Below are 66,370 nucleotides of genomic sequence, written 5' to 3' on the forward strand. Positions count from 1 at the left end.
AGCTACAGTCGATGCTGCGCTGCTCAGCGTATTGGGAAACGTCTTATTCGTGACCAGCTGTGAATAATGTGTGTAACATGTCGATAGAATTGACCCGGAGGTAATATAGCCTCGTTTGATGACGTCATCGAAGCATGCCCGCAACACAGGGCTAAAAATAGATAAGCCACAGGTGCATCAACAGGTCTTTTGTCTTCAGATCATTCTGTGCATGTGTGCGTCAGGAAGATTCTTTCATCAGCTACACATCTTCGTAGGATGAGCCAACGAAACAGTAAGTGTTGTGTTCCTTCATGCTCTCGTCCAATGCATGAGCTGGATACACATGATTACTGTTTTGTTTGTTTGGGGGAAGAGCACGCAGTTCTGGCTTTAGACACAGGCAAGTGCGAGCATTGTGAACTGCTATCAATGAAACTGCTTCATGCTCATCTGAACTATTTCCAGACTGCATCCACCTTTTCATTGAGGGGCTCTCTTGGGGATCTGCATGACCAGCGAGCCACGGGCCCGTCCCTTTCGCTTGCGGTGTCACCCGATCCACGCATCCTCTCTTGTGATCTCGAAGAGCACTCCGGTGCTTCTTCGGTTTACGAGGAGGATGATATATATCTTGGGCCTTCGTGCCATGAGCTGTAGAATTCATGGAGCAAAGCGTATACTTCTTGCATCTTTGTGCCCTCGACGTTGCCTTTTTTAACTATCGTGGATGCAAAGTCGAGAGGGTATGCCTCGGGTTGAAGAGACGCTCACAATCTATCTTTCGCCTGAATCTGCATCCTCGATTAAGAAACCTACTCTCCCCACTAGACCTTGTAGAATAACATCATCGCTAGTGGGTAAAGCTTACCAAGCTGCAGGTCAGGCTGGTGCTGCACTGCACACTATGCTAGTGTTACAGGTATACCAGGCTGACCTGTTGAAGGACTTGAGTGTGGGAAGTACAATCGACAAGGAAGCATTCGCTGAGCTTCGTCGAGCCACAGATTTGTCTCTCCGGTCAACCAAGCAGACGGCTCGTGCTTTAGTCAGCACGGAGAGGCATCTGTGGCTTAATTTGATGGGCATACAAGAGAAAGAACATTTGTTTCTTTTAGACTCTTCTATCTGTCCATCTGGCCTGTTTGGCGAATCAGTTAATACAGTTGTCAACAGGTTTAAGGAAGTAAAGAAACATGAAGAAGCATTCGTTCAGTTCATTCCTAGCCGCCACCCAACCTCGCCCCGGTCCTTCAAAAACCAGGGAGGTTAAAAAGCAGAACGTGGTGGACCGTGCTTCCCCTCATAGGGGGACAAGTTATCTGTGCTGGTTGGGGTAGTCCCTCATGGGGTGGGGCATGCTCGGGAGCTTTTCTTGTTCTTTCCTGCCGTCATTCAGGACACGGAACATCTTACATCCCCTCAAAAGGAAGTGTTAAAATTGGTACCACTCTCAGAGAGTCTGGCAGCATGGAAACTTCTGCTGGGCATTTCTGCGTGGGTACTGAGCACAGTACGGATAGGATACAGGATCCAATTTATTCATCATCCTCCACGTTTTAACGGCATGGTCTCCACTTCCGTGAAATTGGAGCTGATGCAGGCATTGTCACAAGAGCTACAAACTCTTCTGGGCAAAGAGGCCATAGAACATGTTCCTCTTCCAAGGAAAAAGTCGGGCTAAGTCTTCGAGGTTTAAACCGTACAGTCAAAGCACTCAAGTTCAAGATGTTAACCGTGAAGACGGTCGTGTTGCAAATCCGGCATCATGATTGGTTCTTCAGGATCAGCATCCACAGTGATTCCTTTGGGGCTGTTGCACATGATACTGTTTCAGTTGTAGCTAAAAGCCAGAGGGTTTCATCCAAGAGCCAATCCTCGAACGCAAATAAAAGTGACGTGCTACAGGCTTCGTACACTATCTCTGTGGCTCAGACCCCGGTTCATTTCCTTGGGTCCAACTCTATGGGCACCGTGTATTCACAGACTGCTAACAACGGATGCCTCCCTGATGGGCTGGGGAGCGGTCTTGTATGGCCATCCAGCTCAAAGGGAATGGGAGGGTCATCAGCTCGATTGGCACATCAATTGCCTCGAGCTGATGGCAGTATTTCTGGCTCTGAAATATTTCCTCAATCATTTGAGGGGCTGTCATGTCCTAGCACGGGTGGACAACACAGCAACAGTCTGTTATATAAATCACAAGGGACGGCTGTGCTCATGCAATCTAAACAAAAAAGCAAGGCAGATTTTTTTTTGGGCCCAGGACAAGTTCCTTTCACTCAGGGCAGTTTACATTCCTGGGCGTTTGAATGTGAGAGCAGATTTACTGTCCAGATAGACACTACCGTCAGTGGAATGGAAACTCCACCCAGAGGTAGTAAACAGATTTGGAGAAAATTGTATGAGGTGGACCTCTTTGCCTACGCGCAATGTCCCCTCTACTTCTCTCTGAGTCATCCAACCCCCCTAAGTCTGGATGCGATGGCGCACACATGGCCCAAAATGCGCCTGTATGCATTTCCTCCAGTTTCTCGGCTCCCGGGAGTCCTAGCCAGAGTTTGCCAACAAAGGTCTTGCCTCTTGCTGATAAGCGACACGTTGGCCAAACAGAGTGTGGTTCTCGTAGATAATATCTCTCCTTGACAGCTAGCCATGGGCGATTCCGGAGAGGAGGGACCTTCTGTCTCAGGCAGGGGGCATGATATTCCATCCCAGGCCTGACCTGTGGAATATTAATGTTTTTCCCCAGATGGTTACCAACTAAGGAACACAGGGCCTTCGCTGGATGTTATTGATACCATTCTTAGTGCTAGGGCTTCCTCCACCAGAGAGAGTCATGCCAGTAAATGGGGTGTCTTTGAGAGGTGGTTTGTGGTACACAGTGTAGATCCAGTCAACTGCCATATTGCTTCAGTTCTGGACTTCATGCAAGAGAAATTATCAACAGGCACATGACCTTCTACTCTTAAGGTTTATGTGGCCGCTCTTTCGGCTTGCCATGCCTTGTTTGATGGGATGCCACTCGGCAGACACCCTCTGCTCTCTCGCTTCCTTCGTGGGGCCAGACAACTGAGGCCTACAGTGAAAACCAAGATGCCTTCTTGGGACTTAACTATAGTTCTCAAGGGTCTGGTTGAAACCCCCTTTGAACATTTGGAATCAGCGTCTGATAAACTTCTGACTCCAAATTTTTTATTTTTTTTTTCTCATGGAAATAACTTATTTGAAGAGAATTGGGGATATGCAGGCTCTGTCTATCTCACCATCATGCTTAGACTTTGCCCCATGGATGGTGAAAGTGATTTTGCATCCTCATCCTGATTACCTGCTCAAGGTCCCGTTTTCGGCTGTACATCCACATCCGGTCATTCTACAGGCCTTCTGCCCTCCGCCGTTCACAATGCCGGAGCAGGAGATATCATATAGACTGTGTCCAGTTCCTGCTCTCCAGACTTATGTCCACCGCACTAGCCATTGGTGTAAGTCGGAGCAACTGTTCGTCTGTTATGGTGGTGGTAACAGAGGAGCAGCTGCCACCAGGCAGACCATTTCTCATTGGGTCAGGGATGCTATTGCTTTGGCTTATGAGGCACATGATCAAGCTTCGCCTAAAGGTCTTAGAGCTCACTCCACAAGGGAGGTCACCACCTCTAATGCTTTAGCAAGGGGTGCCCCCTTACAACAGGTTTGTGATGCAGCAGGTTGGTCCTCTCCACACACATTCATAAGATTTTATAGTTTGGATGTTCATGTTACTCCAGGCTCTCATGTCCTTGAGTCAACATCACAAGCTAATGTCTGAGGCCTTCTTGTGGTCTGGTAGCACACCTGCACAACCTTAGGGGTTCAGACATTTTCAAGCACGGCGGCATGGGTATTCTTGTTCCCAATGCGCTGAGCAGTGCAGCATCGACTGTAGCTTTCGAAAGGGAACATTCCTGGTTACTAACCTGTAACCTTGTTCCCTGAGAAAGCGGAATGAGATGCTGCGCTGCATTGCAGTGCTGAAGATGGCTTATCTATTTATAGCCCCGTGTTGCGGGCGCGCTCCGTTGATGTCATCAACAAAGGCTATATTACCTCCGGGTCAATTCTATTGACGTGTTACACACATTATTCACAGCTGGTCACGAATAAGCTTTTCCCAAAGCATTGAGCAGCACATCTCGTTCCACTTTCTCAGGGAACAAGGTTACAGCTAAGTAACCGGGAACGTTACTTAGGCATATGCCCAGTCTGTTCTGTTCTCGTGTTAGGCGCGTTTCATTCTGATTGGATTGGATAGCATACTGTGGGAGGTCAGGGCCAGAAAATCGTGCTATAAAGCGATTTGGAAATCGTGCACGCTCAAATTGTGATTTTATGATGATTTCAATTAATCACACAGCCATAGAATGGACTGGAAATGAACAGAAAATAACTCTGGGCTGGCACCACTCAGCAAAACGGGAAAACCAGATTCAGGCATATTTTTTGGTATTTAATTATATATATATATATGAAATTATGTTATTATGTTATGACTTAGACATTTTTGCATACATTAACAATATTATTATTTATTTTGATAATAATTGGCGGCCCACCTGCAATACCACTTAAAAACCACTGGCCTAGGCAATACTTGCATGCCTAGAGTAAATATAGTCATACGCAGTCATATAGAAAAACGCAAATATAATGATTAATTGAGCTGTGCACGGCTGGACAGTCATGAGTCAGCAGAGTGAACAGCAATGGACTAAACATGCAAGCCTGGCGGGCCCCAGTGCTCAGTGTGATTGTACTGGAGAGGCTGTTCGTAATCCAGACTGTCTGAGGTCTCTCAAACAGGAAGTCCAGGATTCAGTTACAAAGGGAGGGGTTTGTAACTGTTGCATCTAATAAGTGGTCTGTATGTTGGGATCAGCATAACAGAGATGTGATCCGAGTAGCTGAGATGGAGTCGGGGCTCCACCGGGTACGCACTGGGAATGTTTGTGTAAAAAAATGTTTTAGCAGAACTCTCTTGAGATTCACATGATTGAAATCTCATGTTACGATAAACAGTCCATCAGGGATTGTTGTGCATTCTGCAGTTCGCTAATAGCCCCATATAACTCCCTCTGTGCCTCATTAGCTTTAACGTTAGCGTTCGGGCTAGGGGGAATGTATACACTGACTATTGACACTGTTGTGAATTATCATGGTAAATAAAAAGGTCTACATCTAATGGTCACAAACTCCACCAGTGATGAGCAGTGACTAAAGACTAGCACTGATTTAATGTTAATGTAGACACACTAGCCACCTCCACTCAGGGTTATGTCTCTGTCGGCACAAAACACGATGAACGCATCTAGCTAAATGGCAGCGTCTGGAACTCATCGCTGTGCCCTGTCTCCATGAAAACAAATATGCATCAGTCCCTAAACTCACTGAGTGGTTTGTTGAAGTCGAATGTAGTCCATCTTATTGTCCAAAGAGCAAACATTTGAGAGCAGGAGAGATGGGAGAGCCAGTCGGCTAGGGTTTGTTTTTAGCCTAGCATGGACCCCCGCTCTCTTAACTTGCTTATGCTTATTCTTGCTCCGCTTTCAGCATACCCTCCCCCAGCCACTGGCATCAAACAATAGTGGAGACTGGGGGCTAGCTGCCTACAGCAAGCCAAGATCATGTAGTTTCTCCATTGGTTCACTTGAAAGTGCATTTTTGAGTGGTTTCTGTACTTCAGTATTGTCTGACAGTATTAGACATGGACAGTGTATGGTGTGCTGTCCATTGAACTGTCTAAAAACACAGAAGTAGCACCTTTTGGGAGATGCTTTTACACACCATCTTACTGGAAGGAGCTGTTAGGAGCTCCTTGTTGCCACGTTATGCTAGTGATGGATGCGTAGTGGTAATAGTGGTCCTGATCTCAGTGGCACATCAATTGGCATGTTTCTAGCTTTGAAACATTTTGTCCCAGACCTAAAAGATCACCATGTGTTGGTGCACACCGACAACACAGAGGTGGTATCTTGTATCAAACACCAAAGAGGTTGGCGTTTGCACCCACAGGACAGGCCAGTGCACCAGATCTTTGTGTGGTCCCATTGAAACTCCTCTCATTCAGAGCAGCTCACATTCCTGGGCATCTCAATATGGGAGCAGACATCCTGTCGAGGCAAGAGCCAAGGCCTGGGGAATGGAGAATTCACCCCGATGTGGTGAAGCAGATATGGAGAGCTTTTTGGTCAGGCTAAGGTGGACCTGTTTGTGACTCAAGAAACATTCCAGTGTCCCCTCTCTTACGCCATGGATCTGTATGCCTTTCCCCTGATCGCTCTTCTTGAGTTGAGTGTGCACCAGTACAGTTCTTGGACCTGATTCCCCTTCTCTACTGCACTCCATGGGAGATTCCCACCAGGAGGGACAGGCGGGGGGGCACAATATTCCATCTCCGCAAGGGATGTGGAAGTTATGGGTGTGGCCCCTGAGGGGGAACATCTCATAGCTTCTGGTCTCTCAGATGAGGTTGTTGAGAACTTCTTCCAATCCACAGCTCCATCCACAAGGAAACTGAACATGATGAAGCGGAAACTTTTCAATACTTGGTGCGTAGTCTGCCAGCTTGACCTTGTTGACTGCCAAGTTGGTACAGTGCTGGAGTTCCTGCAGGCCCATCTCTCTGTTGATTCACTCAACCCTTAAGTTCTATGTGGCGGCAATTGTAGCCTACTGCACTCCCATTGGAGGCCAGTTAGTGGGCAGACACCCCCTGGTTTTATGTTTCCTCTGCAGTGTGCTGAGGCTGAGGCATCCTGCCAGAGAAGCTTATGCCAGGCAATGGACCAGGATGTTATTCCATAGCCTTGAGTCCTCTAACCTCCTCTCTCCATTGGGGGTCAATACTCACTCCTTCTGAAGTTGGCCTATGGGCGGGATGTCCCTGCCTACTTTGTCAGGAGCATACCTGCTTTCCGTTCCCGTAGAGTTTAGATGGAGCTTGGGTTCCTGCAGGGGAACATCTCCAGGTTAAGCATTTAAACATGGTTCCCCGAAGGGAACGAGACCCTTCGTCTCAGGGCCATACTTCCGGCATCCCTTTCAGTGCTTGCTTCAATCGTAGAAGTTGAAACTGGTTCCACCGCACGTATACCATTCCAACCCTCTGTAGTAATCTAATATCAACAGATCTCAGGAAAAAAAGAAAAAAAATATTGTGAAGAATTCTGGGTAAACACCAAAAGATCTTTACATCTTTTTCAGAATGATTTTTAGAATGTGATAGACCACAAACATGAGAATAAAAAATCATAGATTAAACCGTTTTGCTCCTATAGTGTGTGGTGTTCCATAATGTGACAAAGACAAGGACAGCACACCACAAACGAATAGATAATCAACCGGAGTCATGACTGTGAACACAGGAAATCTCACAAAATCTCGCGAGAATAAGCATGGCGAACGATACGCAGAAAGAAATTGCAATGATAGTGTGCATGTTGTATAAACATTTGTGCTGTTGCCACAAATCAACAAGCTGATCCTCCATCTCTGCTGTCCTCGTCAATTTCACTGCTTCCGTCTTCCATCATCTCGCTTTCTGAATGGATATTTTTTCGTTTCACTTGATAATCTCCAGAGCATGCGCGCATTTGTTTTCGGGGTTCCCACCACACATCAGGATTTCTGATCATAGATAGTAAACATGTTGAATATTTACAATTCACGATCGGGGTGGCTCCAACGTTCTTCTGATCAGGTTCAAATACTGTTAACACACCTCACACCAAGGGAAATCTGATAAGATAATATTTAGAACCATCAAGATAATCGGAACATAGCTAGGATAATCGGAGGGGGGGAAATTGGCCCAAAATCAGCCCGATTATCTTCTGGTGTATAGCAAGCACAAGTGGGTAAACAACAAATTCAGAAAGTGGAGCAGAAGATTGAATTAATAATAGTCAAAATGGAATGAAAGTTATGTTTCATTCTTTTTGAATGCTGAATACATACTACTGCCACCTGCTGGTATGGAAAGTTATTTCCACTCACTCAGGCGCAGAATGTGCTAGTTTGGCCACTGACTGTATTCGTTGTGTGTTCAAGCGTAACTTTTTGGCCCAGACACATGCACCGCTGTTGGTTCTTTGATGTTGGCTTTGTGTGTCACAGCCTTAAGACCATCAGTGAACAGACTGCAGGTGGGCCACAGATGTGCCATCTCAGGATTCATCTATGTGTTAATGAGAAGCTTTTAGACAGTGATCCTAGAGCCTTTTTAAGACTGACAGCTCACTCTGTCCCTTTCAGTCATTCATCTGAATCAATGTATGAATGCTCTCCAGCATGATGTACTGTATTAAGGAGACTGAGCTCAACATGCTTTAAATATATATGCTAAGTGAAAGAAATGCCAGATCCCCTTATTCACGCACCAAAGCTGACTCTGAAGATCTGCACTGAATGACAGGTTTGCTATTTTAATGTACAATGAGAAGCTTTTTCATGACCCCTCAGGAATACTGGCCTATTCTCTCTGTACTAATAAAACTGTGCTCACTGAGCCATGACCAAACCTTATCTGAGTCACATCAAAACATTGTGAAGCACAGTGGATGACTGTGTTAAACTGACCCTTCTCTCAACCCATACTCCATTTCAAGCAAATAACTGTGTGTGTGTGTGTCATCATTTATTTATTATCTTGCTGAACACCCTATAAGCTATGAGTGTTTGTTTTAGACTGTAATAAGTGGATTAATTATGCCAACATGCAGCTGAGCCAATATATGCCCACAAACAGGTGGCATATAAATAAAACTGCAGAATCCCAGTCCAAGGTTAAGTCAAATACAAACCTTATTTTGAGATTTCTGTAAAGGTGGTCATCTGTAATTTAAATTTGTAAATAAATGTAATTGTTAGTTTTGTTACATATTAATGCTATCATAATAAGCTTTGGTTACACTTTATTTAAAGGTGTCCTTGTTACAGTGTAACTATACATTTAAGTACTGAGTAATACTAATTAAGTACTATTCATGGGGTAGGGTTAGGATAAGGGTTTGGTTTAGGGTTATTTGAATGTAAATAATTACAAACACTAATAAAGTGTTACCACAGATTTTGCTCTGGGTAAATTGAATTATTTATAAGAAGAAAAAAAAAAAGTTTGGCAATAGGCAGATTCAAAATCAGGCCAATCGCATTAAAGATAATGCACCTTACCATCTAAGCCACTGAAAGCAATGTTCAATGGACATTTTCTTGTAATGTTGACAAACCCAATCACACTTTGGCGGGTCGAGTTAGTGTAAAGAGGCTATGTCAACAAGCCACGCTATTTGCACCTACTGTAAATAGACATTTCAGATTAAAAATCAGACTTGTGAAATCTTTACAGAGTAGTCAGAGTAGTCTGTTCAAGCTTGTGATTAGTCAAGTAATCATGACTGATTAGGTCCTGGTCTTTCACAATCTTAAAGTCATTCATTCTGATTTCAAATTTAACAGATTAAATCTGTTTGGTTAATAATTCAGTGACTCACTCATAATACTCAAAAGACTCTCAGTGCTTGCCATGGTTACCAGTCACTGAATGAATCAGAAAACAAACATTTTGTTGAATGGAATCAAAAGAACCAATACACCAGTTTCTAGCTGCTGAAGCTCTTCCGATATGTGTAGAAATTTGATATTTAAGGTAGTAAATATAATTTATAATAAATGTGTGCTGACACTCAATCCCTAATGCCCCAGAATTATTGTCTCACATCCACTTCATATAGGATTCATAGCCCTAAACATAGCATAATCGTGTCTCTCTGTAAAACTGCACCATCACTATAATGTTAGATGCACTAATGCAAAATTGCAGGTATTGTTCTTACTAAACTTATAGTATTTTGATTTAAACCAGCCATTATGTACCTCAGCAGCAGATCATTGAATGCTTTCCAAATGCACTGAAGGACGCAAACTCTAAATTTGTTATGGCACATTGGACCAACTCAGCGCCTTCCTCCTTCCTCCCCCTAACTTGTACTTTTAATAAACATTCCTCACAGTAACATTCACCTTCAAAATGTTGTTTGCGCTTCATCCTTCACCACACTTCTACAAAGACTTATTCCCTCACAACCTGTGCAGGCAGCATGAGCCAGTGTATGCTGATGGGGAAACTTTAACTGCTGACTGAGAGTTCATAAGCATTAATGCAGGACGTTACCACTGTGATCAATTGCTGTGGACTGACACATTAATATGCTTGAGAGCTCGCAGGCTTTTCAACTGAACTACTAAAATGACTATGAGTGTATTTTGATGTGCAGAATCAGATATGCAATGTTTGATTTTAAATCCCTTCATCATTTACTCACCTTCTGTTTTCCAAATCTGACTAAATTTAGTTACTTTAACTTCTGTGGAACATTAAGGTGTTTTTCAGAATCTTTGGTTGCTGTTTACATAAGTGTCTTGGTAAGATAATAAGTTGATAAGTTTTCTAATTAAATCAAGTGACAGTGACAGGAACAGAAAAATTTTATGTAACTAGGAAAAGAAGATGCAGGTGCCTGTAAAGAAATTATTATTATTATTATTGTGCAAAATTATACTACATTGCTACTTGTACATTTCACAGTGCTTTCAAACACAAATGTTTGGTGAGTTCAGTTTTATTTGAAGCAGAAGAATCTGAATCTGACAACAATTATCTGTTATGTATTATGGAAGTGTAGTAATTAAATGTCTGCTGAGTTACCTTCACCTACACCAGTGATCCTCAAATCTGGCTCGCGAGATCCAGTTTCCTGCAGAGTTTGGCTCCGACTCTAATTAAACACACCTGCCTGTGATTTTCTAATGATCCTGAAGACACTGATTAGCAAACTCATGCGTGTTTGATTAGGGTTAGAGCTAAACTTCGCAGGAAAGTGGATCTCGCGAGCCAGATTTGAGGATCACTGACTTACACTAAACCCTATCTTAAACCTGACTGATAGCATTAACAAAAGCAAATTTGAGATTATTAGATTATTAGATTCATCATATAACTAGTCTAATGTCAAACAGCAGCGGCCAGTAAGTTAAGCTTTACATAGAAAATGCAGTTGGTGTTACACTTAATATTAAGTGGACAGTTCCTGATGAGTTACCATGTACGTACACTGGTATTACAGTTAGAAACCAACCTCAATTCAAAATACAACTCAAAATACAACTCCTCCTACATATCCCTAAACCTTCCAATCTCCACCCCCTAGATCCCATTTCCATCCCAGAACCTACCCATCTCCACCCCCAGATTGTACTTCACCCCTAAACCTACCCATCTCCACCCCCTGGATCCTACTTCACCCCTAAACCAACTCATCGCCAACCCCTGGATCCTGCTTCAACCATAAACCTACCCATCTACAAACCCTGGATACTACTTCACCCCTAAACCTACCCATCTCCACCCCCTGGATCCAACTTCAACCCTAAATCTATCCATCTCCACCCCATGGATCCTACTTCAACCCTAAACCTACCCATCTCCACCCCCTGGATCCTACTTCACCCCTAAATCTACCCATCTGCACCCCCTAGGTCCTATTTCACCCCTAAACCTACCCATCTCCACCCCCTGGATACTATTTCACCCCTCAACCTAACCATATCCACCCCCTGGATCCTACTTCAACCCTAAACCTACCCATCTCCACCCCTGGATCAAATGGTTCCAATTAGGCTTATACATATTGTTGTTAAAAAATTATTGTTATTTTTGTTAATTATTGTAAATATGTCCTGTTACACATTTGTACTTACCAAACCATCCTAAAAGTTTTTACATGTGTGTAGTTAAAGAAGTATTAGAGCTGAAGATACTATGTGCCAGTGTGTACTTACACTGTGGTTACATATACATATGCATTTAGTTACTATGTAAGTACACAGGTATTTGGGGCACTTAATATAAAGTGGGACCAATAAGTATGTATTAATCAATAATCTGACCTTGTAATTATGAGTATAAAGAAAAATAATTAAACTTGGTGTTACTGTTTCTAGTGCTAATTTCAGCTCGAAATTGCATGCCTGTAGAGTACACGTACAGGTAATTATTTTCATCAAGTGTGTATTGGAATTGTCAGTGTCTCCTTTACTTCCTCAACAATAAAACACATCCAGTGCTGACCTCTAAAGACACCAAGGCTGTGTCTCCCGCCCTTGTTAGCAGTTAGCATGATGAAAACTACCACTCCACATTAGCCTCTCCCCCATGAGCTCTACCGGTAGATTCATTAACACATTAACACAGAGTCTGATTAAAATGGATCTGCTCTCATGGGCTAGCATCTATTAGAGCAGACAACCTCTGTCACATCTCTTCAGGATCTCATCTGGCTCTCATGACTCCTGACAGCTCTGGGAATAAGAAAAGTGGCCTCCAGTAATGAAGAAACACTTTAACTCAGCAAGTCTGTGCAGTAGACATACATTTATGCAAAGGAGCTGCGCTGACAGGACTTTTTTTAGTTTTCAGAAAGCAGGGACTACAAGTCTAAACCCCAGTCGCAGCTTCGCTTCATTACACTCTGGCAAAACAAATTCTTGTTTGGAACAGTCGGCCACTGTTTGAGTTGTTTGACTTGATGTCAGTTGTAGATTTATTGAGTGTTCAAGTTATACTAAAAGTTCAGGATGCCACTGGGGGGTGTAAAGTACATTTTTTGACAAGATAGGGCTTTAAAAACAAATAAAAATAAATCAATGATGGCCACATTGTGGTGACACATGAAAATTAAGATGTTTATCTACAATGTTCTAGTCATAAAAGCATATTGCACAAAACAAACTACTTCTTTCCTGATGAGAACTTGAACAAAATTAGAGTACTGGTCACATAATCTGGTTGAAAATGCTGTGAAAATGTAGATATCCCCACAATAACAGACCTGCGTGCAAATAATGAATCATTCATTTATGAAGGTCATGCAAGTTTACACCAACAATGGAGCACGATGAGTACCATGAACCTAACAGATACACTGTAAAACCGAACAGTGAAATTAATCAAATGAAATTAGTTAATTGCACTCAAATATTAATGAAAGTTAATTGGACTTAATTTAAATAAGTTCTGTAAACTCAAAATTGTTGTAGTAAGGTGAACTTAAAATTATTGCGTTTTCAAGTTCCCAGCATGCTTTGCATCAGAAAACAACGAAAATAAATGTAGAAATTAAGTGTTATTTTGTGTGTTTTTACACAAGATTAACATAGAGGGACTTAAGTTGGTACTTAAACGTTGTGTTATGTCAGAACTCACAAAGGTTTCTATTATGTTGTTTTTGTAGTGTTACCGTTGTGGTCAAGAGTAGAGCCTGTGGTTAGGTTTAGGATGGACAACAATAGACTATATTTGAGGGTATTTCCCACATTATATGAGTTGAAAAATACAGAAAATTTTGAGTGAAGTACTCTCTAATTATAAGTTGAGAAATATCAATATTTATAAGATAACTGAGATAATTTAAGGCAACTGGAAATGTAATGTAATTTTTAAACTTAAGAGTTCTGTGAACTTATTAGGGTTTACAGTGTATGGTAACAGACACTTAAAAATATATATTTTATTGAACTAAAAAATATTAAGTTAATTTGACTTAAAATGTTCAATGTAATCTGTTTCAACAATTTTTTTGAGTTAAGTGTACTTGTCAGGTTTTACAGTGTATATATATTTTCAGATTTCAGTGTTAAGTTGATAAGCGATAAGCGATTATTGTTACAACTGTAAACACAACAGAGTCTGGCATAACAACAGCTTTATTTCCAGATTAATGATATGTGTGTCCCCTGGAAAATCTTCTAGAGTTCAACCAATCAGATGATTACTTCAAAACTCCCAAAGTATTATCCACTTTCTTTGCCTTTTGCACATTCAGATATTTAGGCATTGGTCCATGGGCATGACGTCTGCATTCTTGCAATCTTAGAGTATTGAAAATAAAGTATTGGAAATATGTGACATTATACAGTATGATTTAAAACAACAACAACAAAAAAATTATGTTATAGTTTTTAATATTGTTATAGCTGACACATTACATTTTCCCTACACTCTAAGATTTAGGTCAAAATGTTCAGTGTAGCGGGAATGCAAAATTACAATTTGGATATTTTTTATAGTTTAAAGATATATTTATATTTATAGTTTTTTTTTTTTTTTTTTATAGTTGTAACAGGTCACCAAAAGTTAAAACAAGAACAATGCAGTTTACTCAAGCCCAGATTCGTTGGCTGGCCTTTTATCATGGCCTAAGTTTCCTGAATAGTTTTAAAAGGGCTTTGGACTAGAACATTTAAGACCAGAAAACCACCATTGTCTAGTTTAAGCTATTTGTTTCATCAGAGTAGACTCCCTTGTGATAGCATCCACACAAATAAGCAAAGCTTACTTTATGATGTTAATCTCTTTCTATTATAGAGGAGTCATACTGTGGCAACGAGTTAATGAACACCAATGTAGTTCCACATGAACATTAAAAACTTAATTAATAGTAGGAGGTAAAACTCTCCCACAAACTCACATGCTAGACAATCTTATTTACTTCCCGGTGAGGTCCTGATTAACAGCATTTTAAAGAAAGAGATTTCCAAATTAGATTTCCTGAGTAACTCCAGAAGACTAAACACATTTTAAGTTTGTGGCCAGTCATTTTGAATATAGACATTATGTTGCTCATTTTGATTATTTTTCTTGTTTTTCTGTCAGACTTTTTTCATTGTTGAAGATGTGTGAATGCTGTAAGTATGTTTCTAGTTTGGGGATATATAGTTAATTTCTGATGTATGTGTCAGCTTCGGAAATCTATAGAGAACTGTGAAAAGTAGGATAAGGCTTTGCCACCTTTGTATAGGGACCTATGAAATGAGGTTAAGAAGCATCTTATTCAAATCTATTTATTTATTCATCCATTTCAAGGTATTACGTGGTTTTACATTTAGATGCATTCATGCATTAGAAAGAACCCAGAACATGGAAAGGTGACTTGGTGAAAAGAGAAGAGTGGAAAACTTCACTGAGACCAAACAGGGAAAGAAAAGAACTGAACAAATCTTTGAGCAGAAATCTTTATAATTTGAGGCCATCAGTATGCAGGTTGAGAGACGGCGGATGACTCCATCACACACTCCACTGCCCCTTACAGCTCCACAATCAGCACTGTCATGCGGGTTAGTGTTTGTGAGGGCCTGTCAACCTGCCTCGATACACATCACTGTCTTTCATCTGCATATAAAGGACAAGGGCAGCACTTCCTGATAATGGGAATAGCATACATTTGACTTCTGCCACCCACTGCAGCAGTACGGTATAGAAATGTTAATGGCTTCAACTCTTGGAAAGATCCTGGGGTCTAGGTCTACGTACTGCACAATATTTTTATTTAAAGATCACCCCTAGATTGTTCATGTCATATAAAGTATCAAGGTTTGCAAGCCAGCTTGTTGAAAGATGCTATACCCTCTGGCTCTAAAACGTTTTATTCTCCATTGATGAAAATCTACAAGTATCTATTTTTAAAGGCAAATATTACATCATAGATCTTTTGGAAGTGGCCGATTGGTTTATGTTGTATAATGAAACTATACAGTGACGCATGATGTTTGTCAGTGCTGATTCAGGTGTATCATACTAATTAATGCTCTACATCATTTGCTTAAAATGCACAGGAGGAGAAATTTTCCATTACAGCGTCAGCAGATCCCCAGCCCACTGCTTTCCAGTTAGTTCAATCAAATTATTTTTGCAGATGCTCCAAGAGTTCAAACACGCTGTCACTGACCAGTGTTCCATAACCAGAGCCAAATGTCAGCACTCCTCACCAAACAATGGCTCTGTAATTAATCACATGTCAAAGGCGAGTCATTTATCAGTAGCAGCACATCACAACAATGCAAATGTTTCGCCAAATCCTTGGAAAGTTCAGTGGATGTCTAATTTCTTTTCATTCCCATGGTTGCTTTGACCTTCTGATACATGGTGTTCATTATAGTGGAGGGACATTTATTCTGTAAGTCATTTGAACTATTCCTGGTGGGATATCACTTAAAAACCATGGGATTTTTATTTTTATCTCATGTTATACTGTGCTATTTGTAGGTATATTAAGGGTAACAAAACCAAAATGGTTTCAACATTTTACATGTAAATTTATCCAACTTGATATCCAAATCAGATAGACCCTAGATCATTTGAAAAATCAATTAGTAAATCAACAAATAACAGCTGAATCTGACCTTTTTTCTCATTCAGAAAACGTCCATGTCTGGTGTTCTATGGCTTACAAATTTGGTAATTTACGTCAAACCAAGTGAATGAGAATTAATATTTACTATATACTGTATTCACTATAAATTTCTACCGATATATCATCTTCCTATTTAGATATGTCATCAAGGCAAAATTAGCAATTATGCTTAGGTAACATTAGCACAGTGGCTTTCTCTAGATCTGAAAACGGCATGGGCTGAAGTTTGGTTCAGAATACATGTCCTGCACATGTAAACGAATATGTTAAATAAATTACAACGTTTTAGAATCTAAAATCAGATTGGTTTATTCAGATTGATTAAAGGGGTTCAATTATGACCTTTTTGGAAGTCTTGATTTAGTTTTTGGGGTGTATACTACAAAAGGTTTTCATGCTTTATCTATCCAAAAAAAAAACTTTTAACATATTTTACATTGTTGCAGCACCTCACTTCCTCACGTCTCAAACGTTCTGTTTAGCTAATGCTTTGATGAAACCCCTCTTTCTGAAATATGAAAACTGCTCTGAGGCTGGCATGCTAACAAGAGGACTAAAACATTAGCGTGTCTCTTGAGATCAGGAAAGTAAGTGTAGGTTTAACCACACAATTTTACTAGATGGCCTCCGTTACACTCATCCCCTAAACCTAACTCTCACACGAGTCATTGCACCAATGTAACCTCTTCACTTGCTTCAAGTGTTATTCAAACCAAATTTTCTGGCAGGTGAGGTGAGTGCACTAACAAGGCCACAAAAGACATGCCAGGCTATAGTGCACCTCTTGAGATCAGGGAAGTGAGGTCTACCCACACAGTTCTTACTCGCTGGCCATGGCACCAATGTAACTCTTCCCGTTCTACCCACCTCACTTGCTCTGAGCAGGATTCAAACCAGTGTTTCCAGCATGGGAGCCATGAGTGCCAACAAAAATGCTAAATGTACCCTCAAGCGATTTAAGTTTGAACTGGTCATGGTTCAGAACTGACCCATATGCGCAAAAGAACAATAACAATTATAGAGGCAAGGTCAGTTTATGCATTCATGAGCCGCAGAACCAAGCAAATTCATAAGCAGATGATAAGGAAGATGGGGAGAAAGAGTTAAGGTATTTAAATATGTATGAAACTTCAAGTTTTGCCTGTATAGAGCTGAGTCCTAACTCTTTCCTCTGTCTACTTTAGTAGCCATCTTCCATTTTTAACAAAAATCCAAAGAGCTACTAGTGTCAAATTTTGGTATGCACAGAATTATGGTAAGTTTGGATCTGACATAGAGGTCCCATGAATTTCGATAAAACTGTTCAACCTGAGGTTACATTGTGAAAAATTCCGTCTGTATGTGATACAGTACCACATATGGGAGTTTCGTACAGAACAGAACTCATTCTCAGAATTGTGATGACTGATACTGTTGTAATCATACCCATATTTTAGCATCTCCAGTGGCAGGTATCTGCAATTATTGACCAAAGTAATATTACAGCAACAAAACACTCGATTTTGACTAAACCAGCAATCAACAGAGTCGTGATGTTTTGTTTGGAAGGTTGTTTGGCAGAGTGTGCTCATGAAGGGTTGACATATCCGGTTATTATATGCAACACTTTTAACCTTTTTTTGGTTTGTTGTTTAAGATTAGCTCCAGATTATAGAGTTTATATAATAGGCAGGTCACAAACTTTTGATATATGGCTTATTACCAAGATAACTTGTTTGGATTCAAGTTTATTATGGGCTTGTTCTTATTATTTATTTATTTGTTTATTTGGTTGTTTGTTTCTTTATTTGTTTGAAATTTCACTGATACTCTTTAAGGAGGTGTTTTTTTTAACCTGTGTCATGTTGTTTCTGTGAAACAGAAGCTTAATGCAGCTATTTTCCTCACAGTTACAGTTCATAGACATCTGTGAATCTCCAAAAAGGATTAGTGTCATTGCTTTTTACTGGCACTTACCATAGAATGTCTAGATATTATTGTCTCTGCCATGTGTTTGAATTCAGTGTAACACAAGGGACACTGTCCTCCTGGTTCGCAATACATTTTATTCCTCTTTCAGAAAGCTAGAAAAAATGAAGAAAAAATGAATAAATAAAAACCTTGCATTTTTCCATACACATGTATTGAACATCTCAGGTGTATTCAATAAAAAACAGAATTGTTGATGTTTTCATGCCCCTAAAAACATATATATATATATATTTTCTTTTTATTTATTTTTATTCTTTTTTTTTTTTTTTTTTTTTTTTTGGTTTTGCTGTTATTTATTTTGTAGGCTACAGTGGTTGGGAAAAGAAGCAAAACATTAAGACCATTATGTACACTAGCTCCCAATATACTTTGAAATGGATAAAAAAATGGCATTTACATTAATCAGTATCAGAAGTCCACTTCTAAACAGAACATTACAAAAGTTTTTTTTATGAATAAATAAATACTATAGACATTGTTGCTCTGACCAGGCAACCTGCAGTCTTCATCCAATCTGGACTAAACTAGATTAGGGTTAATATATATATATATATATATATATATATATATATATATATATATATATATATACATATATATATATATATATATATAAAACATGCCTGGCATAATTTACCATATATATTTGATGCATAATGTGCCAACACTATCAGAAAAGTTCAATACTGAAGTTCACCATTGTGTGTGTGTATACTTTTATATATATATATATATATATATATATATATATATATATATATATATATATATATATATATATATATATATATATATATATATATATATACTGTATACACACACACACACACACACACATAATATACCCAGTACATAAGTAATAGAACACTAAACAGTCTCAAACAAGCACAAATAAAATAAAAACGATGAAAAAAATCTGAAGCCAAATCATATTTATAAATGTATGAACATTCATATGAAAGTATTAGTAAACTACTTTGAATTTCCCAGAATGGCCATAAGTAGCCATTAGAAACATGAACCCAGAAGATATGTTGTATAGAATTTGTGAAATATGTCGGAGAAGAGAGAAAGAGACTCAAAAAATCTCTTATGAATATGTTATACATTACTAATGGAAAGGGGCAGAGAGCAAGATAAGAGAAAAACAAAGAGATGTAGCTGGAAGCATTTTATCAAAATAAGCGATAAATGACCATTTAATGAGCAAGAGTGTCTCTACTTAGATCTCAAGATAACTTTCTGAGAATGGTTAATTCGCAAGCTTCTGTCACGCTCACTGATCCAGTACTAAAATGGGCTGGTGCTTTATTTCAACAACACAGTTTCCTAAAACAACTATTCATTACTGACAATCTACTGTTTCCCAGATCACAGTGCGCTACAAGAAGTCTAAATAAGTCATGTGAGTTTTAAGAAACCCCCAGTGGTTAGCTTTCATATATATATATATATATATATATATATATATATATATATATATATATATATATATATATATATATATATATATATATATATAAAGAAAACCATATTATTACTCACTCTCATTATTACCCAAATGTTCTTTCTTCTGTGAAAACACAATATGAGATATTTTGAAGAATATCTAAGCTGCTGTTTTTATGACTATTGCTTGTCAAGACACAACTGAACTATTGTCCATGTCTTCTGTATTCATATAATAGCTTTGTGTGATTGTTGTTAAGCACAAATCACGAAGGTTTATATCATTATGCCATGTGTTTTCAAGCTTCTATTAGAAGATGTGGGCCGCTATACCTTATACCCAAGGGAAATTATCTGCTTGTTTGTTAATTACTAACAGTTATTGGTATTACTATTAGACACACAACAGTTATTTAATGATTTAATGATGAATGATTTAATGATAATCCTGGCTGTTTAACAAACATGCCAGTCTCATTAAGTTTAAAATATGTGGGTGGAAACAACCGTCAAATACAGATTGATGGCATAGCCTCCTGCTAAAGGAGGTCCATTTAAAGCTGGTTTTAGGCCAAATTCAGCAAGACTTGGCCATTTTTTAAAGAAAATGTAAATAGCAAGTGATGAATCATGAAAAGCAACAATCCTGTGATGTCAGTTCACTCTATTTGATGGTCAGAATACCAAAGGGAATGGTAATGAGTGAGAAGAAATTGATATCTGTATCAGAAATCCTGCCATCATCCAGGGATTTTCCCTGCCTAGAAGGTCCCTAGAAGCACTCTGAAAGAAAGCTTAGGGGATGTTTGGATCATAAATCAGTTGTCAAACTGACAACAGTTACTGGCTATGAAGCGCTTCATTTGTAAAATCCGTCAAACAAATTTAGTCTGTTTTGAAAGATATCACTTTAATGATTAAAAATGATCTGGGAAGAAGCATACATATTAATGTGCATGTATATATGTACAACTTAATTACGTATTAATAACATAAAAATTCAAGCTCTTTTTCTTATTTTATCCTACTGTGGGTCTTTGCACTTTTTGCACTTCAGGATATAAAAAGAGCAACAGTGGCATCTACTGGTTCATGAGTGTCATTTTCAAATATGAATATGAAGTATTATGAAGTAAATCACTATAATGAGGTAATACTTTAGAATACTGTTGCGGAACTACAAAGGAATAATTGAGTAACACTTCAATACAGTATGTCAATGCTTTAATAACTAGTTAGGATTAGGGTTAGGGTTAATGAGACATAGGGTTAGGGTTAGAATTGGTTTTACCATTGCGTAACTGGTTTGGGGGAAAAATCATGCCAAATGACCTCAGTCTTTTTTTTATTTTTTATTTTTTTTTTACTTTAGAGCATATTTCAAATAATTAACAAATGTTTCTGAGTGATTAGATAATACTTAAATCATTGCTAGCGGGTTACCATCATCTTTACTTTAGAATTCAAAATGGTGCATTATTCACATTAAATTTGAATCTGTACTTAGTAGTTCTTAGTAGTCCTTTGAGAACTAGTGAAAAAACAGTAGTTATTGACTAGTTAATCTACTTGCTGATACTTATTACTTACTAATTTGCTAATCAGAGATGTTTAATAGTCTTGTTAATAAGAGATGAAATAGACCCTCACCCTAACCCTTTTTTTTTTATTATTATTATTTTTTTTTTACTTATTTCACAAGTAAGCTTTTTGTAAGTGTTTTTTTGTAAGGTTGTGATTTATTTTCCTGGATTTGGTAACACTTGAGTCATTCCTAGGGAGTCATCATGCTTTTAACTCTAGAATAGTTTTCCAAATATCTAGTAAATTTATTAAAAGGGATGTAGTAAAAACTGAGTCATCATTTTACCATTACAAATACAAATAAAACCTCAAATGCTTATAATGACTTCAGTCATTTCTTAGCAGTTATCATACTTTTCACTTTAGAATACCGATCCAAATAATTAGTAACTGCTTCTAGATGACAAGAGTCATTACTACTGGGTTACAATGATCTTCACTTTAGAATTAATTATACATTAAGCATTATTAATATTAGTTATCTGCGGTGGATAATCCACGGGTCCGAAAGAAAAAGTCCTGTCATATGTTTATTCCATCCATGAATTCTGCCAGCTGATTTCTTTCAAGTCATTCATTTCAAGCCACAAGAAAGTTTCTAGCCAAGTACAAAGTCCTCAAAGAGTTAAAGTTAATGAGATAATTAAGTGACTAATTATATGACGATTGTACATTAGAGAATTACTGAGAATTGCAGAGCATTCAGTGGTGTTTTACTGGTTAAAATGATGTCACCCTCATAGAGATCAGTGTTTGCTTTAGAGAAGCCACCTCATGGAACTCAGTTTCTATACATTCTTACTCCACACAAACCATTAACCTCACAAATCTCAGCTTAACAAATGTTCTCACAGTTCTGCTTCTGGGGGAGGATGATAAGACCTGCCAGGGGTTACACAAAATAACTTTATTTGCGTCATTTCTCCATTCTTCACCCATACTTGACTCTTTGTTCCGTTCACTTATTCATTTTCATGTTTGCATGTTTATATTTCTCAATCTTTTTGATTGTCTAGCTGTTTCCCTCTCAGTGATTTCACCTCAAGATGAATTGAAAACGCCCGCTCATGCCTGCACTAGTGAGCACATATAGTTGCAGTCCATGGGTCTGGGATATACGTACTGTATGACTTTGCCTTTTTTTTTACTAAGATTATACTGTCAAACTTAACCCACTAATGTTTTCCCATGAGTGTAGGTTTTCATGGGCAGCAAGGGATTCATTAATGCTATATGTGAATGTTAAAAAAGTGAAAGTGAAAACACTGGATTCAGACATTCAGACATTTTGGACAGAGCCAAGAGCATCAAAAAGGAGCTTCAACATAAAAACAAACCAGACAGAAAGGACACCAAGCAGACTCAACAGCACGGAGCAAAATAACCCAGGATTACGTTTAGACAGGTGTGTGAGCTCTCTTACTTCACATGTTGCATGTCATACAGAATAAAAGATAGATTAAAGACATCTTAGAGTGAAAAATGTATTTAGAAGCATTCTATGCATGGGATGAAAGTGCATTTCATCACAGATGTCTCCAAAATACCTGAATAGGTCAAAGTGTTCGAGTCCACTACTGCGAATATCTCCTCAGTATTGTCATCAGTTTTCAGTCCTGTGTTAATATTTAGTTGATGATTGCTAATATATATATGAGTAAGCCTCTGTAATATGAGCACAAGCATAATCCCCCATTTATCCTGAATCTTTCTAGGTGCTTCTCACTCTGAGAGATCAGTTACACGATTGATGATTAATGTGCTTTGCCTCTATGAAGCAAAAAAGCAAGAAAATATATCATGATATCATTCCCCGTTACGTAAACACCACTTTATACAGTCATATTGATACATGCTCCAGCTCTGTGGGAATTTCACGAAGACCTGAAATGAACCACTGAATGTCTAAATATTGTATCACGGCTCTTCAGCCACTCCTCATCATTATGTCCTACATTGCCCCAGCATGCCAATACAGCACCCCTGTCCGTCTGAAATATGTGCAGCACTTTAGGGAACACTATTCACTGTTAACTAGCTGCTTGGTAGAAGGCATTTTACTAGAATACTGGCTGTTTATTAGTAGTTATAAAGCATATATTAATGCATGACCATATTCTAGATCCCTTACCCCTATCCAGTTCCTGAACATAACAGCTAACTTACTTACTGTCATTAAACAGAAAACTTGGTTCAGTTTGTAAGGGAAAACTGTTAGTTAATAGTGAATATGTGTCCCCTAATCTAAACTGTTACCATTCCAGTGTACATGCAGACTTAAAACATCTGCTACAGTTATAGTGAAAACATGTAAACTCAAAAGCCAAGACAAATTTATGGAAGAGTTCCAAGAGTTCTTGGACCCTTTTGAGTTTCTCAACTTATTACACAAGAGGGATCCCAATACATTTCCCGGGAACTTTACTTTTGCCTTTCGCAACGTAAAAACCACATTATTATAAAGGAAGGAACATTCCAGATATAAGGAAATGAAAGAAGGTGTGTTCAATGTTCAATGTTTGAAAGAATCTCTTGATAAGGAAACCATAGGTACTTTCGAAATCTTGAAACCCCCATTAAGCCAAAGAGAGCCTGACATAATTTAGTGCTTGAGGATAGAAAAGAGGGAGGAACTAATCCTACCATAGGATTAGTTCCTGCCATTAGGGCAAGCACCTACATGCTGTCAGCATGGAGAAAATTCCCCTTTTCATAGTCAGAGACTGAGAGCACTTTCTTCTTCACTTTCACATCTCTTTCCTCTTCAAAACAGCGCACATCTAACAGCTTCCAGCTCTATGCTAAGAGTGAAGATGTTTGTCCTAATGCCATTTTTAATTCTTCTCTTGACATTGGACTATAGCAAAGGTAAGTAATGTTACTAACAGTTTTGCATTTTTACTTTGTAAAGTCTTGAATGCCTTGGATTTTCTCTACATTTAACCCTCAAAATGATGTTTTGGAGTTGAGAAAGGATTTCGATTTTGTATCCCATTGCTTGTCATTTGCACAGCAAAAAAAGAAACATCCGTTCACTGATTACATTTTTTTACAGCACATTTCTTAACATGGGTTCATAACATGCAACAATTGTTCATAGTTCATTATATGAAAATCTGAATTGAAACCTTTTCTGATCTGTAAAGCTAATTTGGATTGAATGAAATTATCTTTTTAATACAGTATGCATAGAAATGAATCAACATGTGCTAATATTGCTTTTTGGTGCATGCAGGTGAAGTAAAGATGCTTCCTTTAGTCCACCAGACATTGAATTGCAACGAGAGGACTGTCTTACAATGCAGTGTCAGCTCATCAATGCCACTGAATAATGTTAAAGTGTTCTGGAAGAAACAAGAGGAGAGAGATTTCGAATGTGATCCAGAATCCAAAAACAACCCTCCAGGATTCGAGTGCAACTACACAGAGGAAACACTGACTTTAACCATCTCAAATCTCACACCAGCAAACATGGGCACGTACTTTTGCTGTATAAGGACAGACTCCGGACATGCAAAAGAAAAAATCGACGTGTCTATAGGTCAGTACATCCACCCATTTAGCAGTCCAAAACTGTAGGCATGAAGCATGTTGCAATTAATAAATTCATTAATAAATGAATAAACTTTGTTGTATGTGTGTTGACTACTTACGTAGCATAGTTAATTGCTTTGTATTATATAAAAAATACCTCTAACTCTAGCTTGCTCTGTTCTTTTTCTATTCAATCTATTTTCTTTTTATTTATTGTATTATTTAAAAGCCCTTGCTACGTGTTTTGTTTAAGCTAGCTGAGACTTGTTTTAGCACTATCATTGCTTTTTTTGTTGTTGTTTTTGATTGCTTCCATTGTCCTCCTTTGTATAAAGGGATAAAAAGTGTCTGCTATGTGACTAAATGTAAACCTTAAATATACTGTGTTATTTAGAAGTTTCATAGTGTATGCACAACTATCAAGTTGAAACAAAATAATACATGTGATAATATGCAATCAAGTGTCCAAGAAAAACACAATATTATTTTTGTGTTGCATGACGAAAGCAATGGATTCCACTATCATCATCATCAAAATAAATGCTCACCAATCACTTATTTTACTTATTTTTTAACAATGCTAACTTTTCTTTTCTAACATTTTCAGCATTTTCTGAGATTTTTTTTCTATAATAATCTTTCAATAATTGTTTATTACAAAATTTGGTTACACCATCCTGACCCCACAAATATAGTCACATTATCGTGCAAATATCTAAAATCATGCATTCAAGTCATTGTTTGTGTGAATTGCATATTTCATATATGTATATATCTGGACACAGATCTTGAGCGTCACCTCATTCACTCTTACACCATTGTGTTTGTGACTCTATTTACGCAGGACAATGCCCTGGAGAATTCTCCAATCAGATGGCTGTACCTGGACAAGTGCAGTGTAGCTTCAATGGTGTGTACCCAAAGGCCATGATAAACTGGTATCATTATGACAAGAACCTGACTTCCAACTCTACAACCACCAGCCTGGAGAACTCTGATGGAACGTTCAACATCACAAGTGTCCTCAACACCCAGGACAAACATAAGAGATATAACTGCTCACTGTGGTCACTCAAACACGGACGATACAGTGATCAAGAGATTGAAGTGGAAGATCAAGCTAAGTCCAGTCCTGTTAGCGGGATCAGCACAGAACTTTGTTTATCATGGGCTCTTATCTTTCTCAGCCTGATGTTTTCATCGAGAGCCTGTTTGTCATTATAATCTTTAAATAACAACTAGGGCTGGGCAAGTTAATGTGTTATTATTGCTTTAAAGTGATTAATGCCGATAATAGTTATTTTATTATTATGAAAATCTGCTGCTCACTGCCACTGAATACACATAAAGACAAATCATGGGTCACAGCAACAGCCTTCACAAACAGAAAATGATGCAACGAGCTCATAATCACGACTTCATAAATAGGAAATAGGAAGTTTCCGATAACACATGAAGACAGCAGAGAAGCGCTTGCTCAGCACAGTGGAGGCTGAACTTTCTGAAAACTGTGTTACGAAAGAAATGTTTGGCGAATGACAGTAACAGACTATCTAGTGATGCAAACTACTGAACCTGTGATGAAATTCACCGTTTTGAATTGAAAATATTCGATAGGCCCTTTTCATAGCAGTACTTTTAAATGAAAAAAGTGCACAATCTACTACTTTTGAATGCATTGTTAGTTTTGTGAATAACAATGCAATCAATTGCAGACAATCATGCAATTAATCATGATTTTTTAAAATCCAAAATATCATTGCCCAGCACAAATATTAACCCCACTTTCACGAGACCTGACAACAAAACCAAATATCTGGAGTTTCATAAATAGAATTTGCCAGACAAACTGATCATCTATTCAATATAGTGGTAGACCTTTTTGCCGGACGTGTGGTAGGTCTGGATGTAATGAAAGAGTAGTGAATCCCTGAAGACATGGACACATGATATGGCAGTCAAGTGATATTTGACCCTCATCTTCAAGTCATGGCTTGATTTATTGGGTTCATATGAAAACCCAAACTATCTCAAACAGCACTTTGAAAATATATATATCCCCATTCTTTACACTAAATAATGTATGACTTCCAATGAACTGAAAGACTACACTGAATATACAGTAAAAATGGTGAAAAAGCCTGGCCATTTTAGTGTCATTTAGATACAGTTATAGTTTTTATAAAATAATTTGAATATGTTTCTATTTTTATATTTTGCATTTTCGTAAAAATTTTTGTTCAAGTCTATTTGTTTAAAGTCATTTTGTTTTTTGTCATTTTATTGTTTCTAATGTCTAGATGGTTGTATATATGGTATGGTAGCATATATATATATATATATATATATATATTAGGGGTGTAACGATACGCGTATTCGTATTGAACCGTTCGGTACGACGCTTTCGGTTCGGTACGCGGTACGCATTATGTATACCGAACGGTTCGTTGGAGTAATTAATTATATTAAAAAAAAAAAAAAAAAAAAAAGAGAAATATAATGATATGCGTTCAACAAGGTAGCCCAATAACCCAAACGACGTAACAGGCAACGCCCCTGACATTCCCGAAGAAGAAAAAAACACCAACTTATGTTTATGTTATGTTATGACTCAGTCAGGCGCTCGCTCACTCAGTACGCGCTGAAGGCTCGTTGCAAAATGGCCAATGTGTTTAACAGACTAGAAAAAAGAAGATCCTCCAGTAACCAACAGGTCTGGTGTTTGGGTGCACTTTGGATTCCCTTTAAGCTATAATGGTGATGGCAAGAGAGTGGTGGATAAAAAAACAACGGTATGTCGCATCTGCAACATGACAGGGTACACCAGCGGGAATACAAAAAAAAAAAAAAAAAAACACCAGCGGGAATACTTGAAACATGTCAACTCATTTACGCTGACATCACCTTATTGTGTCAGTATCTGGGAAAAGACGAAAAAAATGAGAAACAAGCACGCAACAAACTATCCCTGCAGCATTTAGACACCGGTATTATAGCTTACAGGGAATCCAAAGTCCACCCACACCAGACCTGTTGGTTATTTTAGGATCTTATATTTCTGGTCTGTTAAATGCATTAGACATTTTGCAACGAGCCTTCAGCGCGTGCTCAGTGAGCGAGCGCCTTAGGGGCCGTTCACATATCGCGCCTAAAAACGCGTGGAAAACGCTAAGCGCGTCTTTCTCCTCCTTTCCAAAGCGCTCGGGCAGAAGCGCTCATGAGGCGTCTGTCTTTGCTAAGCAACAATGACGTGCTCTCTCCATGAGACGCGGAAATTTCAGCGAAGGATAAATGGATTTGCAGCTCTAAAAATCGCTTGCAGTAGCTCTGCTACTAAATTTATTTCAAAATTGCAATCCATATACAACTATGATCAGCTGTTCCTTCATCTTGGCTGAGTTTTCAACGTTGTTACGGGAAAGGATGAAGCTGATTGGTTAGTTCTTGTCACATGACCCGCGGTGCGCTTGCGGCATTCTGAAAAGTTGAGATGTTTTTACATTTTGCTGTATCTAAAACGTATCGAACCGAACCGAACCGTGACATCAGTGTATCGTATCGAACCGAACCGTGAATTTTGTGAACCGTTACACCCCTAATATATATATATATATATATATATATGGTTGTATAAATTTTTTAAAGTTTCAGGTATTTTAATACATCGATAAATGAAAATGAGAAATGTTTCCCATCTTTTGTTACTTTTAAGAAAAAAATTTATATTTCAATCATCAGTTCTTAGTTATGCTGTATATGCTGCTTAGATAGATTTTTTTTTTTTTTTTTTTTTTTTTTTGACTGAGTGACTGAGTTGACTGTGTGCAGTAAAGATTTGTCCCATAAAAATTGCTGCTGCTAATACAATTATTATGTTTATCCTTTTGTTCCAATCAAAACGAATTATTATTATTATTATTATTATTATTATTATTATTATTATTATTATTATTATTATTATTTTACCTGATAGATAGACAAGTATATAAATAAAAACACTGTTTATGCATGTGCACTAGCTAAATCTGTTTATTCTAGTCTTTTTGTGATTTTCAATGGTCCATTTATACAAATATATATAAAATATTCCCTCCTCAAAACTTTCATGCCTTTCTCATTGTAGTCACTAGATGTCATACTCACACTATCACTCACTCTACTGGTTTTACTCGAGGATTCAGATTTTACATGGACAACAAAGTCATGGACCAAGACAGTACCTAACTCATTATTAATCTTCTGCATTTTGATGTCAAAAACAAAAACATGAGAAAGGTGTTCACCTCCCTAAACTGATAAAAGTATTTATTTCTGTATATTTTAATCAGTCTGAAAGGTGAAATAAAACCTAATGTGCTGGATATTGCACATGCTTGCATATAACATGATTGAACTCTTTTGCTTAGCAACAAATCTGGGCCAAATCTGGCTAATGTTTGCCACTTCTGCTTTGGTTCTGGATTTAACACTCTTGTGCTAAACACTTACCAGAGACAGAAACCAGCTTAATTCAGAATTGTCTGTTCTTGTCATTTTACACAATTTCAACAACCTTTGAAATGAATTCCCTGCTGGGAAAAAAAAAAAAATTATTAAAAGTGTTTGTAACCATAACAGAATTTGTAGTGGCTTCATTGGTTATAATGGGTATTGTACTGGTTTTTAAGGAAACTGTAATGGTCTCTGGTCTCTACTGGTAAATGTGTTACCTTATACTGGTGGCTTGTTAAAACCACTAAACTATATTAATATTAAGGAACTTACATTAAGACATTGCAAGTTGTTGCATCAATGAAAATAATTCCTCTCTGAGCAACACATTGGTATTGCTTTCATGAAATACTTTTTTTTTTTTTTTTCAGTTGAGTGAATGATTAAATGACTGTATGTCTGTAGAGAAGGCTTTTTAAAGCTGCTGCTACCACAGACATCTCTTTTCTACACAATTGAATGAGACCATATTGATCCAAAAACCCCATTATCCATTAACTGTAATGATCTTTCTATTGCTACAGTGCATGTTAATATGTAATGTAGCTCGATAAAGCAGACAGAAGCAGCACTCACAGGTTTCTATGCGATCCATCTTCACTGTAGCATTAAGGATAGATTTCATTTCATCAGAGCCGGAGCTTATGTTACGGAGAGTAGATTAATATCAAGAAGAAGATGGTCAGAGTAACTGCAAGTACACATTTTACCTTGAAATATCAGTCTCAAAATCAGTCGGATCCTACACGGACTTCTAATGAGACAAACAGCTTCCGTTTATTTCCCATGCTTCATCTTTGACAGGTTTGTGTTTAGATTTATGAAGCGGGTGAGAAATGTTACGCGTGCAACAAAAGCATGTGTATCGTTATCCACTGAAATTATGACTTTCGCTCACTTGACTGTAGGGGACACTAAACTACGCAGTTGCTTCAAACAAATACAATTAAATAAAAAGTGCCAGTGAAACAAGACAAAATGCAAGAATTGTATCTTTGACATTTTGACAGAATCGTTTGCTCTCAAGGTTATAAAGAATGAAGAACAGTTAGATATTTCGTATTAATAAAAGATACGTAAATTGTGAAAACTGGCATTTCAAATTGACTATTGTCTGTTTTGTCAGTAGGTTAGAGGTTTAGCTGCTCAGCAGTGAGTTTCATCGATTGTTCTCAAAGCCCAGTATGATACAGTCACACGCACCTGAGCTTCTGCCACCAAAACTCACTGTTGCCATGGTGAACTCAGGTTAACAATGCTTCCTGCTCGCAAGGAAACATTTCTGAATGCCTGCTACACAACGACAGCTGATTAGCTGCAGTTATTATATTCCAAATGCTGTCTAATCAGCCAAACCTGCAGTAAACTGTCTGCTGTAAAATATTACTGAAGAAGAACAACCATCACGGTCTGATGACTATTTGTGAGTATCTAACAATTGCAATTTATTTTGTACGCGTTTGAAAATGTACTGATGGACGCATGAGTCAAGTTTCATCACCATCAGATAGTTGGCATTACATAAAAATGCACATAAATGCCTTGGCAGCTAAAAGCAAAGAGAATTTGCACTTAGTCTGCTGGAGGGCTCTGTTTCAAAAAGTACAGCCCTTATTATATACTGCCTTTTTTTCTTTTTCTTTTTCTTTTCTGACCCTGGTCCACACAACAGTGTTTGATTAAATGGTCTGAGCTGCATCTATAATGTCTCAAGCAAAGCTCCGTGCAAGCAGATCTGACTCATCTCGGTGTTACTATAGAAAATGTTGCCATTACATTTTCAGTTCTCATGCCCTAAATCTAAAAACTATGAACAAAACCCTGTAAAGTAGAAAAAAAGAAGAAGAAGAAGAAGAAGAAGAGGAATGACATCCCCCACACAATACTTATTTCAGCTTCACTTGCAGTGAAATATTGGCTGCCGAGAGCAGGGAGATCATCAAAATTCAAGATTCAAAACCTCTAATGATTAATGTTGCACTGTTTAGTATCTTTATATTGTTAAACGTTATGAGTTCCTGTTAATTGTAATAACTTAAATGTTTTATTATAATGATATTTACGTTTACTTTTGTACAAGTCTGGTACTATTTTGAGTCGAATCCAAAGTAAAATCAGCTCTACCGATGCATCATTATTGTTCAGTCATTTTTTAAATGTTTCTAAAGCAGTCCTTTATATTAGAAATATTATCCAAATTAAAACAGCCATTTTCTACAGTAACATATTTTAACATTTTATTAGTTTCTGTGATGTCAAAGCTGAAGTTTCAGCATCATCACTCCAGTCTAGTTTCACATAATCCATCAAAAATCATTCTGATATGATGATTTGCTACTCAATATATATATATATATATATATATATATATATATATATATATATATATATATATGTGTGTGTGTGTGTGTGTGTGTGTGTGTGTGTGTGTGTGTGTGTCTGGGTGATATGTAGAACACTGTAGAGTTTAAGGGGTTAAATTGTCTGTATTCATGTTGAAATCGATCATGTGTAAATAGAAAGGCTATTATACTCTGTTTACTCAATTGCATAAGGTGGTAAAAGTCAACACCACTGGCAATGCGAAAGCCCATTAAGGATGGTGGTGAACTATCTTTGACTGTCTGTCCTCACAATCCCGTCATTAAATGCACTGTCTGCATCTATAATTATCCTGTGAGATAACACCTGTTTGTTCCACACGTCCATCCACTCTCTCAGTGCGAGCCCCGATGAAAAGCGTCGTGAGATGTTCAGTGGATGAGCTCTGCGTGATTCACAGCACGTTTGGTGCCAACAATGCAAGATGCCCTGATTGAACACTCATGAGAATAAAAGTGTTAGGGCTCGGGAAATAAAATAAAAGCCCATGTATGGGTCCTGTCTAGTCAATGGAGACTACAAAAATGGATGTGTGCTCCGTGTGTAATGCACTTGTCTTGGTATATATTTTAATTTGATACTATTCACAAGCAAAAAAAAATAAAAAATATTGCATAACAAGCACTCAGTACAGGGAGCAGTGTTCGTTTTGAATGCATTACACATTTTTATAAGGATTTCTACCTTATCAAAGCTCTTACCTTTCATGAAGAGCATGCATCAAGCTTGGACTACTGGGATATAATGCTCTTTTTAAATGCTTGGATCTGCATTCATTTCAACTGTCAGCTTACACTCAAGAGTGATTTTCACTGTTCTTCTAAATTGCAAATGTATTCACTCATGACCCTGTACAATTACACTCGCCTACTGAAGTGGCCTGTATTCTTGCTGTATGTATTTGAAAAGTCATTTGTATTCATAGCAGAATCTGTACCGAAGCTCTTCTCAGCAGCACATCTCATGAGACTCGGTGGATTTCCTGACTGAGTGTTTGGCTTATGATGCTTTCGGAGCAGTGCATACACATTTAAATGCAAGTGGCATCGATGGAGCCATACATACCTGAAAAATAAAGGAATTATTATTTGTAGTAATACAATTTCTAATTTAAAAGGAGATGATCAGTGTAATGGAATAAAAAAAAAAAAAAAAAAAACATAAGAGCATCTTCCAATTTCAGTAAAAGCAAAAATGTGGTATAGAATTTGATATAAGTCCCAATTAAATACGAATGGGGAAATGCAAATGTGCCTACATTATGATGAAAAATTTGCATTTAAAAATAAATATGCATCAAATATATGAAATAATGCTATAGGTTTAAAAAGCTCAGTTTAAAATGTCGTAGTAAGTAACATAAAAGACAATATATAACCTGACGTAAATTCGAGTAATAGCTAATATAAATATTCGCAGAATTATTTTTCCATCCAAGCGACTACAGCAGCAAAAATAACAAATTGTTCCTGGGCAATAATTTAGCAAACTCATACCCTGAAAATCAGTCAAAAAATTGTGCTATTAAAAATGCCTGTCTCTGCAGACCTTTCTGATCCAGGTTGGTCCCCTTTCCTTCCATTTATAGAAGTGTCTAGCATCCCTACAATACTGCAATACAACAATTACCCATGCAAGGGATTGTGGGGGCTGAGGTAACCCTTTGTGATGGATATCACTTGATCATTCTGTTCAGGGACACGGGCACTCACATACAAATGATTTGAAATCTTTGCGCTTTTTAAATCTGCCTGGTTTATTTGCACATTTATGGCCATTCATATCCATGTCCTCCAGCATGTTTTAGGAATGAGCCATAGAGAATGTTGTGCTTCAGTGAAAGCAATACGTTATGATTATACAGTTACAATTAAAATTCAAGACAGTTTGGAGTCTTACATTCTGAATGCTGAATCTTGAATGTTATAAACTGACACAATTTATAATTTTATAGTCAGAACAAATAAACGTTATTTCTGTCATGACAACTCTCTGAAGGACTGGCATGGTAATGTATAAGACAACATCAAAATATTCAGTCTTTGGCAGAATAGATCTGGTACTCTGCTGCTGGGGAAAGTAAGTACAGAGAATTGCTACTGCCAATACATACATTACATGCTGATTTGAGCATGTAAAGCCGTGTTCAGACTGCATGATTTTAGCCCAGTTTCTGGCTTTCCAACAGGATTTGTGAAATCGCCGACAAATGCCCGAAATCACAGGCAAATCTGTGCTCGTTCACGCGAGTGACAATCACGCAGTGTGAATGAGAAAAGACGCGATCTGAGAGAATCGCAGACGAGTCGCCGATGCCCGTGATATATTTGGCATGCTAAATATCTGGACCTGTCTGCGATCCAAAATCATGCTGTGTGAAAAGTGTTCTGACTGAAACCTACATCGGCGATGACCGACAGCCAATGAGAGAGCAAGATACAGAGTGGCGGGGAGTTCGGGGAGGAGTTATAGACCACAATATCAGCAAGCATGATATAAGAACACACTATCCTTGTTCCTCGCGTTTCCCCATCCATTTCCTCCTCCATAATCTTCTTTTCTTTTTCTTGTTTTCACTCCAGATCAGCGCACAGGCAATTCTTACTGCAAGCTTCTTGCGGGCTACCAATTTTTAATAATACTCCCAGTCTCACTAGAGAACTCCAGTATTGCACGCATGATATCGCGTTGTTTCCTTGTCACATCTCGCGTGTGTTTGATTGTGTAATGTAGTTTCGTGCCAGATAGAGTTGTCTGCGATTCTTCCTATTTTAAAATCATGCAGTGTGAAACCTTCTGTCGCTGATCCATCATGCAGTGTGAACACAGCAGTGACTGAATGCTGGCTAAGATAGTGATGCAGTGTGAAAAAAACAGTGACCCGACTACTCTGAAAATCGTGCAGTCTGAACTCGGCTTAAGAAATATTGCTGCAGCAAATATAACATTCATGAAATGATCCCATATGGCATACATGAATCACCTAGTAGCAGATCTATGCAGGTGGAGCTGGGGAAGGTAGAGAGTTTCTTAACACTAGAACTGCCAGAGGTTGCTGTATGTAAAACCATCATCGGGTAAATTTTACCCACATACATTTTAACTGTATTTATATGGCTAAAGAACATATTATTTGACTTTATTATGCCACTGTCTTCACAAAGAAGTGTCTGGAGCCATGAAATGATTATGTCTAGTCATCAACTATATTTTTATCTACCTTCCAAAAATTTTAGTCATTTTTACTTAATTTTTGAAACTGATAACCACTAAATCAGTAAGTGGAAGGCATTGCGTAGAAATTTACAATGTTAAAACGTAAGCGACAAGTAAATGACAGCGTGAAAATACATGCATTCAACAATGAGTAAATTTGACACACTGGCGCTTATAGGTATAAAAACCCTTTTTTATCTGGTTTTGTCTAAGTAACATTTAACAACACTGAATTGTAAATTACATCATTTTAGTAAAAGTCAACGACTGGGAGACTTGAAAGTTTTATGTTTCATTAAATCTGCTATGTACATTTGAAAAAACTCTGTATTTATTCCATTGAATGTATATATACATATGCCAACAATATTTCATTAAATGCACTATAATAATACCAATAATAATAAACTAGAGTATTTGCTTATAAAGGAAATAATAAAAAAAAAGTGTCATTCTTTGTAAATAATTGTGAAATGTACAGGCAACTTCTGAGTAACTGACATTTTTTTTCTTAATGTGTGACACTAATCAATCTATAATCAATAATCTTATATATATATATTTATATATATATATATATATATATATATATATATATATATATATATATATATATATATATATTACTGTGGTGATAATCTTACTAAGCCCTGCAACAGAGGGTTAAACAGATGACTCTATACTGTTGTTGTCCTAGAATGACATTCTTTTGTTTCAGAGCAATTCCGTGTTTTGCTTTTTGATCAAACAATCAATGACTATAAATTTTTCTTGCTGCCCTGAAATAGATACGACATCTAGATCTTGGCACTATGTTATTAAATATTAATTTATCATGAAAAAGCTTTGTCTTTGTTTGCTTCACACATTTCCTCTTCATTCTGTCAAGACAAGGCAGTAATCATTGTCTGTCGGGTGAACAGGTTTACTTTTCCCTTCCATATTGATCGACACACATCTGTGCTGACACACTTCAACCGACAAGGCCGATCTCCACCTTCATATGTTCATTTAGTGCTTCCATGCGGATTTTAAACATAGTCGTGTGACCCACTGGGTTTAGTGGTTAACGTTATTGATGGCATTGTAGCCCATTAATACGGCACATTAAACCAGCAAACACATCATAACCACATGGCCGCCTAAACCCAAACACACTGTCAGTATGGTTGACTACGCTGTGTTGACAGTCTTACACATTTCACCCTACAAGTGCAGGGTTTGTTATGATTCCATTAAACCCCATCGAATGCAGGTGAGTTTCTCGTGGTGTGTGTATATTTGTGTTCAGTAGAGAGAAAATTTTTCTGACCTATAGTAGTATGTATTTTTCAACAGTCACTATCGGACACTAACTGTTAACCTTTTATCTAATTATTGGCTAAATAGGTAGCCAACAGCTAAATTTTTTATTTACAACAGTAATATAGAGTTCATGAAACCTGTTCATTTGAAATGCGATTAAATATATATATATATATATATATATATATGAACAGGTTTACATTATGTTTGCATTATGATTCTGAAATCCAAAGGAACAAAACTAAGTTTTACTACTTCAAATTTAGTCTATTGAGTCAGGTGGTTGAAAAGTGTGGGGAAATTCTTTATGAAATATGACAGGGTTAATTTTGGATGTTTAATTTAATGCACATAAATGCAAACATTAAAAATACTTTTCATTTGATAATGTATAAGGACTTACCAAAATAACACCTAGATATTATAACTAAAAGCAATAAAAATTACTAATCGTCTGTACTGTATAATGTGAGTCAATCTATATTGCAGCTGTGCACAGTGTAATATATATTACATCCAACTCTTTCTGTTGGAAAGCTGTTATAGTTAGTCAGAATGCAAGTTAACATGGTGATATTATTTGATTAATTTGACTTATCATGTGCACTGCAAAAGCAAATGGATAAAAACGTACTTCAAATACTCCAGTTTAATGGGTTATACAAAATAAAAATAATAAATTGGTAAACCTCTACTGTCTGTGGCAGTCAGTGCCCTAATAGTGTGAGTGTGAGGAAGGGAAATGATTTCTAGCACATCCTGTAATGAAATGATACAAAACATCATAGTAAAATATATAAATAAATAAAAATGTCCTGATTTCTTCCTCAGAATGACACTTTGATTTCATTGCATGTGTGTAGTGTTGTGTTGTTACTTACATTTGCCTTATTTCTTGATGTGTCCTCATGGGTCACCATAGAGAGGGAACTAAACAAAGCCATTAAGACAGATAGGGGCCAAATATGGCAGTTCACTTGAACTGGATCATTGCACTCACCTCTAACCCAAATCAAAGAAAGCACAGAGCATAATTGGTACACCTGAGTTGCATAATGCTCTTCCTGTCAAAGCAATGTGTCCTTTTTAGTAAGAGGTAATCTAAGCCACTGCAGTACTTTAAGTACGACTAGGGAACGAAGATCTGCTTTAAAAAATAAAATATAAAATTCCACTAAGAGTCAACATGAAATCAAAATCCACACTGCTTTTAATATTCGTTCCTGATCTTACTGTATGTGATTCATCAGTGGAGGCTTTTCTAAAAAAAAAGTTGCAATCATTCATCAAAATGCTATTAAAGCACCTCTCTAACTGACTTTTTTTTAGTATGAATGGCCAGTCAATCCCACATAATAAATACAAAAAAGTCAAGACATGTCCTACATTTTTTTCTCACTCAATAACAGTTGTACTCAAAAATATCTCAAAAATTTGTATTTTGTCTTGATTTCAAACAAGAGCATTTATGTGAATGAGCATTAATTGAATAAGTGGTTTGCAATAGTTTGTACACTTCCATTAAATATACTTAATGAACAAAATACAAAAATATGACGTGTGTACTTGCAGCATATACTTAATATCCTAAAAAAGACCCATTATGAGTCGTTGAAAAGTGATATGTACAGCTGAGAAAGCATATTCAAATGAAACCCTAGAACAGGTGACTTACCAATCTAAAGCTGCACTTCTTTATATGATATTCTATTACACACACAGTTATATTCACTGGATTATTCAACACAGTTCCTTGAGTACACCACCAGATCTGAGACATACATTGCTGTTCGACCTCCAGAGGCAAAGTTTGCTCTAAACTATCCAGGATAAACAACATGGAGAGAGCTAGCAGTGAAGGACAGCCTGTGAACTTCAGGATTCAAAGCCTACACCGAAGCAGATATCTCTGCAGCCAAAGGGAGTGTGATAGCATCTCATGGTTATTCATGAGAAGGAGATAACACTGGCATATTTACAGTGCAGTCTTGTTTACTCGTTTGAGATTCGAGTCAAATCCATCCACGGGGTTGGTTGCTATTCCCGTAGCATTCAGCTATCGATACATCCTACAGGCTATGTACTCAAACCTCGCCATAGCTGCACTTCTAATAGCAGCCCGGCTGTCTCTAAGCCTTTCATGATTAGAGCCAAGCTGACGAGACCAGGTTTGTGATGATCCACAAAGGCTGATTCAATCCTCCCAACAAAACTACCATTTCAGAGAACCTGGTACTTTCAAACTCATGTTTGATTCATGAAGCGAGACGCTCACAGAATATCAAGTGACAGTGAGTGTGTGAATTCAACATTTACATTAATATTACATCAATATCAGGAGTGTGTTTGCCAAAAGCATCACTTGCCAACAGTTGTTACCAACATTGTTCAACAATCTGGTGTTTCCTGCATCCATAGTTGAAATTAACATTTGCAAACAATATCATGTAATATGGATGGATCTACAGCTCTCAACCTGTGGTTAGAAGCATAGATAATTGTTAGTATGACATGTATGGATAATGTAAATCCAGCTGGTTGTTATTGCAGAAATACGCCTGACAGGCTTATCAGCAGCACAACACAAAGATTTGAGATTTTCATGTCAAAAACATCACAATTTAGAAGCAATAAGCATTTTTCTGTCCTGTTTTTAACCTCCCTCATCAGAATGCTCTGTTCGAATAGTCATGACAGATTGCAGACTCGGAAGTAAAAGCCCACTGCTATGATTGGCTAAAAGTTTGTATGTTTGAGTCAACGTCCCTCACAGATAGATGCTTGCCGTCATTTAGGTTTAAAAATGCATAAATACTCAGTACATATCAAATTATCAGTAATAACAGACAAAGCAAGAGTGATCATGTAATTAAAAGAGTTGCTCACACGTGTGTTGCAACCTTTCTGTCGGATTCATTACAGTCAGCACAGCATCATCTTTTAGTTTCCATCGGTCTGAAAATCCTGTGTCGATTTCTCGTTTGTAAATAAGTCCGCAACAAAAGAAAATGAACAAAGGACAGAGTTCTTACCGATGCTGTCAGGGATGAAGGGATGAGGTGAGGACGCAGTAGTGCAGAGTAATGGGCTTTTATTAATAAAATAAAACAACAACAAAAACTACCCCGTGGGGGACAAACAGGCTGGCATAACAAGGCAAGGCAAGGCAGGATAAGGACACAACCAGGGACGCGTTTCCTGTACAATTACCTAACTCGCTGATTAACCACCATAGTACGATGCATTGTTTAAACTACATTAGTTCAACAACATAGGGCTATTGTTAATGACTTCACACACATGTGGTGGGGAAATAAATGCTATTTAACCGATTATCTTAGAGATTAGACATCTCTAAGATGCTGCTATACTGAACATGGCACCTGATGACTAATTTAGTCTTTTTTGCTCCTTGTCATCTTGCTTTATTTGATGTTTGATTCATCGCAGGTTACCTCTTACGTCATACTCCGGGGTTCCCTGTAAGGATTTATGTAGCTACATCCGCACTTCTCAAAAACGGCGCTTTTAGAGAACTGAGATGATGACATCAATGAATTCAGTGATGAACTGCCCTTAACTCTCATTTGCATTATTGACACACTGTTTTCCTAATTAATGTTTTTCAGTTGCTTTGACACAACCTTTTTTTGTTTAAAGCACTATATAAATAAAGGTGACTTGACTTGACAAGAGGATGCGCAAAAATACATACAGTATTGTTCAAAATAATAGCAGTACAATGTGACTAACCAGAATAATCAAGGTTTTTCGTATATTTTTTTATTGTTACGTGGCAAACAAGTTACCAGTAGGTTCAGTAGATTCTCAGAAAACAAATGAGACCCAGCATTCATGATATGCACGCTCTTAAGGCTGTGCAATTGGGCAATTAGTTGAATTAGTTGAAAGGGGTGTGTTCAAAAAAATAACAGTGTGGCATTCAATCACTGAGGTCATCAATTTTGTGAAGAAACAGGTGTGAATCAGGTGGCCCCTATTTAAGGATGAAGCCAACACTTGTTGAACATGCATTTGAAAGCTGAGGAAAATGGGTCTGTGGCGAGTGGGGCGGGGCCGAGAGGCGTGGGAACGAGGAGTGAGGCCAGGTGTAGTGATTGGAGATGAGCTACACCTGAGCCCCACCGCTAGTATCGAGTCCCACGTAGGAGATGGAAGGATATAAAACTGGAGCGACGACCGTGAAGGACGAGAGAGGACCAGGCCTGGGACATTATTTTATGTTTTGGCTTTTATTTGTGCGCACCAGTCGTCCGTGAGGGGCTGGTGCGCCGTTTTGTATTTATTTATGAATTATTAAAATGCTTTTTGATTGTGCGCCGGTTCCCGCCTCCTTCTTCCCGATGAGTATGGAGTGAATATCATTACAGGGTCGTTCAAGACATTGTTCAGAAGAACAGCGTACTTTGATTAAAAAGTTGATTAGAGAGGGGAAAACCTATAAAGAGGTGCAAAAAATGATAGGCTGTTCAGCTAAAATGATCTCCAATGCCTTAAAATGGAGAGCAAAACCAGAGAGACGTGGAAGAAAACGGAAGACAACCATCAAAATGGATAGAAGAATAACCAGAATGGCAAAGGCTCAGCCAATGATCACCTCCAGGATGATCAAAGACAGTCTGGAGTTACCTGTAAGTACTGTGACAGTTAGAAGACGTCTGTGTGAAGCTAATCTATTTTTAAGAATCCCCCGCAAAGTCCCTCTGTTAAAAAAAAGGCATGTGCAGAAGAGGTTACAATTTGCCAAAGAACACATCAACTGGCCTAAAGAGAAATGGAGGAACATTTTGTAGACTGATGAGAGTAAAATTGTTCTTTTTGGGTCCAAGGGCCACAGGCAGTTTGTGAGACGACCCCCAAACTCTGAATTCAAGCCACAGTACACAGTGAAGACAGTGAAGCATGGAGGTGCAAGCATCATGATATGGGCATGTTTCTCCTACTATGGTGTTGGGCCTATTTATCGCATACCAGGGATCATGGATCAGTTTGCATATGTTAAAATACTTGAAGAGGTCATGTTGCCCTATGCTGAAGAGGACATGCCCTTGAAATGGTTGTTTCAACAAGACAATGACCCAAAACACACTAGTAAACGGGCAAAGTCTTGGTTCCAAACCAACAAAATTAATGTTATGGAGTGGCCAGCCCAATCTCCAGACCTTAATCCAATTGAGAACTTGTGGGGTGATATCAAAAATGCTGTTTCTGAAGCAAAACCAAGAAATGTGAATGAATTGTGGAAAGAATCATGGAGTGGAATAACAGCTGAGAGGTGCCACAAATTGGTTGACTCCATGCCACACAGATGTCAAGCAGTTTTAAAAAACTGTGGTCATACAACTAAATATTAGTTTAGTGATTCACAGGATTGCTAAATCCCAGAAAAAAAAAATGTTTGTACAAAATAGTTTTGAGTTTGTACAGTCAAAGGTAGACGCTGCTATTTTTTTGAACACACCCCTTTCAACTAATTGCCCAATTGCACAGCCTTAAGAGCGTGCATATCATGAATGCTGGGTCTTGTTTGTTTTCTGACAATCTACTGAACCTACTGGTAACTTGTTTGCCACGTAGCAATAAAAAAATATACTAAAAACCTTGATTATTCTGGTTAGTCACATTGTACTGCTATTATTTTGAACAATACTGTAGATTAAAATGCGTTTATATTCAGACAAGATGGGAATATATTGATTGCACTGCATGCTAGCTTGCTTATTGTGCGCATATCTATTTAAGCCCATATCGCTTGATAACAAGAAACTATGCTTCTAGCCACAGCTCAAGAGCTGTAGTTCCAACCGCGCAAGTTTGCGATGCTGTTCGTTTGAACTATGGTTTCAGGAAACACCGAATTGTTAAACTATGTTGGTAACAACGTAACTTGCGTTCATAGTTGACTAACGATGCTTTTAGTATTGTGAAAAAGTTCTTTTTTTTTAAACATTTCAAAAAGTTAAACTTGCATATATTATAGATTCATTACATGTAGGGTTAGGGTAAGGTTACTTAGGTAAGGTTACTTTTTAAAAACATCTCAGAAGTTTTGTGCGCATTGTGAATTGTTAAAATTAACCACATCTCTGCAACTCTTAAAGAATAAGTGAAACACTACAAGGATGCAACAGCAATTGTGAATTTATCAGTTACGTTTCAGACAAGACCCTGATACCAGAACAAACATTTAGATATGCTGAGATTAGAAGATTTCGAAAGGTTTCTAGCGAGGTCTGTGAATAGATTAAATGTGACCAAGCACACTTTATACCCTGCAAATGGCAGACCTTGTCTTCTGAAGGCTAATTCAAGTACACCAACAAACAGCAGCGGTTGTTGGGTTCGGTAAGATCTGTGTGCTAACTCTGTTGGTGTTTGATTTAACAGACTGAACATGTTCAGTCATGGTTGTCGTGTCATGATGAAATGTTTGAGCAATCTGGTATGATTTTCAACTCCAACAAACCCTGGATTAATCTGACTTGATCACCCTCTGTTGCAATAACAATGAGGTAAGCACCGGTGTCATTTAACATTCACAAGGCAGGACCAAAATTCTTATATATGCTGTATATAATGTTTATAACTAATTTTAGAAGGTATCTCTGTATCATTTATTGATATTGCCTAACAGTTTAATCCAGGTTTTTATTTCAGTCTTATAATTCTGCGACATGTGTTGTTCATTGTATTGCACACAATACATTTTAAAGACTTACAAGGAATCAGAAACAGATCAATAACAAAAAATTGTGCCCATGCAGTGCAAAGGGCCCTTAAGAGCTTGTCACACAGCTCAGTCTCATTTGACAATGCCAATGCCCTGTGGCGTGAGTCTTAAAATACAATCTGAAGGACAACTGGGTAGAAAAACAGTAGGATTTTAACCGTAGACATGAAATTCAAGTCAGAATCTTACATAACTGTCAATGTGGTGATTCATATAAGTGAATATGAATCATACCCAAGTACTCCCGAGAATGTTTCACTATACACATCTTCAGGTTTTCTGTCATTTTATAAAACCATTCTGCATGTTCAACTATACCATTTACACATTACTATAATCAAAATCATAATAAAATGCAGTACTCTCTCTCTCTCTCTCTCTCTCTCTCTCTCTCTCTCTTTCACACACACACACACACACACACACATTCAACACATTTCACTCTAAAATCCAATGAAAAACAATGTCACAAAGCAAAGATTGTTTATAGTGCTAAATATAGGCTTGATTTTCTAGAAGCAAAATATAAATTGTTCTCAAGCGTGTTTATGAGATTCACCCACATACAGAAAAGTTAAAAAGTGAAATTTCCAAATCATTTTCTTACATAAACCTGTAAAAGAATGAAAGTTAAGCATCTGATGATATTTCCATAACTGAACTCCAGAGGACATATGGTTTATATAGTCAGTATATAGGATCGTATCAGTGAAACATGCCAGGAGTATTTTTTTTCTAATAAATTGGATGTCAAAACCTGTTCATGTCATTTGATGAAATAAGAAATATTTGATATGACATCCCCGGCTCTTGAGGCTTAAATGACCCTAACAGAAAGGTTACCATCAACTCTTGAATAGTACAGCTTGACCTCTCCATGACACAGTTATTCCAGCTAATAAATGGTACATTATAAGGCTTTAGATAAACAAATTATTATTTTTTTAGCAATCAAGATTGGACTTCATTCACTCTCATTTCTTTGTATAGGAGATGAAACAAGAAGCAAGCAAATGTTCTGATTTATATAATAAAACGCACCCTATAGATGGCACCTCAATTACCACTGAAATTATTTTTACAGTACATACTGTATTTATGGTAATGAACAGATCATGAAGGTAAACCAGGTCAGTGTTCCAGAGGGCTTTCTGAAGGTTATGCTTTATGAATTGTCAAGCCTCTTATGTCTCTGAGCATTTGGGATATGGCAAAACAATACAAAATAAAATACACCTAAGTATGTTTCAGCCTTTTGAAAATATTTTATAGAAATCTTAGTCTCTGCACTGAAATGGCTTAGAATAGAGGTTCTCAATCTTTTTGACTGCAAGGATCCTTAGTCACACCTAGAAAGACGTTAGTGGTTTAAGCATATTTTAATTGTCTTTTCTTCTTTTTGTAATTGTAAGCCATTTTGAGTCTTGCTTACTTGTTTAGAATCACTCTTTTTCAGAGCACAGTACATTAAAAATGGCCAAATAATTGAAGCAAGAATCCAGCTTAAACAAGCAACTTTCAATTTCTTGTTCTCCTGGGTTAAGCTTGTTTTTCAATGCGGCTTTTTCATAATGTTGCTGAACTGTACTTACTGTGAAGAATATACTGATAATTCCCTATTAAATACATTCAAATCTATCCAAAAGTTTGAAAGTCAATTATATCAGTAAGTTGTTTGGAAGCAAATGTTTCCTGAGAAATAACGACCCAGATATAGACTCATTTCTACTTTAATTTTTTTCAAAGGGAAACACTTTGAAAGATATACTTCACAATGAATTTTAGATGTCCCGAGGAAAACAACAAAAGGAGCCCAGGGTAAAAGTGAAAAAAAAAGTCTGAGTGCAGTCCTATTACTCCTGCATAAAGAATGAGTCGGCAAAGTCTCTCTTTCCTCTACTTTTCTATTTCAGGCTCAGAGACGTCAATAGAAGGTCTTTCAAGTCCACATAACACTGTAGCCTTCTTATCATTTGTGGATTCAGACCAAAAAGCTCCTGAATGATACAAATCCAATTAGACCGCATGCCTTCGGAGCTTCTGAAACTAGGTCATCGGTAAGGAAGTTCTCGTGTGCAAATAAAAGAGTTCTCACGTTAACATTTTGGATGAGTCATATGGGTCAGTGCCTGGCTGGCGGAGCAGCCCAATGGACCCAGAAAACGAGCCTCTCATCTTTGAGTGTTTCTGCCCATGAGGCAGATGATGAACTGCTTCATCACAGTGAGAACGATGATGCACACAGTCTTCTCATTACAACAAATAATTGTCAGTCAATTCTCTGCACCCACAGTTGCATGGTTTGCTGATATGTGCAGTCCTGAGGGCATTGTTTTAGAGTTCAGGGACTTCAGAGTCCCTCAAGAGCCTGCCACCTATTAGTGAAGTTAGGTCCAGTCTCATAAAATATAGTATACTCACACAAAGTAATAAAAAAAACTGTGAAAAATTAACTAATATGTACACTTCAGGTATTAATATGTACTTACAAGGTTATAATACAAAAATGTACCTTTCATGCTTCAGGGTCTTGCTTCAGTGACAGCTTTGAACCCTTTTTCTAATAGTAGTAAATTGTTATGTGTTTGAGGAAACAAAACCCACAAACATGACTGCAAAGTCTAGGTCGATTCCCATTATTTACAGAAATACATTTTTAAATAGATGAGAGAGGTTTGTAAAAAGCCTTTTGAAAAGTATGAAAAGCTTGAAGATGTTATTAAAATGTTATGATGTTCTAGCACATTGCTGTAAGGTTTGACTGAACATGGTGATAACTTGTTTTAATATATTGCTTGCATGAATTAGAACGTTTGGCCACACTTTATTTTAAGGTCCAATCCTCACTATTAACAAATCGTTAACTATGATTTTGCCTCAATAAGCTTATAACTTACTACATATTAATTTTGTGTGTGTGTGTGTGTGTGTGTGTGTGTGTGTGTGTGTTATATATATATATATATATATATATATATTGGGGGTGACCCCAAATAGTCGATGAATTGATGCTTTGATTCGAGGAGCCTGATTCGACTACCAATCTAACTGTCGAATATTCACGGGGTGTTATTGATTATGCCATTTTTACTATATGTGAGCGCTCAAATGTCTGATTTCACATAGAACTTCAGTTTTTTCTCCCAAATATACAGTCTATTATGATAAAGCTATTAGAATCTAAAAGAAAGCAGCTTTAAATAAATATTTTAAAGTGAATAAATCCAACTTCCCCAATAGATTTATGATTCACTTTCCAAAAACCGTATCCAACAGTGGAACATCAGGGATTTAAAACTTTACCAAGACTCAAACTGACAAAGGCAGAGACTGGATTTTTTTGAACAGGTAGGGTACAAGTGATTTAAAAAAAAATCTCAGCCGGTGTATGTATATTGTGGATATATTATTTACTGATATAAGATGCATTTAGTTTTGAGTCAACGGTTCATTGAAGTACTATGGTGATATCTCTTCAGCACTCAGCGCAAGCAGGACAAACTACAACGCAGAACATTAATAACTATGACTGAGACTGTTATATACATATTATTATAATGAGAAGACCATTATACTAATATGCTGTGAATTTTTGTAGTTTAGCTGCAGTGTTTCTGCACATTGTTTCGTGAAGAACGCGTCCACAAAAGAAGTTCGCATTCAGTGCCCCGCAGATATGTTCATGTGCATTCGGGCCCTTTTTGCAAATAGCCTATAAGTCTTAATATTAACTTTATGTTGCATAAATAACAGGCATATTCTATATAAAATTATGAGTTGAATCCCATTGATTAAAAATTTGCTCTCAAATGCATCACTCTACTGGTCATCTTCAGCACGAGGAGCTCAAATCAGAAATGCAGAACATTAACTGCCAACGTTTTAGGCTAATGTTATAATAAGAGTACTATTGTTAAAAAATATATATATACATTGTTCGTTGTTAAGTGTTAGCTATCTGTTAATCAAAACATAAAACATAATTTAGCCCATTTATATCTGCAAGGCGTTCATTACACATTTTCCCTGTGTGTTAACATCAGTAATTATCTTAGTTATATTTTGCCCCGCCCCAAACATATATAAAAATATCTAAAAAATAAACAAGATGGACACATGACAGAGTATTTACATGCCAAATACACTGCTTCAGGGTTAGCATAATTTCAGAAAGTGTTTCGCTCTCGAGTATGACCCTGTACAGCTGAACAGCAAAAAAATTAAAGACTTTGGATGTATGAAATGCAGTACTACTCTATACTCAAGATTGCAATGAAATTGGCAGCTACTATGTGTATAACGGCACCTTTAACTTCAAATCAGTGTTTCTTATGTGATACATTCTTGAGCTGCTTGGTGAAGTCATTGAAGTATTTCTAAAGACCCTTCATAAAACATATTTCTGAAACCAAGGCTGCTAAAAAAAAAATTATGACGGACACTGCGGTGCTCTTGACCCACTATTTGGACATTCAGAATAAGTGTGCCTTTGAGCTGAATTGGCTACTTCTGCACACTGAAACACTTTTCGCTACTGCTCGATGATTGTCAACAGGATGATAAAATGCAGATGCAAGTGGGTGACACATCACAGCGATTCGTCTGGGTCAGATGTGTCATTTCAGCTGAAGCGGGTCTTTCAGCAACATCCACAGTCAGCACTGCTGATGGTAAAAAATAAAAAATGTGGAACAGGAATATGATCTTCTGAAGAACCATATCCAGGCAACAAACAACCTTTGAAACATGAAACTACTCGCATTTATCCCTGTATGCTGAAAGAAAAGAAGTACATTGTGTCTTCTTTCACGCTTCATTTACTCTTTTATGTATGAAATGGATTAAAGAAAAGATGGTTACACTTTATTTTAAGGTGTTACGGTGTAATCATACATTTAAGTATGGACTAATATTAATTAACTACATGTCCTTATTTTATGGTTAGGGTTACGATAGCATGTAATTTTGCATTAATTATTGTTATTATAATAGTAAGTATATGTATATGTTCAAGGACACCTTAAAATAAAGTGTTACCAAAATTCACATAAAAATACAACCTGATACTTGTGAAACCAGACAGTAAGTAACATTTGAACCAACTAGAGGCCTGGCAACATATTGAATTTTTGTGATATATGCATCATGATTTTGCAGGCTTCAATGTGGTACAGCTCTTTTTTAATGAAAACTTTATTTTTGAACATAAGAAAAAAAAAACTTGTAATTGTTAAATTAACTCTCCATTGTAGTGTATTGATTTAAACTGTTTAAGCAATCTACCATGTATTAGAATGTTTTAGTAGCAATATCTCTGCATGAAGATTTTATAATTTGGGCATAATAATTGTGCATGCATAAAATTGTTAAATCGTGATCATTTGGTGAAAAATATGCCTTTATTATGTTTAACAAGATTTGTTTTTTAGACATTCAGGTGATTAATTTACAGTATTTCAAGATATTTATGCTAGATTGGTTTCTCCAGCTCTAATTGGCCAGCTTGCTCTACATGCTTCACACACACACACACACACACACAAATACACACCCCTCTGTGCAGCATATTATCCTTTTGTAGGTCTGTTCTTTACTCATTTAATGAGTAAATTGCTGTTTCATTATTCCCAACATCTCTAAGAGTCATATATATTTAGACTGAGACCCATTTGAATGATTGATCCAAACTCCAGAACATATTTGCCTGTTTACTTTAAAAGCATCATTAAAATGCATATCATGTGCAAGCATGCACATTTCATATGCAAGATCACTTACAGTTGTGAATTGCCGCATTACACATATGCTTGATGAACAGAAAATGAAACTTCCTAACAAAATATCTGTATTGTTGCTTTTGTGTTTTCTAAAAATAAAAAATAAATCATCATCATTTAAAAGTAAAGTGTTTTCATCTGTATCAGTGTTATGGCCAATATAAGTAGCTACAACTGAGAGAAACTGCAGCGTGCTTGAGAAATACATTGGACAATTCAGAGAAAATAGAGCATTTTAACTCAATGGAGCTTATTATGTGATAGCACATGCCTGAATTGAGCATTAATGAAAAGATTGTCAGTGGTTTTCCAGCATCTGAGGCCGAGACACATGAAAGAACTGGCAGACGAGCACATCGGTGTTGGGGGTGTGGAGAGCAAACCAGTGAAATTACCTTATATGCTGCTCTTATCAGTTCTAATGCCAACTATTGATGCACTGCTTCTGTCTTTTTCAAAATTAGTGTTTCACTGATTTGTGCTTTAACTGTGAAGCTGTACAGTGTGTAAAGTCAGTAATGCATTTAAAAAAAAAAAATCAGGAAAAACACATCTAATTTGCTTTAAATCCAAGCAACTGGTATAATATATATATATATATATATATATATATATATATATATATATATATATATATATATATATATATATATATATATATATATATATATATATATATATATATATATATATATATATATATAATAAATAAAACCTGCCTCAGTATCATGATGTGGTTTTTATTCTAAAACATAGCATGCATCCTAAACCGAATCTTGTACATGACAGATTTGAAATGCTCTATGGACAAAGAATGTACACTTCAAAAAGATTGCCTTCTCGTTGATGGATACACTCTAGTGCATCAAAACAAGAATACTGAAAGCCAGAATGTGAAGAAAAACACCCGTGATGCCTGAACAATGCAGCTCACTGATTGTAGTACGATGTTTAGATTAGCATATTGTTTTAATGACTGCTGCCGTTTATGTCACTTCAGGCAAAACCTGCTGCAATTAATTTACATACAATACCAATCACGTATTTGCCATATAGTATCAGAAAATCAGATAAACTACTGCTGGATAATACTTTACGATGCTCATGCAAACACAGAAACTGGCAAAATGGGAATCCAAGATCTCGTTCTAAAACACATCTGACAGCTCTCCACTACATCACCTCTCCTTCAACAGCAAGTGCTTGTATCTCATCTGCATAGTGTCTTGCGATTGGCCAGTGGTTTTAACAACAGGAGATGCTGCTGCGAGCTGATTGGCTGATCTCTGAAGGGGGTGTGGAATCGCCGCAATTGAGAAAGGCCATAAATAGGGTATGAGGACACACGAATCACAGATGCGGCTGCAACGTCTTACTGTTTGGCATTTCACACGCTCTGAGAGTTTGAATCCTTTACTGGAAGCTGCAGATCTTGGCTTTGGGATCGGGATCATGTCTCTGGAAGTGAAGGAAAAGACAGAAGTGCGCTTGGTGTTCATGGGAGCCGCAGGTGTGGGGAAAACAGCACTGATTAAACGCTTCCTACAAGACAGCTTCGACCCCAAACATCGGCGCACGGTGGAGGAGCTCCACAGCAAGGAGTATGAGGTGGCTGGAGTCAAAGTGACCATTAACATCATGGACACGAGCGGCAGCTACTCCTTCCCAGCCATGCGGAAGCTCTCCATCCAGAATGGAGATGCATTTGCCCTGGTCTACTCCGTGGACGACCCTGAATCCCTAGAAGCCGTCAAGAGACTGCGTGAGGAAATCCTGGAGGTCAAGGAGGACAAGTTCACACCCATCGTGGTGGTGGGCAACAAAACAGACCGCCTGCAAGAACGAAGGGTATCGGCGGATGATGTCCTGGTGAAGGTGGAACTGGACTGGAACAACTGTTTTCTGGAGGCCTCGGCGAAAGAAAACGAAAACGTGATGGAGGTGTTCAAGGAGCTGCTCCAGCAAGCAAACCTCCCCAGCCATCTCAGCCCGGCTTTACGCCGTCGCAGAGAGACCTTTCCCAAGGACATGAGTCTACGACCACCCATGAACAAGACCAACAGCTGTTCTGTCTCCTAAAGCTGGTGAGAAAAAGATTAGCGAGAGCGGAAAGAGTTGAGTTGCTTCTCAACGCCAATGTTGAAGCAAAGTGAAGATGTGGAAGGCTCTTTGAAGGCAAGCAAAGATGCTTTTGTTACATGGAGAAACTTAATCCTAACCCCTAATCCTACTCCAAAATCAGCATCCTCTGCAGTGATGAAGGAAAAGGGACAATGATTACAGACAAAGGGGAGAATGATCAAAGGACAATGAACTGTTGCTTTTGTGCAAAGAATCTCGTGAATGTGTTGACAGTGGTTTTGAGTTCCCGAAGTTCAGTTGTGTGATCTGTGTTAAGAGCTTCTGCAATATTCAATCATTTATGTGTCAAAATGTTCTGACTTTGCAATGTTGTAATGCCGTAGCATGAATGTTTTTTTTTGTTTGTTTGTTTGTTTTTACCATAATATGACTGTAATAAGACATTCTTTTAGTTTACAAATCATTGCACCAAGTATTGTAGTCACTGTGTCCATTTTTTCAAAATGTTTAGCACTGTGCACATGCACTTTTACTATGTCGAAAATTCATATGATGCACTGGTGTTTTTATTTTTGTTTTGTTTTGTTTTTGTTTTGTTTTTTTGTAATAATTTCTTTTGGGGATTTTGCACATTTTTGATTTGCTGTAACATGTAAAGGAAAAAGAAAAGAAAAAGGAAACGAATGTCACCTAAAAGTCTTTCTGGCTGGAAGCAATTATCTCTACACAATTAATATATATGTTATGGCTTCAAGTAGTTTAGAAAAGACTTAAAAGTAGTGCTGTCACACAAATGATCATAATTCATCGCATTCAAAATAAAAGTTTTGGTTTATATTATCTATCTCTCTATCTCTCGCTCTATATATACAGTATGTGTGTGTGTGTGTGTGTGTACTGTGTATATATTTGGTATATAAAAATAAACACATATATGGATGTATATATTTAAGAAAAAATATGTTATGATTATATTTATATATATATAATATTAATTATATTAATATAAATATTTACATGTAAATGCACATACATATTTTCACAATATATACACTACACAGTACACACACACACACACACAAATATTATATAAACAAAAACCATTATTTTGGATCCGATCGTTTGACAGCACTAATTAAAAACGTAAAACCAATGAAATATCAAATATTGTAGTACGGGAGTTATAAGATAAAGAAATGTGTTTTCCTTAAATCTCCATTCTTACACTCTCAAGGAAAAAAAATAAAAAAGGTAAAAAAAGCTGCAGTCACTGGGGCAGTGTCTCATCAAAAAGTAAAAATTATGTACATTTTAGGTATGCACCTTTAGGGCAGCATGCACCCTTTACAGGTAAATGTGTACCTTTTGAAAGTATACTAATCTATTTAAGATAAATAATATTTAAATAGTATTAACTATAAATGCATTCATATATTGTATATTTGTCTAACCATTTCCAAATATCTAATTAGAAGCTTTTAAGATCATGAAAAATAAATCCAGTGTCGTCAAATTGTGTCCAGATCTCAATAAATGATCCATTTTTTATCAGTCCTAAAATCCAAGGAGCAATCAAAAATAAAGTGGCTGTCACAGCTCAAATTGCATGCTGGCAATCCTACAGGATTTGTCAAATATTGCCCTCTTGTGGTGCATCAGCTGCCTTGAAGCTTATAACTTCTCATTTTTCATGCTGTGATTCACATGGAGTAAATACAGTGACAATAAAGCAAGGAGGAAATGTGTGTTCTGTTCAACAAAGGCTCATTGTTTCTTATACACACACAACAGGATGTCAACTAGTTCCTAAAACAGTCACAGTTAATGACCGATTGAATGAAAGTGCATGACCCTCTTTATGTATGTTGCCTACACAGCATCTAACTGCAAACAGGATCATATAACTTTGCACTGAAATGTGTGCTGCATCACAGTAGAAAGAGAAAGTGGGCTGGGAGTCTGGGGTCTAAAGTAATTCCTCAGCCCTTTTTCTCACTCTGAAGGTGTAAAGATCTTGGAGTTTAGGCAGGGAGGCATGAATTAACCAGTAAACAGTCTGTCCGCAAACTGATAGCCGAGCAGAACTGTGAGCAGCTCCTGTGGCAGACTGAACTTCCTTAACTGGCGTGGGAAGTACACTCTCTGATGGCGCTTTCTGATTCTAATACACATGCATTCAAACTAAATACATTTACTTTAGAAGCAGCATTGCTGAAGGTATATTAACACAATTTTATTTTATTAAACATTTTTTATTTGACATGCTTTACGCACCCTCAGGTCATCCATGATGTAAATGGGTGTTTCTTCATCAGAACAGATTTGGAGAACTGTGGCATTGCATCACTTAATCCACGCAATGGATCCACTGAAGTGAATGGGTGCCGTCAGAATGAACACACCACTCCAGTACATCAATTAATGTCTTGTGAAGCGACAAGTTGCATCTTTATAATAAACAAATGTATCATTAAGACATTTGCTTTGCTTTCATTCCCTTGTTTCGGCCAAAGATACTATAGCCCCCAATTCATAAAACTGCTTTCTCCTGTGATAAAGTCATCTCATTTGAATCAGATGAGAAATATGCAGATTAAGCCCCATTTACAAGAGAAAACAGTCCAAGCTCCAAACAAACATGTAAGTAGACTTTGATTTGAAAGGACAACAAGGGATGGACATTAATAATGGAGGATGCATTATTATGGATTAAGGAGTTGTTTTTGTTTTTGGCCAGAATGGACAGTTTAAGGTTAAAAATAACATAATGATGGACTTGTTTGATATATAGCTTTTCAGTTCACGAGACATTAATTGATGGACTGGAGTGGTTTGGGTTATTGTGACCTTTTTATCAGCTGTTTGGACTCTCATTTTGACAGCACCCATTCACTGCAGAGGATCTTTAAAACAGGTAAAATATGTCAATGCAGTAAGCGAATATATAATGGTGAAAAATATTTCATTGTTTCGGACGCAGAAAGCTACTGCATTATTTATTTCACAGAAGACTTGTAACATAAAGCACAAGTTATATTAACTAATTTCATAGTCCTTTTCGGATCTTTTTGAAATGAATCATGCACTTTGATTGCACTGAAACAAGAAAATCTTACATTGTACCTAATATCTCTTTTTAGCTGAGTCAGTTATGCAGTTATGGTTGGATACAACTTTCCCATGTAAAAAAGTTTCACAAAAAGTCTACGCACCAAAAAAAACAGTTAGCCATTTATACACACAAACCGTGAATATTTCCCCTTTCATACGAACAGTAGATACAAGGTGTATTGTTTCCTGAGGCCAAAAGTGGGAAGTGACCTCTAAATGCTGCATGTCTAGTTCCTCTTTGAGTCCGGTTTAAACACACAGCTGTCTGTTCATCAGCTCCGGTCTGCAGTCATCCTCATGTAGATAAGTGTTGCTCTCCCAACACTGTTTCACAGATAACAGAGATTTAGTCCTGCTACAGCTGGAGAACAACTGGAGGTATGGGTTTTTATCTTTGTTTGTCATGTTTGCACAACTTTCCTTGTTCTTTTGCAATGATCCTTGACAAAGCTATATATCTAACCGTTAAAGGGTCATATTTAATCATTTAATCATTAACAGTTCTGTAATAATCTCCGAGTGGTGAATCTCACATAATCGGTTTAAAATGTCTAATTGTCATATCATGACTTTCTGTTTTCCGTACATAACGTACAGAACATAAATATGGATATTTTGGTAGAATGTTGGAAGCCAAATACCTTTGATGGCCATTAAATACCAGAAACAAACATCAAAATTCTCAATCGTATTTGTCATGCTTCACAGAGAAAAAAAAAAGAAGGGAAGAAAGGGAAAGTAAAATACATTTTCATTTTCATTGAACATGTCTGTGTGGCTTTCACTTCAAGAAAATGTTAAATTGCATAACCACCAAAATGTTTCAAATGAATCCATATTATATACACACACACATCATGGTAGTGTTTATTGTTATATTTTTATAATAAAAAATGTAATACTGTATTGCAATATTGACATCATTCACAATAGAGAATCTAATTTAAAAAGTGCAGATGCATTATGCTAATGTAATAAAAGTCAAAAATATAATGTCACAATGCTAAACATTTTAATTATCTTAAAAAATGCTATTTTCTTTATGCAAAAACATCTTATTTACTGTGTCCAGGACATGTTTCCGTGACTTTAGTTTGAGTCCCTTGACTTGGTCTAAGCTCCTCAGTGTCATGTGAACAAACCTGAGGAGTTAAGAGCAAGTAAAGGGTCTTTTACCAACTCACCCTCTAAAATTGAAGACCACCGATGACATCACATCCTGATGGACATGTTCAAATGCATAACGTATTGTATTAATGTTTCAGTTTTTCTCAATAAAGACACAGTTGGGCAGCATGAGGCAAATCACTTGTGTTTATTTACAAAAATAAGATTGCAGCAGATACAATACACTGTAGCAAAACCGTATGTTCTCCGTAAGGTCGGACCATATTTGCACTATTGCAAAAATATCACTAGAACGGCTCTGAATAAGGTTGCCATAGCAACCACTCGCTCGCTCTCACAGAGTGAGGCACTGGGAAACGGCTAGTCGACGTACAACAACAAGTGGAAGACAACGTTAAAGGAATGAAGTGAACACGGAGCGGCGGCTCGGTGAAAGAGACAAACGCACACAGAGGAAGTACAGGGACGTGCGGGGGGCAGTGCTCCCAGTCTACCTGACACACAAAACTCATGCATTGTGGGTATCAGCTCACCAGTCCGTTTTACAATCCTGCTCCGACCTCCTCTTAAGATTTAATCAGGAAGTGAAAGCTGAATGGTGTTATCTGATATATGGGTGGATGTCACCACTAACAAGCCAAGTGATCACAGTATACTACATTTAGTTAAGGCTAAATGTATCTGCAGTATATAACAGGCCTAGGATTGCTAATATAGTTAATTTAAGATAAAACCCAAAGTCTTATCTTCTATACCAGACAATACAGATCTTAACATTAGCACACAAATGTAACACACTGAAACTGAGGAACATGCATTTTTTGCTCCCTTGGTTTTGTTATATAGGATGCATTATTTTGAAACATATTCACAGTACTTGGTTCATTTGGAGCTCATTCGTTGGTCATTTGGTGTAAACGTTTAATACACAAATCAACCAACCAAAACCACTCAGAAACCAGCATTTTCTGTAACATACTTCACTTTGGTTTCTTAAAATGCGCACCATAGTTTAAGAATAGTTCACACAAAAAATTGTAAATTCGATATTTACTCTATTCATACTCCAATCCTGCATGACTTTGACTCTTGGAATATTTGAAAAAACATGCTGCAAACTTTTAGAACACGAAAAAAAAAAAAAAAAGAAAGGATGGTTTGCTTTTTTCCACAAACAAAAAGTCATACAAGTTTAGAACGTGAAATGAGTAACTATAAAAGATTTCACTTTTGAGGGAACTATCCCTTTCATTTTGAAGGAGCTATGGTACAATGAAACCAAGATAAATCAGAAATAATGGAAAGCAGTGAAATCATCAGTTTTCCATAACAGTAGAGAAGTAACACTTTATAATAAAGTTCCATAGTTAACTGCATTACTCAACTAACAATAAAAATAACAATTAAAAAGAATATACACTTTTAATACATTAACTCTTTCCCCACCAAACACAGAATTTTCCAGGTTTCCATGTTATCAATGTTACACACAGGGGGCGCTATTACGCATCTGACTATGATCCAGATGTAGTATTTGGTAAAAAAATACAATTTCAATAGCATTTTGCAAATGTTGTTTTTTTAAATGATACTTTACCTACATTCAAGTGTTAATTAAAAAACAGAATACATGAAGCTAGAATGTTTAAAAGTAGAGGCTCTGTTCTTTATTTTTATGCATTGCATGATATTAATACAACATTTCCTGGGGATCATGAAATTTTAGTGAAAATGATCAAAAGAAAAAATGCTGGCGGAGGCTGGTGGGGAAAGAGTTAATTATAATTAAATGTTAATTTCAACATTTACTAATATATTATTAAAATAAAAAGTTGTATCTGTTAAACTGAGCTAATATGAACTAACAATGAATTCTGATTTGCTAATGTTAAAAAAATTAATGAATCGTTCGTGATTAATGAATTGTTCATTAATGTGTTAACTAATGTTACCCAATGGCACCTTATTGTAAAGTTTTACCAGTAAATCTAAAACTGCTGATTTTACTGCAGAGTATAACTTAAAAGTAAAAAAAAAAAAAAAAACAGGAGTAAAAGGTAAGTGAACACTTGCATAAATTATGTTCTTTGCATGATTGCATATCTATGTTCATATCTGCACACTGCCAAATTTTAGAGTAAATATTCATTAATTTTCAACTTCATTCACTATATAATTTGGCAGTGGAAGTTTCCTTTAATTGTTTCGCAGAGTAAAATGGGTTTATTTGGGAAATGAAGATGATTGCAGTGTTTGAATGGGGAACTGCATTGACACACCTCTCAGATGTGTAAGAGAGGAAATATTTCCCTAAACTCTACACCTCACAATCTGTTTGCTGGCTAGTCGTCTACTGTGATATTGCGGAACAGGTAGGCCATGGACTCCCCGTTGTGAATGCGTCGGATAGCCTCGGCCAGGATCATGCTGACATCCACGGTCTTGATCTTAGGACACTGCAGCTTTTGCACCTCATGAGGGACAGTGTTGGTCACCACCACCTGAAAGACCATAAAGATATCTCAAACAAACTACATCATTTTATACACTAACTCACATCAGTATTTACATGCAAATAGATGCTATTCAAACAGCTGATGGACTTCAAGGTCATTCTCAGGATATAATGGTTCCTGTCTATTTCTATTTCTTTATATTTCATTTGAAAGAGTTACAGCTGAACATTTTTGAAGAATGCCATGCACAAAGTATCAGGGCAGTACTTGCCATACACACTGAGGGAACCCCATATATGCATCCCGACGGTCAATAATATCTTTTAATGGCAGTTTCGCAATGTTTCCGCTTTCCTAAATACACGGTTATGGTTGGTTAGGGCCTTGCAAAATCTAACCGTTACTTAAGTCATTATTTCAACTGTAACATTATTTTCACAGTATTCTGGAATTGTCATGCTTCAAATGTGAATAGCATCTGCCATGCAATTCATTTCAGATCATAATATAAATATTTTTTTCTTTTTATTTTAAATGCATGATGCATGTAGACAGTAAGACCATATAGATTTTACATTCAAATAAAAGCTCATCTTTTTTTTAAGAGAATTAGAATGAGCCATTGACTTCTCATTGGAGGTGCATTATAGACGAGCTGAAAGACTCACTTCGTCTATGGCGGACTCCTCGATGAGACGCGGGGCGTCTGCAGACAAGAGGCCGTGGGTGGCCATGACGTAGATCTTATAAGCTCCTCTCTCTTTCAGGATCTCCGCTGTTGCCACAAAGTCCTCCACATCATCAATGATGTCATCCTAAAGGACAGAAACCACATGCACTGCTCATCACGTCAATCAAAAATTACCGTCACACTGATAACTGATCCAAAAATACAAATATCTTACGACAATGATGGCGATGCGACCTCCAACATCTCCGACGACGGTGATGGGCGGTTTCTCCTTGGCCATCATTACTATAAAAACAAACATCTACTAGTTTTTCAAATCATCTCAGGAAATAGTTTGTAGACCAAGAAGCCAAACAAACAATTTCCATCATTAGAGTAGATTGGGTAAGATGGGTTCAAGTTTATGCAATGGCCTAGAAGTTTAGGCAATGGCCCAACCAACCCAAGTATCATTTAATCATTTGAAAAGTCCTGCATGGACCCAATTACACATAACACTAGCTTATTTGTTGGAGAACGCTTCCCATTTTACCCCACCTACAATTCAATCCAAATAAAAAATGAAAAACTCATGCCATGCAGAAATCAAAATGATCATCTCTTGGTCCCCAATATACCCAATCATAGAGGTGAACATCTAGAGGTTTACACTACGAGTCAGTGCAGGAAACTACACAACAATCAATCTGTCCTCGAGTCAACATGACAGACTCCAGGACATCGCTGTAATTCAGGAGTGGTCAAGAGGGGCTAATGTCATTCATCCAGAGGAAGGGCACAGGAACACAGCCAAAACTCACACTCCAATCCAAGTAATCAAGAGAGAGAGAGGAAGACTGGTGGGTCGATAAAATAATTTAGGGGGCTAAAGTTGTTATGCATGCCTTCAACACATGCCTTTCATCAAAAATGGTACCCACAATGCTTTTCTTTGTTTATACCTTCTGTATTACAGGTTAACGAGGCTTACAGACCATCTTTCCTAATCATATTAGGGGTCTTTAAGGAGTCGTTGTTCTGTAAAACAGCATCTTTGAAAGGCATCGTTCACAGAGGACGTGTTCTTGACTTAGAAAGAGCTATAGTAGATGGGTGAAAACGGAGGGAACAGCAACTACATGTTCCAAACAGTGTTTTTTATAGGGCTAGATACTTTTTTCTGTTATTATTACATTAATGTGAATGTAATGTTAAGCCACATCATTAAATATATATTTATATTTAACAAAGGATAGGTTTAAAACCTGTTCGCACAGTATTTGCATATTTCATGCATCTTTTCAAGATATGTAGGGAAGTGAATTTGTTTCACATTTACATCATGTTGACTACTTTATTAACTGCACCTAGAATAGAGCTTTCTTCATCATTTTGTATGTTTTAATAATAAAGACAGTGTTACTTGAACACTGTTGTAGTTACATTTTAACATTTGTAAAAGTAGTTGAAGTTTACAGTTAAAATAAATCACCCAGCCGTAATCTTCATCCAAATATATACTACATTTTGGTAAGCAGTGTGTAAATAACAAATATGTAATTATATTATAGTAAATGTTTTTAAAGCGAAAGATTTGTCAAGTGAAAGTGTCATGAGCCAATCAGCATGATAACGATGACATAATTCTCCTTCAGTGATTGGTCACATGGCAGAGATTATCTTTATTCAAATGAGAAGTGACAAGTGCAGAGAGTGATCTGCTGTCTGATAATGCTGGATACTGCAGCAAACAAAAAGCAATTAAACTGTTTTAGCCAAATTAACTTTACAAGGCAGAGACAATTGACCAAAAGTGTGGCATTTTTATGAACACTTCTCTGAAGACACGTTGACACTCAATGTAGTGCACACAATGTGGGCAAATGACAAGTAATAGTCAGCATAAATTACAAAAAAAAAACTATGGTAGAGTTGCAATATTTAACATTTTGTTTGGCTAAAAATATCAAGTTTCTGAGGAAAGTGATTTAATTTTTTTAATTTTAAATTTAATTTGAGACTACTACACCCTGAAAAAAAATACAATATTTAATTAAAATGTATCAATATTTAATTACAAAAACTTTACCTTTGGTTTTCAACTAAATTAAAAAATGTTTTAGTAAAAAAAACTAATAATAATAATAATAATAATAACAACAAATACTAATATAAATAATAAATAAATGTATTAAATATTAGTAATAAATATTAAATAAATAAATATTTATAAATAGTAATAACAACAATAATGAATATTAAATAAATAATATGTATTCATTTTCAATAATAATAATAATTGTGGTGCATAACTACTTCAAAATGTGGTGCTCATAGCACTAGACAATGAACATATGAATGGCTGAATTCTGTGTTGTGCTTTGTCTACATACTGTAGAGTGTAGACTATCAATATTTTGAAAATAAAAATAAAATTATGGAATGCAAAGATGATGTCCTGTGTGAACGACCCCAACAAGCGCTGATAGCCAACGACAGTATTATGCATGGCAATAAATGTTTTAATGTTTTCAAAACACTGTTTTTTTATGTGTACTTCTAAAAGCTGTGATGTGAAAAGATGTGAACAAAAACCATATTATTATTATTTTTTGTATTATTAACCCTGTATCTAAACTGTATCCCTGTATCCTGTATCTGAACTATCAGGAAACATTTTACTTTTTTTTTTTTAAGGTCATGTGTTTTCAAGACGATGCAGGGGTCTTGGTTCCAAGCAGGTAAAATACTACTGTTTAAAACCTCTAGTCTAGGGATTTCTCAGAAGCAGGCATGGAGTGTTGATTGACCAGATGAGCCTGGATCACAAATAGAGGCATTTCTCTCAGACAGACATTCAATGGTTCCATTTCTGAACGATGGTCATTACATGGAATTCAAAAATAAGCACTTCAAATGAGGCTTCTTAGTTCTGTTCGACTAAAGCACTCTGAAGCTCAAATCCAATCTCTATCATTATTATGCTTGGCGGTATATCGGTAGATATATTTATGCCATTATGAGTGATTTTATTGGCTATTTTACTATGGCTTCTACTCATCAAAATTTAAAGTCGCTATGTTTTATTTATCTATTTATTTGAATGTATAAGATGAAGCACCTTCAATTTGTAAAACAGTTAATTAGACGATAGCACAAATTGTCATTAGGACATGGTTATTACAATACAAACTTTACATTGAAAATATTATATAGAAAATGTGACTGTTAGAATAATACATCTAAAAAACAAAACCTGTACTGTGATATTTTGGACATACCAAGCACCCATGCTCTTTATACTGGTTTATAATTATATTACTAAAATAAAATAATTTTAGCTGTTGAAAAATATTTAAAGAATGAACATGGGTTTACTTGTGGTAACTAAAGTGCTTCAGAGTGCTGGACCACAGACACTGAGAGACCTCGGCCACTGCACGCATGCACTAGGAACCATTTGAGCGTGTTCACTGCTGTGATCGGTAGCAAACAGAGTTAACCGTCATACTTGGGAGCTCTATGCCTGGGAACGGAGCTTGTTGTTTGCCTATTACCAATAAATAAACATCACGTTAAACAAAAATCCACACACAAATGATAGAACATACAGACATGAAACCAGGACTTCAACAATCCTCATCAAACCCTGAGGAAATAGATTTCACAAGCTTTCGAATGAACTTTTCTCAGCACCAATGAAATTGAGCAAATTGAGGGTCTTTTCAGGATTGTCAAAGTCCATACAAAAACCATAAATGTACATCGAGCTACTTGAGCAATGTGTGCGTACACTGTGTGCAGAATTATTAGGCAAATGAGTATTTTGACCACATCATCCTCTTTATGCATGTTGTCTTACTCCAAGCTGTATAGGCTTGAAAGCCTACTACCAATTAAGCATATTAGGTGATGTGCATCTCAGTAATGAGAAGGGGTGTGGTTTAATGACATCAACACCCTATATCAGGTGTGCATAATTATTAGGCAACTTCCTTTCCTTTGGCAAAATGGGTCAAAAGAAGGACTTGACAGGCTCCGAAAAGTCAAAAATAGTGAGATATCTTGCAGAGGGATGCAACACTCTTAAAATTGCCAAGCTTCTGAAGCGTGATCATCGAACAATCAAGCGTTTCATTCAAAATAGTCAAAAGGGTCGCAAGAAGCGTGTGGAAAAACCAAGGTGCAAAATAACTGCCTGTGAACTGAGAAAAGTCAAGCGTACAGCTGCCAAGATGCCACTTGCCACCAGTTTTGCCATATTTCAGAGCTGCAACATCACTGGAGTGCCCAAAAGCACAAGGTGTGCAATACTCAGAGACATGGCCAAGGTAAGAAAGGCTGAAAAACGACCACCACTGAACAAGACACACATGCTGAAACGTCAAGACTGGGCAAAGAAATATCTCAAGACTGATTTTTCTAAGGTTTTATGGACTGATGAAATGAGAGTGAGTCTCGATGGGCCCGTGGCTGGATCGGTAAAGGGCAGAGAGCTCCAGTCCGACTCAGACGCCAGCAAGGTGGAGGTGGAGTACTGGTTTGGGCTGCTATCATCAAAGATGAGCTTGTGGGGCCTTTTCGGGTTGAGGATGGAGTCAAGCTCAACTCCCAGTCCTACTGCCAGTTTCTGGAAGACACCTTCTTCAAGCAGTGGTACAGGAAGAAGTCTGCATCCTTCAAGAAAAACATGATTTTCATGCAGGACAATGCTCCATCACACGCGTCCAAGTACTCCACGGCGTGGCTGGCAAGAAAGGGTCTAAAAGAAGAAAAACTAATGACTTGGCCTCCTTGTTCACCTGATCTGACCCCATAGAGAACCTGTGGTCCATCATGAAATGTGAGATTTAAAAGGAGGGAAAACAGTACACCTCTCTGAACAGTGTCTGGGAGGCTGTGGTTGCTGCTGCACGCAATGTTGATGGTGAACAGATCAAAACACTGACAGAATCCATGGATTGCAGGCTTTTGAGTGTCCTTGCAAAGAAAGGTGGCTATATTGGTCACTGATTTGTTTTTGTTTTGTTTTTGAATGTCAGAAATGTATATTTGTGAATGTTATATTGGTTTCACTGCTGAAAATAAATAATTGAAATGGGTATATATTTGTTTTTTGTTAAGTTGCCTAATAATTATGCACAGTAATAGTCACCTGCACACACAGATATCCTCCTAAAATAGCTACAACTAAAAACAAACTAAAAACTACTTCCAAAAATATTCAGCTTTGATATTGAGTTTTTGGAATCATTGAGAACATGGTTGTTGTTCAATAATACAATTATTCCTCAAAAATACAACTTGTCTAATAATTCTGCACTCCCTGTAGACTGAGTCTAAATCACACAAGACCTGCTCATTCATCTAAAAATCAACCCTCTATAGACACACTGGCAATTGAATTGCTCAACTAGTAAATTTTTTAGTTTACTCCTGGTCATTCAGTGTTGCTGTAAAATTATTCATAATGATAAGAATTCTACAAATAAAAACTATAAAAGTACTAAGGATTACTAAGAATTAATGAGCAGCCGGATTTATGAATATTAATCGGGTTTTGTGCATTCGCTCAAACTAATTTGCCGAAACTTAAACGCACGATAATAGGTGAGCGCCAGCCAATTAGATTGCCGTTAGCACAGTCGCGCAAAAAAACCCGGCAGTATTTAAAAGCTGAATAATTCCAAAGGAATGGCGTTATTTGAACAGGAAAATAAAACAAAGTATGTCGCTTAAATATAGCGTATCAATTCACTTCGGAGTGAAAATATATATATATGCTAAACTATAGCCTATTAGCATCCAACTCACACAGTTGGGAGTCAAATCTGAGAATTGATTACCCATTGGCTAATATTATACATCATTTATTCACCCAGAGTGAAGATTAATTCATATATGCGAGGGATTTACTCAATGGTTGAAAACGGTAAATATCATAAAAGTGTGTTTATGATCTTAATTCCCTTCTATACTGAGGTAACTGTGTGCTCAAGACAAAACATAAGTACGAATCTAGAACAATTAGCACATGGGATAGTGAAAATAATAACTGGGTCTCAAAACCTAGATGATTGACTCATCGGTTTCACTTATTGGTTTGTGTCTATCAAAACACATGGAATATAATTCTTGTAACAGAAATATAACATGTCTTGAGAAGTTCTTTAATCGCTGGTCTCTATATACACATGCTTTAAAACAGATCTATTTTGAAATCCTTTTTGAAAAATCTCAAGAGCATACAGAGTCGAGAACGGTTTATCTGAAAAGAGAGTCACCAAGCAGGTTGCAGCGTCTAAACATTTTTTGACCACTAGATAGAGCCAAAATGGCAAAAAAATAAATAAAACTAAGACTTAATTTTGATATGTCTTCTGTCAGTGAGAAATGATCTGGTATTATGCAATTAATGTGGTTTCAAGATTGATCGTTCCTGTTAGGGATCCACAATTAATCTAATTTCTTATCGCAAATACCATTATGGATGCCACAATTATGTAATCGTTCCAACATCATTCAAGTAAATTGTGATAATTGCTATTAAAATGTCATGGGAACAATCGATAACTGTGTCATAATTGTACAGCCCTGTCACTTTTGAGCATTTGTTGTATTGTTTAGTTGGACTGTTCAATCGGTTTAGACTCGGTGCTGTCTGAGTAGCTCGTTTCAGTAGGTTTTGAGAGAGTCTTTGTAAACATCTAGAGACCGTGATAAATGAGTGGGGGAAGGTTAAAAAGAAAAAACCCTCTTGACCTATCTTGAACTCCTTAATCTCCAGAATGAGCTATTTTGCAAGACTAGTGCTGCAATCGAACCCTTAATTCACAGGATCGTTGGATGAACTCAGCTAAAACTTACAAAGACATATTTATAATGAAATTTTTCGGTTTTCCTAAAAAGTGTCCCATAAATATTAAACTTCAATTCTTTGTGAAAAATAATAACCTACTGTTACTTTCTTTTGATTTATGGGGTGAAATCCTAACAGGGAATGTCTCTCTGATCTAGTTAGTGTTTGTTAAGCTGGTTTAACCTCTTAATAACATTACGTCTAAGTCACTGGTTGGAGCTGAAGGGATTCAGAGTGGGGTGACTCTTACATGGCAACTCCAAGCCGGAGTGTCCAAAGGTGTTGCGGACACACGGAGGAGAATGGCGCCCATCGGCCATGTCGGACTCCGAACACTGTGCTTCTCCGTGCATGACGGCCAGACCAAGACGCAAGCGCTCGGCAAACGACTGAGCCCTGAAGAGAAGAGAGACATACAGAGATGATTCCATGTGTTTTCTCTTTAAATCAGAAATAAAGTCTGCCATTTTCAGCAAAGCCTGGTTTTATCTATGAAAAATACAACACAGATCCAGGAGCCATTACCTTTTTGCAGCAGATGGGGACTTGGCTACAATGATAGCGTTTCTATAATCAGGAATCTACACAAAATAGAAATGGGAAGAATTTTTTTTTTTATCTCATATAATATAATATAATATAATATATATAAAATGTGAAGTTAATAGCTGTAAATGCTGCCTACCTCCTCCTGAATGTACTGCACCAGGAAAGGAGAAGCCCGCAGGTTGTCCACAGGGAACGTAAAGAAGCCCTGGATCTCTTTCTGGTGCAGATCCATGGTGATTATATGAGTCAGACCTAGTTTACAAAGCAAATTATTAAAAGCTGCTGAAATAACACTCTGGATCACAATGGTGTAACACACAACCATATCAGCAAACCATTTAGACACACTGGACATCGTTGATCTATTTTCTGAAAGCTAAAATACTAAGAATTAGTCAATGTAGACAAATAAAAATTGTGTTTGAATTTCTTTTCAATCAACTAACATGGTCATGGAGCAGAGACTGAAGCAGTCAACCATAAAAATGAATAAAGACTGATCGTGGTGTCCAACTTTTTGTCTGTTACTCTTAAACCAGAAGTAGGAGCACGCCCTTACCTGCTTTAGCTAACATGGAAGCCAGGAGTTTGCACACTATAGATCCTCTCTTCCTCATCTTACACTGTTTACTGTAGGGGAAGTACGGGATCACGCCGATGATGTTCTTGGCACAGGAGGTCTTCAGAGCGTAGGCCATAATCAGCAGCTCCATAATAGCAGTGTTAACATCTCTGAGGGACACAGACAAATGGACCTCAGCTAACCCTTCTACAGAGCGTCAAGAGAACTGCAATC

General features: G+C 37.1%; 3 protein-coding genes across 3 annotated transcripts in view; 2 read left to right on the forward strand and 1 right to left on the reverse strand.

Moving 5' to 3' along the window:
- The first annotated feature begins 23,893 nt into the window (after nucleotides 1–23,893).
- On the forward strand, nucleotides 23,894–27,199 carry LOC113047495 (tyrosine-protein phosphatase non-receptor type substrate 1-like). Its single transcript, XM_026208884.1, has 3 exons — nucleotides 23,894–24,131; nucleotides 24,499–24,804; nucleotides 25,642–27,199. The coding sequence occupies exons 1-3, from the start codon at nucleotides 24,062–24,064 to the stop codon at nucleotides 26,019–26,021; spliced, it is 756 nt and encodes a 251-aa protein (XP_026064669.1). The 5' UTR covers nucleotides 23,894–24,061; the 3' UTR covers nucleotides 26,022–27,199.
- Nucleotides 27,200–50,028: 22,829 nt separating this feature from the next.
- On the forward strand, nucleotides 50,029–51,283 carry LOC113047497 (ras-related protein Rap-1b-like). The gene has a single exon (XM_026208887.1). The coding sequence runs from the start codon at nucleotides 50,055–50,057 to the stop codon at nucleotides 50,796–50,798; it is 744 nt and encodes a 247-aa protein (XP_026064672.1). The 5' UTR covers nucleotides 50,029–50,054; the 3' UTR covers nucleotides 50,799–51,283.
- A 3,925-nt stretch (nucleotides 51,284–55,208) lies between these two features.
- Nucleotides 55,209–66,370, reverse strand: part of LOC113047473 (phosphoribosyl pyrophosphate synthase-associated protein 1-like) — a 14,155-nt gene continuing 2,993 nt past the window's right edge. Inside the window, exons 4-10 of the mRNA XM_026208859.1 lie at nucleotides 66,134–66,306; nucleotides 65,711–65,826; nucleotides 65,551–65,606; nucleotides 65,276–65,421; nucleotides 58,402–58,472; nucleotides 58,165–58,311; nucleotides 55,209–57,541 (exon numbers count right to left, since the gene is read on the reverse strand). Coding sequence (XP_026064644.1) covers nucleotides 57,383–57,541; nucleotides 58,165–58,311; nucleotides 58,402–58,472; nucleotides 65,276–65,421; nucleotides 65,551–65,606; nucleotides 65,711–65,826; nucleotides 66,134–66,306 — 868 coding nt within the window. The 3' untranslated portion in view covers nucleotides 55,209–57,382. The remainder of the gene's footprint in view (nucleotides 57,542–58,164; nucleotides 58,312–58,401; nucleotides 58,473–65,275; nucleotides 65,422–65,550; nucleotides 65,607–65,710; nucleotides 65,827–66,133; nucleotides 66,307–66,370) is intronic.

Source organism: Carassius auratus, chromosome 28, assembly GCF_003368295.1.
Source record: "Carassius auratus strain Wakin chromosome 28, ASM336829v1, whole genome shotgun sequence".
In the NCBI taxonomy this organism is placed as follows: Eukaryota; Metazoa; Chordata; class Actinopteri; order Cypriniformes; family Cyprinidae; genus Carassius; species Carassius auratus.

Coding starts and splice junctions, on each gene's coding strand:
- LOC113047497 (XM_026208887.1), top strand. CDS start 50,055: ATGAGGACACACGAATCACAGATGCGGCTGCAACGTCTTACTGTTTGG.
- LOC113047495 (XM_026208884.1), top strand. CDS start 24,062: ATGCTAAGAGTGAAGATGTTTGTCCTAATGCCATTTTTAATTCTTCTC. Junction 24,132..24,498: donor GACATTGGACTATAGCAAAG/GTAAGTAATGTT, acceptor TGGTGCATGCAG/GTGAAGTAAAGATGCTTCCT. Junction 24,805..25,641: donor AAAAATCGACGTGTCTATAG/GTCAGTACATCC, acceptor CTATTTACGCAG/GACAATGCCCTGGAGAATTC.